Source organism: Pseudophryne corroboree, chromosome 7, assembly GCF_028390025.1.
Source record: "Pseudophryne corroboree isolate aPseCor3 chromosome 7, aPseCor3.hap2, whole genome shotgun sequence".
NCBI lineage: Eukaryota > Metazoa > Chordata > Amphibia > Anura > Myobatrachidae > Pseudophryne > Pseudophryne corroboree.
In genome coordinates, this window is record NC_086450.1 from 494714551 (window position 1) to 494786639 (window position 72089).

Here is a 72089-nt window from a genome sequence, read left to right on the forward strand (position 1 = left end):
AGTGCTCCAGCATATGGCTTGTCCATATCTCAAGCCACCTAACTTCTGCCCCCCTGCGCCCTCCACTGGCTCACCCAGGTCATTACCGGGAACACAATCAGACCAGCCCGTGACAGCTCATGAAACATGATATTCCTGTGTCACTACCTGCAGTTCATGCTGTCCTGCTCACATTCTGGTTTCTGGCTGCTGGTTCTGCTGCTGCTTAAGAGGTAAAGCTAGTCATGTCAGTGGGCCTGACAAAGGGGGGCCGGGGGTACAGTATGCCCTGCACACCCCCCCCCCCCTTCCCTAAATCTGGCTATGGCATCATCTGCCCCTGCCCAATTAACTGTGAAAGGAAATGTGATATGTTTGTTACAGTGACCAGCCTAGTTTAACCATACTGAGCCCCTTTAACCTTGTGTTTGTCATTGTATAAAATGAGGGCTTGAAGCTATGAGCTACTGAGCAATAACCAATTTCACTGCTAAGGTCCTGTGCTGTCCTGGGGATGAACATACTGTATTACAGCTAACCCATGTTGCCCTTGTCCTGCTCAGAGACTGGCGCGTTGTTCCAGATCCAACAGTGTCCTATAAACTCTCTCCTTTATCCACTAGGGGACACTGGAGCATAGACAATGGGGTATAGATGGGTGGATAATTGGAGCCTGGCACCTACATTTTTCTCTAACGTTCTTGGGGATACTGGGAATCAGTAGTACTATTGGGGTATAGATCAGGTCCATTGGAGCCATGGCACTCCAAAAATCTTCAGTGTGTGCTGGCTTCTCCCCTCTATGCCCCTCCTGCAGACTAGGTTTAGAAAAATGTGCCCAAAGAGCCGGGTGCATACCTCTGGAGCTCCAGAGAGTTTTCTTCAAAACTTTTATTTAGTTGATTATTTTTAGGCAGCACTGGTTGGCAACCAGTCTGCCTGCGTTGTGGGACTTAGCGGGGGGGGGGGAGGACACACAACCAACCTCCTATAGGGTTAATGGTACATATCCCCGCTGACAGGACATTAAGCTCCTGAGGTGATGTTTCACGTGCCCCCAGTGTGTGCGCACATGCCAGCAGCATGCCGCCACCTCTAACAGATGCTGAAAAAGAAGTGGTGTATTGGGTACTAACACCGGGGGTGCGGTTAGCGGGTCCCCGGTGAGAAGTGGCGTCATAAGGGCGCTGCGGACACCTGGCTGTGAGCTGCAGTGCCCTCTGTGGACAGCACACTGGCGCTAACTCTAAAATGGTTTTTTTTCCCTGTTTTAGCCATAAATGGTACAATGCCGGTATAAATATTCCCATAGGGACTGCACGCCATTATGGGGACGGGGCTTCCTGGAGAGCGGGACCAACGGCTCAGAGGCGCCATTTCCAGCGGCTCCTGACTACAGGCTGCACACAGCACACTGCTCCTCCACAAACCCTGTTACAATCACTATATATGATACGGGGATTATAGAAGGGGGGAAGCATATAAGTGTATAAGGCACTAGCTGCCTTATCGCAGGCTCTGGTTTATGCCACAGCAGAGCTCTGCCCTGACTGTGTGGTATTGTAATACTGGTATCATCCCTCTCTATTCCACTCCATTCAGCTGTCTGGGTTTCTGTGTTATTTCACTGCAATGTGTTATTTCACTTATATTGTGTGTGAGTTATTTCACTGAACTGTGTTATTTCCGAAGAGGAAGAGGCCTCAGCATTTCCTGCAAGAGATTCAGAAGGTCCGCATACCAAGCCCGCCTTGGCCAGTCTGGAGCAATGAGGATCGCTTGAACTCTTGTTCTTCTTACGAGTTTTAGAACTCTTGGAATGAGCGGGAGTGGTGAAAACACGTACACCGACTGGAACTCCCACTGAGACACCAGGGCGTCCACTGCCACTGCTTGTGGTCCCTCGACCTGGAACAATAACGTCGAAGCTTCTTGTTGAGACGAGAGGCCACCATGTCTATTTGGGGTAACCCCCAAAGGTCTGTTAATTCCATGAATAACACCGGATGGAGACCCCACTCCCCCGGACGGAGATCGTGCCTGCTGAGGAAGTCTGCTTCCCAGTTGTCTACTCCCGGAATGAAGATTGCAGAGAGCGCCAACGCATGTTGTTTTTTATTTTTTTATTTTTACTTTTTCCAGGAAAACTGAGTATGGTAGGAGGGGCATAGAGGGAGGAGCCAGCCCACACTCTCAAACTCTTAAAGTGTCACAGGCTCCTGGTGGACCCGTCTATACCCCATGGTACTAATGTGGACACCAGCATCCTCTATGGACTACGAGAAAAGGATTTACCAGTAGGTAACCAAAATCCTATTATTTTACTTATACTGTATGTGGGTTCTGCTGTAACAGAAAAACGGCTGTGTTCCTCATGCAACACAAAGTTTCCCCTTCACCGGGGGGATCATTACTGTGTATTCAGTGCTCCCTCCCCTCACAGGAAGTACTACTCAGGTGACACAATGGTGTGGATTTATAACCAGTATTAATTCACGCACGCACGCACACACTCTCTCTCTCTCTCTCTCTCTCTCTCTCTCTCTCTCTCTCATGCCAGAAATGGAAGAGGGTCAAGTGAAGGCAGACACTGCTGACCGTACTTGTCTCCTGGTGTAGAAGCCCTCATTCTACGTATATGGAGACTGAACCTGAGGAGTTGTTTTATTGTACAAACAAAATTTACGTCCACTTTCCCGTTTCCAAGGTCTTAAACACACTTTTAAGGAAGCGTGGGTTAATCCTAAAAAAAATAACAAAAATAAAGACATTTTCAAACCCCAATGTGGTTACTGAATTCCGTCCCATTTCCCCTGAAGATAGGAAGGTATGGGAAAACCCTCCGATTGTGGACACCTCAGTGTCCAGCTGTCACGTTGGATTGTATTACCTGTCCCTGGGGCTGTCTCCCTAATACCCCTTTCACACCAGAAATGCAGGGACAAAACCCGGGAATACTGCCACGGGCTCATGCAGGGACATTCCCGGGTTGGCACCTTTCACACCAGCATTTGGAGCCGAGACATCCCGGGTCTGTACCTTTCATACTGAACCCGGGATGGCCGTTAATTTTAGGAAGAATGCCATTAGAAATGCCCTTTTTAAGGGGCATAAAGATGAGTGGCAAACAGTGAAAACATTTGTACCCAGCATAAAGAAATGTTACAGGATTCCTAATATAAATAATTGTACATAAACAAAAGTTTAGCCAAGTTTTTGACTTTGTTTTAATGGTGCAAAAGTAACCTGTTAAATGCACATGCATATATAGGTTTCAACTTGGCATGAAATGCCAACATGTGCGGAGCACAATGCAAACTTAAAATAATAAAATGAACTTTCCAACACAGCCACCCCCCCCCCCCCTCCCCCACACACACACCCAAACATGAAAATTGTGGCCTATAACAGCACAAAAGTAAATACGAAAAAGACAAATATACATTCCAAAGACTGACTATGGCAGTTGCCTATAGATTTTGTATTCTGGAGATGAAATATTAGGGGTCGGGTTAGGGGTGGGGTTATGGTTAGGGGGGTCATAGTAGTGACCTCGAGAATATGATGGATAACTGTGCTCTGGGACAGGGGGGGGCCTGGTTGGGGTGGTTATGTGGGTACATATTGTGGCCCTGATTGTGTGGCAAGAAGCGTTCCATGAACTGAAACTGCCGCTCTTGATATTGGTTCAAGATGCGTTCTTGGTGTCCCATTATCTGTGTAATGAAGGATTGCTGCAGCTCTCTTTCTGCCTCTATAAAACGGAGTTGGTTGGCATCCTCCTGGTGCTGCATGTTGGTATCCATGTCGCGCAGTTCTGCAACCAGTACAGAGGTCATTGCCCGTGCAGCAAGCTCCACTTTGGTGGCTCTGCGTCTCCTCTTGGGAACTGTATATACTGCAAGGGGAATAAAAGGGCATATAAGAACAAGCAGTGTTGTTTTTTAACGCGTTTGGGGCCTCCTACCTCCTTCACTAGATACACTGTAAACTCTACAGAATAAACTTAATTGTTGGCAGTTACGGTGTCATAAGCAAGCACATATACTATTGGTGCGCATCACAGGGGGATTTGGCTGGAGTGTCGCATCCACATTTGTTTCCTGCCCAATCGCAGCTTCCGCACTGATGTCGGGTATATTGTCATCAGTCTGGTTGACAGATGAGTCCAGATCGGGGTGGCCAGGGTCATCTGGGAATAGTATGGGCGATGATGATGGTGGGCCACATTGGGTACTTTCCATTCTGGTCTCACTCTCATCATCCACCGCAAAGGGTGAGGGAGTAGCTGTGCTGGAGGATGACAGGCTGATGGGGTGAGTGAGAGACGTGCTGCCAAAAATAGATGCACATTGATCAAAAAACATCCAGTTGCGCCTTGCAACACCACTTTTGTTCCTGTTGTGGTCATGGATGCGATTAAACTGCTTTTTCAGCGATTTCAGTTTATTTACCACTTGTTGTTGGGTACGGATTATGCCCCTCGAGACCAGCATCTTCGCTATGTTGTGGTATATTTGGGCATCCTTTACAGTGCCTGTGACTTGGCGCCGGATCTCCTCCTCCCCTCTGATACTTAAAAGCTCCCTCACCTCCGCATTTGTCCAAGACATTGCAGGGCAGCAGTGGTATAAATGCGCTGCAGGGGTGTGATGTGCCACAGAGCTGACAGTACCTGCCTCCACGCTGCTGTGCATCCTCTGCGTGCCACAGAGAAAAAACACAACACCAGGAAGTGCCCTGAAGAGCCAATCAGCATCAGTATAGGCAACCCGGGAAGGTGGGACATGTCCCTGCACCATTCACACGGTCCAGGGATCATCCCGGGACCAACCCTGGTCGATTGCAGGGTTGAAATGCAGGGACAGAAATCCCGGGTTTTTGTCCCTGTACCCTTTCACACCGAGAAATTTCCCGGGTTGATGCGCGTTCATGTGTTTTAACCCGGGAAATTTATGGCTGTGTGAAAGGGGTACAAATGACTCGGATGACCATAAACTTAAGTCTACTCTCAAATCCATTTACACTGCGCTAAATGCCGCACAAAGGCCCACCATTGCTTGTGGTTGGATCACATGCATGGTCAAATGGTGTGAGTGAGGCAATAGGCCTCACTAATGCACGTTCCACGGCTATGGCGGTCTCGCCCCGCAGAGCTCTGTGACTGCAACAGTGGACAGCTGCTGCTGATTCTAAGAAAGATGTGGAAATTATCCCTTTTACAGGTGATGCCTTGTTTGGGGAAGGACTAAACAAGTTTATTTCCCAAGCAAAGGCAGGTAAGTCTACATATCTGCCAGCTGCTGCGCCTCCGGCTAGACGTCCCTACCCTGGTCCCTCTCTACAGTCCTTTCGTGTGGCACGGTTAGAGGCAGGGCCAGAGGTGCCTCTAATGCAGCTAGAGGCAATAGAGGTAAATCCAGTAAAACGGCGGCTACTGGATCAGACCTCCGGTTCTTCCTCCACTAAGCCCTCCGCGTGACTGTGGGCCCCAGCTGCAGGGGGACTTTCAGGTGGGTGCTCGACTACAAAATACGCCCATGTCGGCGAACTCTTGCCAGGACCCTTGGATGAGGGACCTCATATCCCAGGGTTACCAGTTAAAATTTAAAGCACTCCCTCCTCACAGATTCTTCAAACTTACCAGCTTCACCTGTTGTAATAGTTACATTGTGAGACGCCATTCAAACACTGCTACAAAACGCAGGGTTTTGTTCCATCCCTCCTCTGTTACTAAACGGGATTTTATTCAGGCCTATTCATGGTACCAAGACCGGACGGTTTGGTAGGGCCAATATTGAACCTCAAATCTCTGAACCTGTATCTCCGGGTGTTGAAGTTCAGGAGGTGCTCTATGGCCTGGAGGTAGGAGACTTCCTGGTATCCCTGGATATCAAGGATGCATATCTGCACATCCTGATGTGGTCCCCTCATCAGGCTTATCTCAGGTTCGCTATACAGGACCGCCACTTCCAGTTCCAGGCCCTGCCCTTCGGCCTCTCCACGGCTCCGAGGGTATTCACGAAAGTAATGGCGGAAATTATGCTGCAACTCTGCATGATGGGAGTGAACATGGTTCCTTACTTGGACTATCTCCTAAAGGCGGTGTCCAGGGAGAGTCTGTTACAAGCATCTACTTGACCACTCGTCTTCTTACAGACCATGGATGGATTCTGAATTTCCACAACTTCTCACCTGGAACCGTCACAAAGACTTCAGTTCCTGGGAATGATCCTGAACACGGTGTCTCAGAAAGTGTTTCTCACTATGGACAATGCCTTGACAATTCTGGCTATGGTTCGCTCTGTGCTCACACCCCGCAAGGTCTCAGTACACCTTGGCATACACTTACTAGGCAAGATGGTGGCCTCCTACGAGGCAATCCGGTACAGCAGGTTTCATGCCCGTCCGTTCTAGCTGGATCTACTGGACATGCGGTCATGGTCTCACCTACAGATGCACCAGAGGATATCCCTGTCACCTAGAGTAAGGATCTCCCTGTTGTGGTGGCTACAAGTCTTTCACCTTGTGGAAGGTCGGAGCTTCGGAACCCAGTCTGGGACTCTGTTGACCACGGGTGCCAGCCTCCGCTGTTGGGGAACTATAACCCAGGGTGTTCTGTTCCAAGGGAAGTGGTTGAGTCAGGAGTCTTCTCTTCCAATAAATTTTCTGGAACTCAGGGCAATTTGCAATGCTCTTCAACAGGCTTCCTATCTCCTCCAACATCAAACCATTCAGGTGCAATCCGACAACGCCACGTCAATGGCATATATAAACCAACAGGGAGGAACAATAAGCAAGGCCGCAATGAGAGAGGTGTCAAGGATACTGCTCTGGGCAGAAGCCACCGTAAGGGCCATATCGGCCATCTATGTTCCGGGAGTGGACAACTTGGGAAGCGGTCTTCCTCAGCAGTCACGACCTCCATCCGGGGGAATGGGGCCCTCACCCTCGGGAGTTTCAACAGCTGGTTCACCGGTAGGTAGGCCGCAGATGGACATGATGGCTTCTCATTTCAACAAGAAACTGCGTTGCTACTGTTCTAGGATGAGGGATCCGCAGGCTGCAGCGGTGGACACTCTGACGGCACCGTTGATTTACTAGTACATCTATCTGTTCCCTTCAATTCCTCTTATTGCCAGAGTTCTCAAAAGTCTCAAAAGAGCCAGCGTTCGGGCAATTCTAATTGCCCCGGATTGGCCTCGCCGGGCCTGGTATGCGGACCTCCTGGCCAAGTCCGCTTTTCAAGGATCTTCTTCAGCAAGGGCCGTTCGTCTATCCAGACCTACCACGGCTACGTTGATGGCTTGGAAGTTGGGAGGGAGATTCTAGCCAGAAAAGGGATTCCCTCTAGAGTTATTTCAACTATGGTCCAGACCTGCAAGGTGGTCACGTCTAAGCATTTCCACCATATCTAGAAGAAATATTTTTCTTGGTGTGAAGGTAGAAGTTATTCTACTGTGGAAATTCAAATTGGCCGTTTTCTGTTCTTCCTGCTAGCAGGTGTGGATATGGGCCTACGGTTAGGCTCCATCACAGTTCAGATATCGGCTCTCTTCGTCTTCTTCCAGTAACTGTTGGCTGAAATACCAGAAGTACAGACATTCTTAAAAGGTTGACTTGCGCATTTAACCGCCCTCTGTTCCACGGCTCCGTGGGATTTCAATGTGGTACCGACCTTTTCCCAATCAGACTGGTTAGAACCTCTCCACAGGGTGGACTTGAAATATCTTACTTGGAAGACTGTAATGCTGCTGGCATTAGCCTCTGTAAGGTGTGTGTCGGAATTAGGGGCCTTGTTCCATACGAGCCCTTATTTGATATTTCACGAGGATAGGGCGGAGCTCAGGACTTGCCCACAGTTTTTGCCAAAAGTGGTATCGCCTTTTCACATTAATCAACCAATAGTGGTTCCAGTGGATGTCTGACACATCAGTTGCACCAAAGTCCTTGGAAGTGGTTTGGGCTTTGAAGATTTACGTCAAATGGACAACTTGTCATAGGAAGTCTGACTCCCTATTTATCCTTAATGACGCTACCTGGATTGGATGTCCTGCTTCCAAGCAGTCCATTGCTCGTTGGCACAGGTTGACTATTCAACAGGCCTATTCTTCAGCAGTATTGCAGCTGTCGAGTTCTATTCAGGCCCACTCAACTAGGTCGGTGGGTTTCTCCTGAGCGGCTGCTCATAGCATCTCGGCCTTACGGTTGTGCTGAGCTGCTACTTGGCCTGGTTCAAACACAATAAGTTTTACAGGTTCGATACCTTGGCTACTGAGGACCTTCAGTTTGAACGCTCGATTTTGTAGGGGTCTCAGCACTTTCCCACCTGTTATGGGAGCTTTGGGACTTCCCCAATAGTGCTACTGATTCCCAGTATCCCCTAGGACGTTAGAGAAAATAGGAATTTAATACCTACTGGTAATTCCTTTTTTCGTAGTCCGTAGGGGATACTGGGCGCCTGCCTCAGTGCTTCATTATCCTGCTTACTGGTTGTACGTTTCTTGGTCTGCTGTTGCGGTTCCTGTTCTGGTTAGCGTTGCTATCCTGTATATTGTTGTGTGTTGACTCATTACCTTACCGCTGTTGTTGTATTTCTATTACGTCCTAGAGGATGCTGGGGACTCCGTAAGGACCATGGGGTTTACACGGGCTCCGCAGGAGACATAGGCAGTCTAAAGACTTTAGAATGGGTGTGCACTGGCTCCTCCCTCTATGCCCCTCCTCCAGACCTCAGTTAGATCCCGTGCCCAGAGGAGACTGGGTGCATTGCAGGGGAGCTCTCCTGAGTTTCTCTGAAAAAGACTTTTGTTAGGTTTTTTATTTTCAGGGAGCACTGCTGGCAACAGGGAGCCTGCATCGTGGGACTGAGGGGAGAGAAGCAGACCTACTTAAAATAAGATTTTACTCACCGGTAAATTTATTTCTCGTAGTCCGTAGTGGATGGACCATGGGGAATAGCGGGCTCCGAAGGAGGCTGGGCACTCTAGAAAGATTTATGACCACCTGGTGTGCACTGGCTCCTCCCACTATGACCCTCCTCCAAGCCTCAGTTAGGACACTGTGCCCGGACGAGCTGACATAATGAGGAAGGATTTTGAATCCCGGGTTAGACTCATACCAGCCACACCAATCACACCGTACAACTCGTGATACTATATCCAGTTTGACAGTTTGAAAACAACTGAGCCTCTCAACAGATGGCTCAACAATAACCCTTTAGTTAGCAATAACTATTTACAAGTATTGCAGACAATCCGCACTTGGGATGGGCGCCCAGCATCCACTACGGACTACGAGAAATAGATTTACCGGTGAGTAAAATCTTATTTTCTCTAACGTCCTAGTGGATGCTGGGAACTCCGGAAGGACCATGGGGATTATACCAAAGCTCCCAAACGGGCGGGAGAGTGCGGATGACTCTGCAGCACCGAATGAGAGAACTCAAGGTCCTCCTCAGCCAGGGTATCAAATTTGTAGAATTTTGCAAACGTGTTTGCCCCTGACCAAGTAACAGCTCGGCAAAGTTGTAAAGCCGAGACCTCTCGGGCAGCCGCCCAAGATGAGCCCACCTTCCCTGTGGAATGGGCTTTCACTGATTTAGGATGCGGCAGTCCAGCCGCAGAATGCGCCTGCTGAATCGTGTCACAGATCCAGCGAGCGATAGTCTGCTTAGAAGCAGGAGCACCCAGCCTGTTGGGTGCATACAGGATAAATAGCGAGTAAATTTTCTTGACTCTAGCCGTTCTGGAAACATAATTTTTCAAGGCCCTGACTACGTCCAGTAACTTGGAATCCCTAGTAGCCGCAGGCACCACAATAGGTTGGTTCAAGTGAAAAACTGATACCACCTTAGGGAGAAACTGGGGACGAGTCCTCAATTCTGCCCTCTCCATATGGAAAATCAGATAAGGACTTTTATATGACAAAGCCGCCAATTCTGATACACGCCTGGCCGAAGCCAAGGTCAATAACATGACCACTTTCCGCGTGAGATATTTTAGATCCACGGTTTTTAGTGGTTCAAACCAATGTGATTTTAAGAAACTCAACACCACGTTGAGATCCCAAGGTGCCACTGGAGGCACAACCGGGGGCTGAATATGCAGCACTCCTTTTACAATGTCTGAACTTCAGGTACTGAAGTTAATTCTTTCTGGAAGAAAATCGACAGAGCCGAGATCTGTATCTTAATGGAGCCTAATTTTAGGCCCATAGACACTCCTGCTTGTAGGAAATGCAGAAATCGACCTAGTTGAAATTCCTCTGTTGGGGCCTTTTGTGGCCTCACACCAAGCAACATATTTCCGCCATATGCGGTGATAATGTTTTGCAGTTACATCTTTCCTGGCTTGAATCAGCGTAGGAATGACTTCCTCCGGAATGCCCTTTTCCTTTAGGATCCGGCGTTCAACCGCCATGCCATCAAAACGTAGCCGCGGTAAGTCTTGGAACAGACAGGTCCCCTGCTGCAGCAGGTCCTGTCTGAGCGGCAGAGGCCATGGGTCCTCTGATATAATTTCTTGAAGTTCTGGGTACCAGGCTCTTCTTGGCCAATCCGGAACCACGAGTATCGTTCTTACTCCTCGCCTTCTTATTATTCTCAGTACCTTTTGTATGAGAGGCAGAGGGGGGAACACATAAACCGACTGGTACACCCACGGTGTTACCAGAGCGTCCACAGCTATCGCCTGAAGGTCCCTTGACCTGGCGCAATATCTTTTATAGCTTTTTGTTGAGGCGGGACGCCTTCATGTCCACCTGTGGCCTTTCCCAATGGTGTACAATCCTTTGGAAGACTTCTGGATGAAGTCCCCACTCTCTCGGGTGTCGTGTCTGCTGAGAAGATCTGCTTCCCAGTTGTCCACTCCGAGAATGAACACTGCTGACAGTGCTAACACATGATTTTCTGCCCATCGGAGAATACTAGTGGCTTCTGCCATCGCCATCCTGCTTCTTGTGCCGCCCTGTTGGTTTACATGGGCGACTGCCGTGATGTTGTCTGATTGGATCAGGACCGGCCTTTTGAAGCAGAGGCCTTGCCTGACTCAGGGCATTGTAAATGGCCCTCAGTTCCAGAATATTTATGTAGGGAAGTCACCTGACTTGACCAAAGTCCCTGGAAGCTTCTTCCCTGTGTGACTGCCCCCCAGCCTCAAAGGCTGGCATCCATGGTCACTAGGACCTAGTCCTGTATGTCGAACCTGCGGCCCTCTTGAAGATGGGCACTCTGCAGCCACTACAGTAGAGATACCCTGGTCCTTGGAGACAGGGTTATCAGCCGATGCATCTGAAGATGTGATCCGGACCACTTGTCTAACAGGTCCCCCTGAAAAGTTCTTGCATGGAACCTGCCGAATGGGATTGCTTCGTAGGAAGCTATCATTTTTCCCAGGACTCGCGTGCAATGATGCACCGATAACTGTTTTGGCTTCAGGAGGTCTCTGACTAGAGATGACAGCTCCATGGCTTTCTCCTCCGGGAGAAACACTTATTTCTGGTCTGTGTCCAGAACCATCCCCAGGAACAGTAGACGTGTCGTAGGAAACAGCTGTGTCTTTGGACTGTTTAGAATCCAACCGTGCTGTTGTAGCACTTTCCAAAATAGTGCTACCCCGACTAGCAACTGCTCCTTGGACCTCGCCCTTATAAGGAGATTGTCCAAGTACGGGATCATTAAAAACTCCCCTTTTTCGAAGGAGTATCATCATTCCGGCCATTACCTTGGTAACACCGTCGGTGCCATGTACAGTCCAAACGGCAGAGTCTGGACTTGGTAATGGTAATCCTGTACCACAAATCTGAGGTACTCCTGGCGAGGATAGTAAATGGGGACATGCAGGTAAGCATCCTTGATGTCCCGGGATACCATGTAATCCCCCTCGTCCAGGCTTGCAATAACCGCCCTGGGCGATTCCATCTTGAACTTGAATTTTTTTATGTATGTGTTCAAGGATTTTAAATATAAAAAAGGGTCACACCGAACCATGCGGTTTCGGTACCCCAAACCGTGTGGAATAGTAACCCCGTCCTTGTTGAAGTAGGGGCACCTTAAGTATTACCTGATGGGAATACAGCTTATTAATTGCCTCTAGCACAGCCTCCCTGCCTGAGGGAGTTGTCGGCAAGGCATATTTGAGGAAACGGCGGGGGGAAGACATCTCGAATTCCAGCTTGTACCCTTGAAATACTACTTGAATGAAACAGGGATCCACCTGTGAGCGAGCCCACTGATCGCTGAAATTTTTGAGACGGCCCCCCACCGTACCTGGCTACACCTGTGGAGCCCCCGCGTCATGCTGTGGACTCAGAGGAAGCGAGAGAAGAATTATGATTCTGGGAACAGGCTGACTGGTGCAGCTTTTTCCCTCTTCCCTTGTCTCTGTACAGAAAGGAAGCGCCTTTGACCCGCTTGCTTTTCTGAAGCCGAAAGGACTGTACCTGATAATACAGTGCTTTCTTAGTCTGTGAGGAAAACTGAGGTAAAAATATTTCTTCCCAGCTGTTGCTGCGGATACGAGGTCCCAGAGACCATCCCCAAATAATTCCTCACCCTTATAAGGCAGAATCTCTATGCGCCTTTTAAAGTCAGCATCACCTGTCCAGTGACAGGTCTCTAATACCCTCCTGACAGAATGGACATTACATTAATTTTGGATGCCAGCCGGCAAAATATCCCTCTGTGCATCCCTCATATATAAGACGACGTCTTTAATATGTTCTCATGTTAGCAAACTAGTATGTTTGACAGGGTCACCGACCACGCTGCAGCAGCACGCTCTGCAGGTTTCAGAGTGTGTAAAAACAGACTTCAGGATAGCCTCCTGCTTTTTATCAACAGGTACCTTCAAAGTGGCCGTTCCTAAAACGGCAGTGCCACCTATTTTGACAACCGTGTGAGCGCCTTATCCACCCTAGGGGATATCTCCCAGCGTAACTTATCCTCTGGCGGGAAAAGGTACGCCATCAGTAACTTTTTTGAAATTACCAGTTTCTTATCAGGGGGAACCCACGCTTCTCACACACTTCATTCATTCATCTGATGGGGGAACAAAACACTGCCTGCTTTTTCTCCCCAAACATAAAAACCCATTTTTAGAGGTTAATGTCAGAAATGTGTAACACATTTTTTATTGCCGGGATCAAGTCACGGATGTTCCTAGTGGATTGTGTATATGTCTCAACCTTGACGACACTGGAGTCAGACTCCGTGTCGACATCTGTGTCTGCCATCTGAATGAGCGGGCGTGTTTGAGCCCCTGATGGCCTTTGAGACGCCTGGGCAGGCGCGGGCTGAGAAGCCGGCTGTCCCACAGCTGTTACGTCATCCACCCTTTTATGTAAGGAGTTGACACTGTCGGTTAATACCTTTCACCTAACCATCCACTCTGGTGTCGGCCCCACAGGGGGCGACATCACATTTATCGGCATCTGCTCCGTCACTATATAAGCCTCCTCCTCAAACATGTCGACACAGCTGTACCGACACACCGCACACACACAGGGAATGCTCTGACTGAGGACAGGACCCCACAAAGCCCTTTGGGGAGACAGAGAGAGAGTATGCCAGCACACACCAGAGCGCTATATAATGTGGGGATTAACACTATAACTGAGTGAATTTTCCCCAATAGCTGCTTGTATATACAATATTGCGCCTAAATTTAGTGCCCCCCTCTCTTTTTAACCCTTTGAGCCTGAAAACTACAGGGGAGAGCCTGGGGAGCTTTCTTCCAGCTGCACTGTGAAGAGAAAATGGCGCCAGTGTGTCTGAGGGAGATAGCTCCGCCCCTTTTTTGCGGACTTTTCTCCCGCTTTTTTCTGGATTCTGGCAGGGGTATTTACCACATATATAGCCTCTGGGGCTATATATTGTGGTATTTTTGCCAGCCAAGGTGTTTTTATTGCTGCTCAGGGCGCCCCCCCCAAGCGCCCTGCACCCTCAGTGACCGGAGTGTGAAGTGTGCATGAGGAGCAATGGCGCACAGCTGCAGTGATGCAGACTGATGTCTTCTGCCGCCGATTTTCCGGACCTCTTCTTGCTTCTGGCTCTGTAGGGGGGACGGCGGCGCGGCTCCGGGACCGAACACCAAGGACTGGGCCTGCGGTCGATCCCTCTGGAGCTAATGGTGTCCAGTAGCCTAAGAAGCCCAATCCGGCTGCAAGCAGGCGAGTTCGCTTCTTCTCCCCTTAGTCCCTCGCTGCAGTGAGCCTGTTGCCAGCAGGTCTCACTGAAAATAAAAAACCTAATTCTATACTTTCTTTCTAGAGGCTCAGGAGAGCCCCTAGTGTGCATCCAACCTCGGCCGGGCACAAGATCTAACTGAGGCTTGGAGGAGGGTCATAGTGGGAGGAGCCAGTGCACACCAGGTGGTCATAAATCTTTCTAGAGTGCCCAGCCTCCTTCGGAGCCCGCTATTCCCCATGGTCCTTTCGGAGTTCCCAGCATCCACTAGGACGTTAGAGAAATGATAGGCTCTGCTTCTTAGGATACTGGACACCATTAGCTCCAGAGGGTCGGAACGCAGGTCTCACCCTCGCCGTTCGTCCCGGAGCCGCGCCGCCGTCCTCCCTACAGAGCCGGAAGATAGAAGCCGGGTGAGTATAAGAAGAAAGAAGACTTCAAAGGCGGCAGAAGACTTCAGATCTTCTCTGAGGTAACACTGCACGCCATTGCTCCCACACACAACACACACAGCGGGCACTGAAGGGTGCAGGGCGCAGGGGGGGCGCCCTGGGCAGCAATAATAGACCTCTAGGGACTGGCTAACATATGTATAGGCTGCGGAGGCAGTATATTAAATAATCCCCCGCCAGTATTGGAAATTTGAGCGGGGCCGAAGCCCGCCGCTGAGGGGGCGGAGCTTGATCCTCCAGCACTAACCAGCGCCATTTTTCCACAGCACACTGCTGAGAAGCTGGCTCCCCAGACTCTCCCCTGCTGAATACGGTGACAGAGGGCAAAAAAGAGGGGGGGGGGGGCACTTTTAATTGGCGCAGTGAGTGTATGTGTGTGTATATATATATATATATATATATATATATATTTATATGAAAGCGCTGTTTTATATGGGAATTTTGTTTCCAGTGTCAGTTGACGCTGGGTGTGTGCTGGCATACTCTCTCTCTGTCTCTCCAAAGGGCCTTATTGGGGGACTGTCTCCATATAGATATATCCCTGAGTGTGTGGGGGTGTCGGTACGTGTGTGTCGGCATGTCTGAAGCGGAAGGCTCATCTAAGGAGGAGGCGGAGCAGATGATTGTGGTGGTGTCTCCGTCGGCAACGCCGACACCTGATTGGTTGGATATGTGGAATGTTTTAAATGCAAATGTGGCTTTACTGCATAAGAGATTGGACAAAGCAGAGTCCAGGGAAAAAGCTGGGAGTCAATCCATGGCTTTGACTGTGTCGCAGGGCCCTTCAGGGTCTCAAAAACGTCCCCTGTCCCAAGTAGCAGACACTGATACCGACACGGATTCTGACTCCAGTGTCGACTACGATGATGCGAGGTTACACCCAAGGGTGGCCAAAAGTATTCATTATATGATTATTGCAATAGAAGATGTTATGCATATCACAGATGACCCCTCTGTCCCTGACACGAGGGTATGCATGTTTAAGGAAAAGAAACCTGAGGTAATCTTTCCCCCATCTCATGAGCTGAACGCGTTATTTGAGAAAGCTTGGGAAACTACAGACCAAAAACTGCAGATTCCCAAGAGGATTCTTATGGCGTATCCTTTCCCTGCACAGGACAGGGTATGGTGGGAATCCTCGCCCAGGGTGGACAAGGCTTTAACGCGCTTGTCCAAGAAGGTGGCGCTACCGTCTCCAGACACGGCAGCCCTCAAGGATCCTGCTGATCGCAGACAGGAAACTACCTTAAAATTGATTTATACACATACGGGTGCTTTGCTCAGAACGGCAATAGCATGGGCTTGGGTTTGTAGCGCAGTAGCAGCGTGGACAGATACCTTGTCAGCTGACATTGATACCCTAGATAGGGATACCATTTTATTGACCTTAGGTCACATTAAAGACGCAGTCTTATATATAAGAGACGCTCAGAGAGACGTTGGACTGCTAGGTTCGAGAGCCAACGCCATGGCGATTTCTGCTAGGCGAGCCCTGTGGACCCGCCAATGGACGGGTGATGCCGACTCAAAGAGGCATATGGAAGTTTTGCCTTACAAGAGAGAGGTTTTATTTGGGGAAGGTCTCGCGGACCTGGTTTCCACAGCTGCCGCGGGTAAATCTACTTTTTTACCTTATGTTCCCCCACAGCAAAAGAAAACACCACAATATCAGATGCAGTCCTTTCGGTCGCATAAGTCCAGAAGAGGTCGGGGCTCTTCTTTCCTCGCCAGAGGTAAAGGTAGAAGGAAAAGAATGCCTGCTACGGCTAGTTCCCAAGAGCAGAAGTCCTCCCCGGCTTCTACTAAATCCACCGCATGACGCTGGGGCTCCACTGAGGGAGTCCGCGCCGGTGGGGGCACATCTTCGACTCTTCAGCCACGTCTGGGTTCAGTCAAACGTGGATCCTTGGGCGATGGAAATTGTATCCCAAGGCTACAAGCTGGAATTCGAAGACGTGCCTCCTCGCCGATTTTTCAAATCGGCTTTACCAGCTTCTCCCCCAGAGAGGGAGATAGTTTTAGCTGCAATTCAAAAGCTGTGTCAACAGCAAGTGATTATCAAGGTTCCCCTAATGCAACAGGGGAAAGGGTACTATTCAACCCTATTTGTGGTCCCGAAACCGGATGGCTCGGTCAGACCCATTCTAAATTTAAAATCCCTAAACCTGTACTTGAAAAAGTTAAAGTTCAAGATGGAATCGCTCAGGGCAGTCATCTCCAGCCTGGAAGGGGGGATTTTATGGTGTCACTAGACATAAAGGATGCATACCTTCATGTCCCCATTTATCCACCTCATCAGGCGTACCTGAGATTCGCTGTACAGGACTGTCATTACCAGTTTCAGACGTTGCCGTTTGGGCTTTCCACGGCCCCGAGGGTTTTCACCAAGGTAATGGCGGAAACGATGGTGCTCCTGCGCAGGCAGGGAGTCACAATTATCCCATACTTGGACGATCTCATGCGAGGACATTTCAGTGGGACCTTCTGGGCAAGTGGTCCGGGTCCCATCTTCAAATTCATCAGAAAATAAGCCTGTCCCCCAGGGCCAGGGTGTCTCTCCTGTGGTGGCTGCAGAGTGCTCACCTTCTAGAGGGTCGCAGGTTCGGCATTCAGGACTGGGTTCTGGTGACTAATGACGCGAGCCTCCGAGGATGGGGAGCAGTCACACAAGGAAGAAATTTTCAGGGACTATGGCCAAGCCAGGAGGCTTGTCTACACATCAACATACTGGAATTAAGGGCCATATACAACGGCCTACGACAAGCGGAGACTCTTCTTCGCGACCTACCGGTTCTGATTCAATCAGACAACGTCACAGCAGTGGCTCATGTGAACCGCCAAGACGGTACAAGGAGCAGAGTGGCAATGGTGGAAGCCACCAGGATTCTTCAATGTGCAGAAAATCACGTAAGCGCTCTGTCAGCAGTCCTCATTCCGGGAGTGGACAACTGGGAAGCAGACTTCCTCAGCAGACACGATCTCCATCCAGGAGAGTGGGGACTTCATCAAGAAGTTTTTGCAGAGATAACAAGTCTTTGGGGACTTCCTCAAATAGACATGATGGCGTCACGCCTCAACAAGAAACTTCGGAGTATTGTGCCAGGTCAAGGGACCCTCAGGCAGTAGCGGTAGACGCCCTGGTGACACCATGGGTGTTTCAGTCGGTCTATGTGTTCCCTCCTCTTCCTGTCATCTAAAAATATTGAGAATCATAAGACGAAAAAGAGTGCAGACAATACTCATTGTTCCAGATTGGCCTCGAAGGGCCTGGTATTCAGATCTTCAGGAGATGCTCACAGAAGATCCATGGCCTCTTCCTCTCAGGGAGGACCTGTTGCAGCAGGGGCCCTGCATGTTCCAAGACTTACGGCGGTTACGTTTGACGGCATGGCGGTTGAACACCGAATCCTAGCTGGGAAAGGTATTCCGGAGGAAGTCATCCCTACTCTGATAAAGGCTAGGAAGGAGGTGACAGTGAAACATTATCACCGTATCTGGAGGAAGTATGTATCTTGGTGTGAAGCCAAGAATGCTCCTACGGAAGATTTCCACCTGGGCCGTTTTCTCCACTATCTACAGACAGGAGTGGATATGGGCCTGAAGTTAGGCTCCATTAAGGTACAGATTTCGGCCCTATCTATATTCTTTCAGAAGGAATTGGCTTCTCTCCCAGAAATCCAGACTTTTGTAAAGGGAGTGCTACACATCCAGCCTCCTTTTGTGCCCCCAGTGGCACCATGGGACCTTAACGTGGTGTTACAGTTCCTAAAATCTCACTGGTTTGAGCCTCTTCAAACAGTTGAATTAACATTTCTCACTTGGAAGGTGGTCATGTTGTTGGCCTTGGCATCTGTAAGGCGGGTGTCCGAATTGGCAGCTTTGTCTCACAAAAGCCCCTATCTGATTTTCCATGTGGATAGAGCAGAGTTGAGGACTCGTCCTCAATTTTTGCCTAAGGTGGTTTCATCGTTTCACATGAACCAACCTATTGTGGTGCCTGTGGCTACAGGAGACTTGGAGGATTCCAAGTCCCTTGCTGTAGTCAGGGCCTTAAAAATGTATGTAGCCAGAACGGCTCGTATTAGGAAAACAGAGGCACTGTTTGTCCTGTATGCGGCCAACAAGATTGGCGCGCCTGCTTCCAAGCAGACTATTGCACGCTGGATCTGTAACACGATTCAGCAGGCTCAGTCTACGTAGTGATGAGCGGGTTCGGTTTCTCGGAAACCGAACCCCCCCGAACTTCACGCTTTTTACACGGGTCCGAGGCAGACTCGGATCTTCCCGCCTTGCTCGGCTAACCCGAGCGCGCCCGAACGTCATCATCCCGCTGTCGGATTCTCGTGAGGCTCGTATTCTATCGCGAGACTCGGATTCTATATAAGTAGCCGCGCGTCGCCGCCATTTTCACACGTGCATTGAGATTGATAGGGAGAGGACGTGGCTGGCGTCCTCTCCGTTTAGATAGAGAGTGAGACACTTGATTTACTGGAGCATTAGGAGTACTCAGAGAGTGCAGAGTTTTGCTGATAGTTATACTAGTGACCACCAGTTTTATTTATTATTTAATATAATCCGTTCTCTGCCTGAAAAAAAAACGATACACAGTCACATACCATATCTGTGCTCAGCCTCAGTGTGCTGCATGATAATATCATCTATGTATATCTGACTGTGCTGAGTAGTGCTCACTGCTCACACAGCTTAATTGTGGGGGAGACTGGGGAGCAGTTATAGCAGGAGTACATATTTAACAGTGCACACTTTTGCTGCCAGAGTGCCAGTGTGACTGACCAGCAGTGACCACCAGTATATTGTCTGCCTGAAAAAGTTAAACACTCGTGTGGTGTTTTTTTTTTTAATTCTATAAACGCATTCTGCTGACAGTGTCCAGCAGGTCCGTCATTCATTATATTTCTATCTTCTTCATACTAGTAGTTTAGGAGTCTGCAGTGCTGACAGTGTCCAGCAGGTCCGTCATTATATAATATATACCTGTCCTGCAGTAGTGATATATATATATTTTTTATATCATTATCATCCAGTCTATACTAGCAGACGCAGTACGGTAGTCCACGGCTGTAGCTACCTCTGTGTCGGCAGTCGCTTGTCCATAATTGTATACTACCTGTGGTGTTTTTTTTTTTTTTCTATCTTCTTCATACTAGTAGTTTAGGAGTCTGCAGTGCTGACAGTGTCCAGCAGGTCCGTCATTATATAATATATACCTGTCCTGCAGTAGTGATATATATATATTTTTTATATCATTATCATCCAGTCTATACTAGCAGACGCAGTACGGTAGTCCACGGCTGTAGCTACCTCTGTGTCGGCAGTCGCTCGTCCATAATTGTATACCTACCTGTGGTGGTTTTTTTTTTTTCTATCTTCTTCATACTAGTAGTTTAGGAGTCTGCAGTGCTGACAGTGTCCAGCAGGTCCGTCATTATATAATATATACCTGTCCTGCAGTAGTGATATATATATATTTTTTATATCATTATCATCCAGTCTATACTAGCAGACGCAGTACGGTAGTCCACGGCTGTAGCTACCTCTGTGTCGGTACTGGCAGTTGCTCGTCCATAATTGTATACCTACCTGTGGTGGGTTTTTTTTTTTCTATCTTCTTCATACTAGTAGTTTAGGAGTCTGCAGTGCTGACAGTGTCCAGCAGGTCCGTCATTATACAATATATACCTGTCCTGCAGTAGTGATATATATATATATTTTTTATATCATTATCATCCAGTCTATACTAGCAGACGCAGTACGGTAGTCCACGTCTGTAGCTACCTCTGTGTCGGCAGTCGCTCGTCCATAATTGTATACCTACCTGTGGTGGGTTTTTTTTTTTCTATCTTCTTCATACTAGTAGTTTAGGAGTCTGCAGTGCTGACAGTGTCCAGCAGGTCCGTCATTATACAATATATACCTGTCCTGCAGTAGTGATATATATATATTTTTTATATCATTATCATCCAGTCTATACTAGCAGACGCAGTACGGTAGTCCACGGCTGTAGCTACCTCTGTGTCGGCACTGGCAGTCGCTCGTCCATAATTGTATACCTACCTGTGGTGGGTTTCTTTTTTTCTATCTTCTTCATACTAGTAGTTTAGGAGTCTGCAGTGCTGACAGTGTCCAGCAGGTCCGTCATTATACAATATATACCTGTCCTGCAGTAGTGATATATATATATTTTTTATATCATTATCATCCAGTCTATACTAGCAGACGCAGTACGGTAGTCCACGGCTGTAGCTACCTCTGTGTCGGCACTGGCAGTCGCTCGTCCATAATTGTATACCTACCTGTGGTGGGTTTTTTTTTTTCTATCTTTTTCATACTAGTAGTTTAGGAGTCTGCAGTGCTGACAGTGTCCACCAGGTCCGTCATTATATAATATATACCTGTCCTGCAGTAGTGATATATATATATTTTTTATATCATTATCATCCAGTCTATACTAGCAGACGCAGTACGGTAGTCCACGGCTGTAGCTACCTCTGTGTCGGCACTGGCAGTCGCTCGTCCATAATTGTATACCTACCTGTTGTGGGGTTTTTTTTTTCTATCTTCTTCATACTAGTAGTTTAGGAGTCTGCAGTGCTGACAGTGTCCAGCAGGTCCGTCATTATACAATATATACCTGTCCTGCAGTAGTGATATATATATATTTTTTATATCATTATCATCCAGTCTATACTAGCAGACGCAGTACGGTAGTCCACGGCTGTAGCTACCTCTGTGTCGGCAGTCGCTCGTCATCCATAAGTATACTAGTATCCATCCATCTCCATTGTTTACCTGAGGTGCCTTTTAGTTGTGCCTATTAAAATATGGAGAACAAAAATGTTGAGGTTCCAAAAATAGGGAAAGATCAAGATCCACTTCCACCTCGTGCTGAAGCTGCTGCCACTAGTCATGGCCGAGACGATGAAATGCCATCAACGTCGTCTGCCAAGGCCGATGCCCAATGTCATAGTACAGAGCATGTAAAATCCAAAACACCAAATATCAGTAAAAAAAGGACTCAAAAATCTAAAATAAAATCGTCGGAGGAGAAGCGTAAACTTGCCAATATGCCATTTACCACACGGAGTGGCAAGGAACGGCTGAGGCCCTGGCCTATGTTCATGGCTAGTGGTTCAGCTTCACATGAGGATGGAAGCACTCAGCCTCTCGCTAGAAAAATGAAAAGACTTAAGCTGGCAAAAGCACAGCAAAGAACTGTGCGTTCTTCGAAATCACAAATCCACAAGGAGAGTCCAATTGTGTCGGTTGCGATGCCTGACCTTCCCAACACTGGACGTGAAGAGCATGCGCCTTCCACCATTTGCACGCCCCCTGCAAGTGCTGGAAGGAGCACCCGCAGTCCAGTTCCTGATAGTCAGATTGAAGATGTCAGTGTTGAAGTACACCAGGATGAGGAGGATATGGGTGTTGCTGGCGCTGGGGAGGAAATTGACCAGGAGGATTCTGATGGTGAGGTGGTTTGTTTAAGTCAGGCACCCGGGGAGACACCTGTTGTCCGTGGGAGGAATATGGCCATTGACATGCCTGGTGAAAATACCAAAAAAATCAGCTCTTCAGTGTGGAAGTATTTCAACAGAAATGCGGACAACATTTGTCAAGCCGTGTGTTGCCTTTGTCAAGCTGTAATAAGTAGGGGTAAGGACGTTAACCACCTCGGAACATCCTCCCTTATACGTCACCTGCAGCGCATTCATCATAAGTCAGTGACAAGTTCAAAAACTTTGGGCGACAGCGGAAGCAGTCCACTGACCAGTAAATCCCTTCCTCTTGTAACCAAGCTCACGCAAACCACCCCACCAACTCCCTCAGTGTCAATTTCCTCCTTCCCCAGGAATGCCAATAGTCCTGCAGGCCATGTCACTGGCAATTCTGACGAGTCCTCTCCTGCCTGGGATTCCTCCGATGCATCCTTGCGTGTAATGCCTACTGCTGCTGGCGCTGCTGTTGTTGCTGCTGGGAGTCGATGGTCATCCCAGAGGGGAAGTCGTAAGACCACTTTTACTACTTCCACCAAGCAATTGACTGTCCAACAGTCCTTTGCGAGGAAGATGAAATATCACAGCAGTCATCCTGCTGCAAAGCGGATAACTGAGGCCTTGGCATCCTGGGCAGTGAGAAACGTGGTTCCGGTATCCATCATTACTGCAGAGCCAACTAGAGACTTGTTGGAGGTACTGTGTCCCCGGTACCAAATACCATCTAGGTTCCATTTCTCTAGGCAGGCGATACCGAAAATGTACACAGACCTCAGAAAAAGACTCACCAGTGTCCTAAAAAATGCAGTTGTACCCAATGTCCACTTAACCACGGACATGTGGACAAGTGGAGCAGGGCAGACTCAGGACTATATGACTGTGACAGCCCACTGGGTAGATGTATTGACTCCCGCCGCAAGAACAGCAGCGGCGGCACCAGTAGCAGCATCTCGCAAACGCCAACTCTTTCCTAGGCAGGCTACGCTTTGTATCACCGCTTTCCAGAATACGCACACAGCTGAAAACCTCTTACGGCAACTGAGGAAGATCATCGCAGAATGGCTTACCCCAATTGGACTCTCCTGTGGATTTGTGGCGTCGGACAACGCCAGCAATATTGTGTGTGCATTAAATCTGGGCAAATTCCAGCACGTCCCATGTTTTGCACATACCTTGAATTTGGTGGTGCAGAATTATTTAAAAAACGAGAGGGGCGTGCAAGAGATGCTGTCGGTGGCCAGAAGAATTGCGGCACACTTTCGGCGTACAGGCACCACGTACAGAAGACTGGAGCACCACCAAAAACGCCTGAACCTGCCCTGCCATCATCTGAAGCAAGAAGTGGTAACGAGGTGGAATTCAACCCTCTATATGCTTCAGAGGTTGGAGGAGCAGCAAAAGGCCATTCAAGCCTATACAACTGAGCACGATATAGGAGGTGGAATGCACCTGTCTCAAGCGCAGTGGAGAATGATTTCAACGTTGTGCAAGGTTCTGCAACCTTTTGAACTTGCCACACATGAAGTCAGTTCAGACACTGCCAGCCTGAGTCAGGTCATTCCCCTCATCAGGCTTTTGCAGAAGAAGCTGGAGACATTGAAGGAGGAGCTAACACAGAGCGATTCCGCTAGGCATGTGGGACTTGTGGATGGAGCCCTTAATTCGCTTAACAAGGATTCACGGGTGGTCAATCTGCTGAAATCAGAGCACTACATTTTGGCCACCGTGCTCGATCCTAGATTTAAAACCTACCTTGGATCTCTCTTTCCGGCAGACACAAGTCTGCAGGGGTTCAAAGAACTGCTGGTGAGAAAATTGTCAAGTCAAGCGGAACGCGACCTGTCAACATCTCCTCCTTCACATTCTCCCGCAACTGGGGGTGCGAGGAAAAGGCTCAGAATTCCGAGCCCACCCGCTGGCGGTGATGCAGGGCAGTCTGGAGCGACTGCTGATGCTGACATCTGGTCCGGACTGAAGGACCTGACAACGATTACGGACATGTCGTCTACTGTCACTGCATATGATTCTCTCCCCATTGAAAGAATGGTGGAGGATTATATGAGTGACCGCATCCAAGTAGGCACGTCAGACAGTCCGTACTTATACTGGCAGGAAAAAGAGGCAATTTGGAGGCCCTTGCACAAACTGGCTTTATTCTACCTAAGTTGCCCTCCCACAAGTGTGTACTCCGAAAGAGTGTTTAGTGCCGCCGCTCACCTTGTCAGCAATCGGCGTACGAGGTTACATCCAAAAAATGTGGAGAAGATGATGTTCATTAAAATGAATTCTAATCAATTCCTCCGTGGAGACATTCACCAGCAGCAATTGCCTCCATAAAGTACACAGGGAGCTGAGATGGTGGATTCCAGTGGGGACGAATTGATAATCTGTGAGGAGGGGGATGTACACGGTGATATATCGGAGGATGATGATGAGGTGGACATCTTGCCTCTGTAGAGCCAGTTTGTGCAAGGAGAGATTAATTGCTTCTTTTTTGGTGGGGGTCCAAACCAACCCGTCATTTCAGTCACAGTCGTGTGGCAGACCCTGTCACTGAAATGATGGGTTGGTTAAAGTGTGCATGTCCTGTTTATACAACATAAGGGTGGGTGGGAGGGCCCAAGGACAATTCCATCTTGCACCTCTTTTTTCTTTCATTTTTCTTTGCGTCATGTGCTGTTTGGGGAGTAGTTTTTGGAAGGGCCATCCTGCGTGACACTGCAGTGCCACTCCTAGATGGGCCAGGTGTTTGTGTCGGCCACTTGGGTCGCTTATCTTAGTCACACAGCTACCTCACTGCGCCTCTTTTTTTCTTTGCGTCATGTGCTGTTTGGGGGGTGTTTTTTGGAAGGGCCATCCTGCGTGACACTGCAGTGCCACTCCTAGATGGGCCAGGTGTTTGTGTCGGCCACTAGGGTCGCTTAGCTTACTCACACAGCTACCTTATTGCGCCTCTTTTTTTTCTTCTTTGCGTCATGTGCTGTTTGGGGGGTGTTTTTTGGAAGGGCCATCCTGCGTGACACTGCAGTGCCACTCCTAGATGGGCCAGGTGTTTGTGTCGGCCACTTGGGTCGCTGAGCTTAGTCATCCAGTGACCTCGGTGCAAATTTTAGGACTAAAAATAATATTGTGAGGTGTGAGGTGTTCAGAATAGACTGAAAATGAGTGGAAATTATGGTTATTGAGGTTAATAATACTTTGGGATCAAAATGACCCCCAAATTCTATGATTTAAGCTTTTTTTTAGGGTTTTTTGAAAAAAACACCCGAATCCAAAACACACCCGAATCCGACAAAAAAATTTCGGTGAGGTTTTGCCAAAACGCGTTCGAACCCAAAACACGGCCGCGGAACCGAACCCAAAACCAAAACACAAAACCCGAAAAATTTCCGGTGCTCATCACTAAGTCTACGGCTGGATTGCCGTTACCAAAACCGGTAAAGGCCTATTCCACTAGGAAGGTGGGTTCTTCTTGGGCGGCTGCCCGTGGTGTCTCGGCACTATAGATTTGCCAAGCGGCTACTTGGTCGGGTTCAAACACTTTTGCAAAATTCTACAAGTTTGATACCCTGGCTGATGAGGACCTCATATTTGCACAATCGGTGCTGCAGAGTCATCCGCACTCTCCCTCCCGGTTTGGAGCTTTGGTATAATCCCCATGGTCCTTACGGAGTCCCCAGCATCCTCTAGGACATAAGAGAAAATAAGATTTTAAACCTACCGGTAAATCTTTTTCTCCTAGTCCGTAGAGAATGCTGGGCGCCCGTCCCAGTGCGGACATATTTCTGCAAGACTTGTATATAGTTGTTACTTACATAAGGGTTATGTTACAGTTAAGATCAGTCTTTGGCTGATGCTGTTTTGTTCATACTGTTAACTGGTGGCGTATATTCCATGTTATACGGGGTGGATGGTGTGAATCTTGCCCTTAGATTAACAAAAATCCTTTCCTCGTACTGTCCGTCTCCTCTGGGCACAGTTCTCTAACTGAGGTCTGGAGGAGGGGCATAGAGGGAGGAGCCAGTGCACACTCATTCTAAAGTTCTTTATAGTGCCCATGTCTCCCGTGGAGCCCGTCTATACCCCATGGTCCTTACGGAGTCCCCAGCATCCTCTATGGACTAGGGGGGTAAATCCAAGTTGATCGCAGCAGGACATTTTTTAGCAGTTGGGCAAAACCATGGTGGTCATTCCGAGTTGTTCGCTCTGTAAATTTCTTCGCATCGCAGCGATTTTCCGCTTAGTGCGCATGCGCAATGTTCGCACTGCGACTGCGCCAAGTAAATTTGCTATGCAGTTAGGTATTTTACTCACAGCTTTTTCTTCGTTCAGGCGATCGTAATGTGATTGACAGGAAGTGGGTGTTTCTGGGCGGAAACAGGCCGTTTTATGGGCGTGTGGGAAAAAACGCTACCGTTTCTGGGAAAAACGCGGGAGTGGCTGATGAAACGGAGGAGTGTCTGGGCGAACGCTGGGTGTGTTTGTGACGTCAAACCAGGAACGACAAGCACTGAACTGATCGCAGATGCCGAGTAAGTCTGGAGCTACTCTGAAACTGCTAAGAGGTGTGTAATCGCAATTTTGAGAATCTTTCGTTCGCAATTTTAAGAAGCTAAGATTCACTCCCAGTAGGCGGTGGCTTAGCGTGTGCAATGCTGCTAAAAGCAGCTAGCGAGCGAACAACTCGGAATGACCACCCATGTGCACTTCAGGGAGGGCAGATATAACGTGCAGAGAGAATTAGATTTGGGTGTGGTGTGTTCAATCTGCAATCTAATTTGCAGTGTAAAAATAAATCAGCCAGTATTTACCCTGCACAGAAATAAAATAACCCACCCAAATCTAACTCTCTCTGCACATGTTATATCTGCCCCCCTGCAGTGCACATGGTTTTGCCCAATTGCTAACTTTCTTGCTGGTGCGATCAACTCAGAATTACCCCCCTAGGAGTAAAAGATTTACCGGTAGGTTTAAAATCTTATTATTTCCTTCTCCCAATGTATGTCCATCTCCTCGGGCACAGTTTTCCTAGACTGAGTCTGTGGGAGGGGCATAGAGGGGAGGATCCAGTACACACTGAAGATTATTGGAGTGCCATGACTCCAATGGACCCGATCTATACCCCAATAGTACTACTGATTCCCAGTACCCCCTACGGACTACGAGAAAAGGAATTACCGGTAGGTATTAAATTCCTATTTTTTCAGTAAGTGTAGCTGTCTCCTCTCCCTCTATATCCCTCCAAGCCCAGTTTAGATTAGTGCCTCAAGGAGCCAGGTGCTAGAAGGGTTGCCTCCGTCCCTTTTTACATTTTATTTTATTTATTTTGCTTGATCTTCACTGAAAAATGTAGTGAGATGACTCTTCTGGCTGTGAAGACTTTGCAGAGATTGTGAATAATTCTAATTTCTTTAATAAATAATTTACTGCCAGCTTGACCAGAGCCAGAAGACAATATATCCATTCTAGTGACACCAGGCACGAGTTTTCCATGAGAGTCAGACCAGATGATATCTTCAGGGACTAGAAAAGATGTAGGCCCTCATTCCGAGTTGATCGCTAGCTGCTTTCGGTCGCAGCGCAGCGATTAGGTGAAAAAAAATGACATTTTCTGCGCATGCGTACGGGCCGCTGTACGCACGCGCGAAGTACTTTCACACAAAACTATGCAGTTTTACACAAGGGCGAGCAACGCTTTTCAGTCGCTCTACTTATCGGTGAGTGATTGACAGGTAGTGGGAGTTTCTGGGTGGTAACTGCCCGTTTTCCGGGAGTGTGCTAAAAAACGCAGGCGTGTCAGGTCAAAACGAAGGCGTGCCTGGGGAAACGGGGGAGTGGCTGGCCGAACGCAGGGCGTGTTTGTGACGTCAAAGCAGGAACTAAACTGACTGAGGTGATTGCAAGGTAGGAGTAGGTCTGGAGCTGCTCAGAAACTGCATGAAAAGATTTTCGAGCAGTTCTGCTAACCTTTCGTTCGCACTTCTGCTAAGCTAAGATACACTCCCAGTAGGCGGCGGCCTAGCGTGTGCAATGCTGCTAAAAGCAGCTAGCGAGCGATCAACTCGGAATGAGGGCCGTAATCCATTACCTAAAACCAGCTGTGGCCACATACAGAGTGCTCTTCTCACAGTGTCTTGTGCTTTATGATGCACTGTATGCGCTAAAACCTGATTCATCTACTACTGACATTGCTTATGTCTTGGAGAACCTCACTGCCGGAAATTACAAGTAGAACTTCGGGTATGTCTCGTATTCATATTGCAGGACTCAAACTGGCTTGCCTTGTATTAAGAGTATTATTATTTTTTTTTAATCCTGTGCAAATAATCCACTAAAATGTGAGCGATATGTGCTTGGCCATAGATTTGGAAATACCAACATGTCGTGAGGTAAAATATGGTATATCCGGTATCAAACCAGAATCTTGTCACTGAGTTCTTCACCTTTGTCTCGCGCTTGACAAATGAGAACGTTCCATGGGCATGGATATAGAACAGTTTCCATGAAATATTAAAACACACCATTGTTTTGCCTGTAAATTTATTTCTGAAGCTCACGGTTGTCGTGGTTAGTCATAAGGCTGGAGATACAAGTGTTTTCTCTACCCTTTCCTCAGTTTGAAAGTAAGTGCTGAAGGAGAAGTCTGAGTGCTGAAGGTTAGCTGAGAAAGAATCTTATGGTAGAAGTGCACAACCCTCTCCTTACCTTGGCCCTCATTCCGAGTTGTTCGCTCGCAAGCTGCTTTTAGCAGCATTGCACACGCTAGGCCACCGCCCTCTGGGAGTGTATTTTAGCATAGCAAAATTTCGAACGAAATATTCTCAAAATTGCGAATAGAAATTTCTTTGCAGTTTCTGAGTAGCTCGAGACTTACTCTGCCACTTCGATCAGTTCAGTCAGTTTCGTTCCTGGTTTGACGTCACAAACACACCCAGCGTTCAGCCAGACACTCCTCCGTTTCTCCAGCCACTCCCGCGTTTTTCCCAGAAACGGCAGCGTTTTTTCCCACACACCCATAAAACGGCCTGTTTCCGCCCAGAAACACCCACTTCCTGTCAATCACATTACGATCACCAGAATGAAGAAAAAACCTTGTAATGCCGTGAGTAAAATACCTAACTGCATAGCAAATTTACTTGGCGCAGTCGCAGTGCGAACATTGCGCATGCGCAATTAGCGGAAATCGCTGCGATGCGAAGAAAAAATAAGAATTTACTTACCGATAATTCTATTTCTCATAGTCCGTAGTGGATGCTGGGGACTCCGTCAGGACCATGGGGATTAGCGGCTCCGCAGGAGACAGGGCACAAAAGCAAGCTTTTAGGATCACATGGTGTGTACTGGCTCCTCCCCCTTATGACCCTCCTCCAAGCCTCAGTTAGGTACTGTGCCCGGACGAGCATACACAATAAGGAAGGATCTTGAATCCCGGGTAAGACTCATACCAGCCACACCAATCACACCATACAACTTGTGATCTGAACCCAGTTAACAGTATGATAACACAGAAGTAGCCTCTAAAAAAAAAAGATGGCTCACAACAATAATAACCCGATTTTTGTAACAATAACTATGTACAAGTATTGCAGACAATCCGCACTTGGGATGGGCGCCCAGCATCCACTACGGACTATGAGAAATAGAATTATCGGTAAGTAAATTCTTATTTTCTCTAACGTCCTAGTGGATGCTGGGGACTCCGTCAGGACCATGGGGATTATACCAAAGCTCCCAAACGGGCGGGAGAGTGCGGATGACTCTGCAGCACCGAATGAGAGAACTCCAAGTCCTCTTTAGCCAGAGTATCAAATTTGTAAAATTTTACAAACGTGTTCTCCCCTGACCACGTAGCTGCTCGGCAAAGTTGTAAAGCCGAGACCCCTCGGGCAGCCGCCCAAGATGAGCCCACCTTCCTTGTGGAGTGGGCTTTAACAGTTTTAGGCTGTGGCAGGCCTGCCACAGAATGTGCAAGTTGGATTGTGCTACAGATCCAACGAGCAATCGTCTGCTTAGACGCAGGAGCACCCATCTTGTTGGGTGCATACAAGATAAACAACGAGTCAGATTTTCTGACTCCAGCTGTCCTTGAAATATATATTTTCAATGCTCTGACAACGTCCAGTAACTTGGAGTCCTCCAAGTCGCTAGTAGCCGCAGGCACCACAATAGGCTGGTTCAAGTGAAAAGCCGAAACCACCTTAGGGAGAAAATGAGGACGTGTCCGCAGTTCTGCCCTGTCCGAATGGAAAATCAGATATGGGCTTTTGTACGATAAAGCCGCCAACTCTGAAACTCTCCTGGCTGAAGCCAGGGCCAGTAGCATGGTTACTTTCCATGTAAGATACTTCAAATCTACCGATTTGAGAGGCTCAAACCAATGAGATTTGAGAAAATCCAAAACTACGTTTAGATCCCACGGTGCCACTGGAGGCACAATTGGGGGCTGTATATGTAGTACACCCTTGACAAAAGTTTGTACTTCAGGCACTGAAGCCAATTCTTTCTGGAAGAAAATTGATAAGGCCGAAATTTGAACTTTAATAGACCCCAATTTTAGGCCCATAGACAATCCTGCCTGCAGGAAATGTAGGAATCGACCCAATTGAAATTCTTCCGTTGGGGCCTTCTTGGCTTCACACCACGCAACATATTTTCTCCAAATGCGGTGATAATGTTGTGCGGTCACTTCCTTCCTAGCTTTAATCAAGGTAGGAATAACTTCCTCTGGAATGCCCTTTTCTTTTAGAATCCGGCGTTCAACCGCCATGCCGTCAAACGCAGTCGCGGTAAGTCTTGGAACATACAAGGTCCCTGCTGAAGCAGATCCCTTCTTAGAGGTAGAGGCCACGGATCTTCCGTGAGCATCTCTTGAAGTTCCGGGTACCAAGTTCTTCTTGGCCAATCCGGAGCCACTAGTATTGTTCTTACTCCCCTTTTCCGTATAATTCTCAGTACCTTTGGTATGAGAGGCAGAGGAGGGAACACATACACTGACTGGTACACCCACGGTGTTACCAGAGCGTCCACAGCTATTGCCTGAGGGTCTCTTGACCTGGCGCAATATCTGTCCAGTTTTTTGTTGAGGCGAGACGCCATCATGTCCACCTTTGGTTTTACCCAATGGATCACAATCATGTGGAAAACTTCCGGATGAAGTCCCCACTCTCCCGGGTGAAGGTCGTGTCTGCTGAGGAAGTCTGCTTCCCAGTTGTCCACTCCCGGGATGAACACTGCTGACAGTGCTATGACATGATTTTCCGCCCAGCGAAGAATCCTTGCAGCTTCTGTCATTGCTCTTCTGCTTCTCGTGCCGCCTTGTCTGTTTACGTGGGCGACTGCCGTGATGTTGTCCGACTGGATCAACACCGGCTGACCCTGAAGCAGCGGTTTCGCCAGGCTTAGAGCATTGTAGATCGCTCTTAGCTCCAGTATATTTATGTGAAGAGACTTCTCCAGGTTTGACCATACACCCTGGAAGTTTCTTCCCTGTGTGACTGCTCCCCAGCCTCGTAGGCTGGCATCCGTAGTCACCAGGACCCAGTCCTGTATGCCGAACCTGCGGCCCTCTAACAGATGGGCACTCTGCAACCACCACAGGAGAGACAACCTTGTTCTTGGTGACAGTGTTATCCGCTGATGCATGTGCAGATGCGATCCGGACCATTTGTCCAGCAGATCCCACTGAAATATTCGTGCGTGGAATCTGCCGAATGGAATTGCTTCGTAAGAAGCCACCATCTTTCCCAGGACTCTTGTGCATTGATGTACTGACACATTTCCTGGTTTTAGGAGGTTCCTGACAAGTTCGGATAACTCCCTCGCTTTCTCCTCCGGGAGAAACACCTTTTTCTGAACAGTGTCCAGAATCATTCCCAGGAACAGCAGACGTGTTGTCGGTGTCAATTGAGATTTTGGAAGATTCAGAATCCACCCGTGTTGTTGAAGCACTACTTGGGTTAGTGCTACCCCGACTTCCAGCTGTTCTCTGGACCTTGCCCTTATCAGGAGATCGTCCAAGTAAGGGATAATTAATACGCCTTTTCTTCGTAGAAGAACCATCATTTCGGTCATTACCTTGGTAAAGACCCGAGGTGCCGTGGACAAACCAAACGGCAGCGTTTGAAACTGATAATGACAGTCTTGTATCACGAACCTGAGATACCCTTGGTGTGAGGGGTAAATTGGGACATGCAGATAAGCATCTTTTATGTCCAGGGACACCATGAAGTCCCCTTCTTCCAGATTCGCTATCACTGCTCTTAGTGACTCCATCTTGAACTTGAATTTCTGTATGTACAGGTTCAAGGATTTCAGATTTAGAATAGGTCTTACCGAACCGTCCGGCTTCGGTACCACAAATAGTGTGGAATAATACCCCTTTCCCTGTTGTAGGAGGGGTACCTTGATTATCACCTGCTGAGAATACAGCTTGTGAATGGCTTCCAATACCGTCGCCCTTTCTAAGGGAGGCGTTGGTAAAGCAGACTTTAGGAACCGGCGAGGGGGAGACCTTTCGAATTCCAACATGTAACCCTGAGATACTATTTGCAGGATCCACGGGTCCACCTGTAAGCGAGCCCACTGATTGCTGAAAATCTTTAGTCGACCCCCCACCGCTCCTGAGTCCGCTAGTAAAGCCCCAGCGTCATGCTGATGGCTTTGTAGAACCCGGGGCGGGCTTCTGTTCCTGGGCAGGGGCTGCTTGCTGCCCTCTCTTACCCTTTCCTCTGCCTCGGGGCAGATAAGACTGTCCTTTTGCCCGCTTGTTTTTATAGGAGCGAAAGGACTGCGGCTGAAAAGACGGTGTCTTTTTCTGTTGGGAGGGAGTCTGAGGTAAAAAAGTGGATTTGCCGGCAGTTGCCGTGGCCACCAGATCCGATAGACCGACCCCAAATAATTCCTCTCCTTTATATGGCAATACTTCCATATGTCTTTTGGAATCCGCATCACCTGACCACTGTCGCGTCCATAAACTTCTTCTGGCAGATATGGACATCGCATTTACTCTCGATGCCAGAGTGCAAATATCCCTCTGAGCATCTCGCATATAAAGAAACGCATCCTTTAATTGCTCTAAAGTCAATAAAATACTGTCCCTATCCAGGGTATCAATATTTTCAGTCAGGGAATCCAACCACACTACCCCAGCACTGCACATCCAGGCTGAGGCTATTGCTGGTCGGAGTATAACACCAGTATGTGTGTATATACTCTTCAGTGTAGTTTCCAGCCTCCTATCTGCTGGATCCTTGAGGGCGGCCGTATCAGGAGACGGCAACGCCACTTGTTTTGATAAACGTGTGAGCGCTTTATCCACCCTAGGGGGTGTTTCCCAGCGCGCCCTAACCTCTGGTGGGAAAGGGTATAATGCCAATAACTTCTTTGAAATTAGCAGTTTTCTATCGGGGTTAACCCACGCTTCATCACACACGTCATTCAATTCCTCTGATTCTGGAAAAGCTACAGGTAGTTTTTTCACCCCCCCACATAATACCCCTTTTTGAGGTACCTGCAGTATCAGAGATCTGCAAAGCCTCCTTCATTGCCGTGATCATATAACGTGTGGCCCTATTGGAAAATACGTTTGTTTCTTCACCGTCGACACTAGATTCATCTGTGTCGGTACCTGTGTCGACTGACTGAGGTAAGGGACGTTTTACAGCCCCTGACGGTGTCTGAGACGCCTGAGCAGGTACCAACTGGTTTTCCGGCCGTCTCATTTCGTCAACTGATTTTTGTAATGTGCTGAGATTATCACGTAATTCCATAAACAAAGCCATCCATTCCGGTGTCGACTCCCTAGGGGGTGACATCACCATTACCGGCAATTGCTCCGCCTCCATACCAACATCGTCCTCATACATGTCGACACACACGTACCGACACACAGCAGACACACAGGGAATGCTCTTATCGAAGACAGGACCCCACTAGCCCTTTGGGGAGACAGAGGGAGAGTTTGCCAGCACACACCAAAAGCGCTATAAAATGTATATAAACAACCCTAAAAGGTGTTGTTTCTGTTATATGCGCTTTAAATATATAAATATCGCCAAAATATGCCCCCCTTCTCTTTGTTACCCTGTTTCTGTAGTGCAGTGCAGGGGAGAGTCCTGGGAGCCTTCCTCACAGCGGAGCTGAGCAGGAAAATGGCGCTGTGTGCTGAGGAGAATAAGCCCCGCCCCCTTTTCGGCGGGCTTTTCTCCCGGGTTTTGAGATATCTGGCCTGGGTTAAATACATACATATAGCCTCAATGGCTATATGTGATGTATTCTTTTGCCATAAGGTATTAAAATATTGCTGCCCAGGGCGCCCCGCACCCTCCGTGACCGCTTGGTGTGAAGTGTGTGACAACAATGGCGCACAGCTGCAGTGCTGTGCGCTACCTTCATGAAGGCTGAAGAGCCTTCTGCCGCCTGTTTCCGGACCCTCGATCTTCAGCATCTGTAAGGGGGATCGGCGGCGCGGCTCCGGGACGAACCCCAGGGTGACCTGTGTTCCGACTCCCTCTGAAGCTATGTCCAGTAGCCTAAGACTCCAATCCATCCTGCACGCAGGTGAGTTGAAAATCTCTCCCCTAAGTCCCTCGATGCAGTGAGCCTGTTGCCAGCAGGACTCACTGAGATTTAAAACCTAAAAAAACTTTTTCTAAGCAGCTCTTTAGGAGAGCCACCTAGATTGCACCCTGCTCGGACGGGCACAAAAACCTAACTGAGGCTTGGAGGAGGGTCATAGGGGGAGGAGCCAGTACACACCACCTAATCCTAAAGCTTTATTTTTGTGCCCTGTCTCCTGCGGAGCCGCTAATCCCCATGGTCCTGACGGAGTCCCCAGCATCCACTAGGACGTTAGAGAAATTACCGAGCGAACAACTCGGAATGACCACCCTTGTTGCATAGCTTCAGGAAAGAATATGGAGCTGTGCTGGGAAAGCCGAGGACGCCTTCTGTTCCGGAGCCAAGGGGGGGGGGGGGGGGAGGCGATGCAGGAGATGCTGCAGTCAGGCGCCTTTAAATGAGGGGGGCAAACAGAGTCAGCGTGGAAGGCAGGGGGAACCGCCATTCCCCAGGAAGAGGATGGGTGCAGGCACCTGGGAGGTAGAGACTTAAACACCGGCAGGTAAGCTGCACAGAGTGTGGTCATGAACCCGTAGAAAAATCCCGAAAGCATTGTAATTTAAGCCCCACCAGGGCCACACTCCAGCCAAGCACACAGCTGCTGGGCTGTGGAGAAGAGCTGCTGCTGCCAGTTAAGGGGGAGGAAGCCCAGGGCTACCGCCTGGCCCCTCACTCAGACCTTGGCCCGGGTAATCTGTACCCCCCCCCCCCTTCTCTCAGCACCACTGGATGCAGGTGGAGTTAAGGCCCGTACACACTGGTCGATATATCGGCCGTTCTCCTGAACGCCCGATATATCGCGGGACCGTCGGCCAGTGGGTACGGCCGATACGTCTGTGAACTCCGTCGTTCACAGACGTATCGCGTCGGCCGCGCAGCACAGCCGACGGCCAATATATCTACCGATATATTGGCGCGTCGCTGTGTGTGTACGGGGCGGTCGTACACATGCTGCGGCGGCCGGCGGTGATTGACAGCTGAACTGGGCGGGCGTGTGTACGCGCCCGCCCAGTTCATGACGTCAGTCCCCGACGGATCGAGCAGTGTGTATGCTGAACACACTGCTCGATCCGTCCATAGATATATCTGCAGATCAATTGATCTGCAGATATATCTGTTAGTGTGTACCCACCTTTAGGCTGGGGCCACATATATCGGCCAAGCTGGTCCCGTTCGCCCGGGAGGGGGTTTTGTGTGCACACGGATCCTGTTCTGCGGGATCCCGCCAGTGACACACAGGATTTACATTACACAAATATATGTGTTCTCATTGAAATCCCGCCGTCCTGTCATCCGGCCCATCCGCGGCACGCTGCAGTTGGATCCGCTGGCGGCGGGACTTCCGCACATGTGTGGGCGCCTACATAGGTGCCCATGTGCAGTCTCCTTGCGGCCAAGCGGGTCCCGCTGACCGGGACCCGCTTGGCTGCTATGTGTGGCCCCAGCCTTACAGAACAGGAAGCTGTATCCCAGAAGTGAGAGAGCTGGACCAGACCACACTCCTATACAGAGGAGCGGTGGCTGGGTCATAGGCAACAATCCCCTTTCTCACCCTAAACAGGGGGTTGACAATAGGGGCAGGTTTGCACAGTCCCTGACAACTGCCGTTGTTTTGTTATTGTGATAAACACAGGGATGCGGGATAAGTTCTTGGATCCCTGTCTTTTGGTGCAGAGAGTCGGAGAAAGATTTAACCGGTAAGTACCATACATCTTATCAATGTAGGGATACAGCAGAGTATAGTGTATATTCCCTCCAACAAATAATGTTGATACATTACTAGATATTAATCTGATAGTCCTATAGCATTGGTTCTCAAACTCTGTCCTCCGGACCCCAAACAGTTCACCCAGTAGGTGCACAGGTGTAGTCAGTGTTTTGGGGTCCTGAGGACTGAGTTTGACAACCTTTGTTATTAAGATACCCATAGTGTGATTCCTCACTATTTTTTCAGTATCTTTAACATTAATTTACATACTGGAAGAACATTAGGCTTCACAAGTTACAGGATTACGCTCTTAGTTTTTATGGTGTCTGATAAAATGGTGAAAAAGAATAGGATAAAAAAATCTAAAACAGAAGATGGAGCTGTGTTATACTGTTTAACTAGTATCCAGCTGAGAACATTCGATATCCGGACTCTGGGTCGACACACCTTATGTCGACACGGCCAATAGGCTGACATTAAATAGGTTGACATGAGTTTTTCAATTTTTTCTTTTATGTTTTTTACTTTTTCATACTTTAAGATCCGCGTGGACTACAATCGTGAATAGTAACCTGCGAGCCATGCGAAGGGACACGGTGCACTTGTTGGGGTTCCCGGTCACTTTACGAAGAAACCGACACCAAAAAACCCCCATAAAAACAGCATGTCGATCTTTTTCCTTGTCGACCTTGTTCATGTCAACCTATTGGCCATGTCAAACTATTTCTGGTGTCGACCTAGACACTGTTGACCCTGAGTCCCAGATGGGTGTAGTATGGTTTGCCGCGGTCGGGGTCCCGACAGCTGGGCGAGCGCAAATGAGCTCCTTGCAGGCTCGCTGCAGGTTCCATGCGCGTCACGCTATCTATTCTCCCTCCAGGGAAAGTCGTGGACCTCCAAGAGGGAGAAAAGATGTCGGTATGCCGGCATTCAGGATTCCGGCGCTGGTATGATGGTCACCGGGAGCCCGGCCGCCGGCAACCTGAAGACCACCCGTCCAATTCCGCCCTGTCCATATGGAAAACCAGATAGGGGCTTTTACATGACAAAGCCGCCAATTCTGACACACGCTTAGCCGAAGCTAAGGCCAACAGCATGACCACTTTCCACGTGAGATACTTTAGCTCCACGGTTTTATATGGCTCAAACCAGTGGGATTTCAGGAAACTCAACACCACGTTAAGATCCCAAGGTGCCACTGGTGGCACAAAAGGGGGCTGAATATGCAGCACTCCCTTAACAAACGTCTGAACCGCCGGCAGTGAAGCCAGTTCTTTTTGAAAGAAAATGGATAGGGCCGAAATCTGGACCTTTATGGACCCTAATTTTAGGCCCATAGTCACTCCTGACTGTAGGAAGTGCAGGAATCGACCCAGCTGGGATTCCTCTGTAGAGGCCTTCCTGGCCTCACACCAAGCAACATATTTTCGCCATATACGGTGATAATGCTTTGCTGTCACGTCCTTCCTCGCCTTTATCAGCGTAGGAATAACTTCATCCGGAATGCCTTTTTCCCCTAGGATCCGGCGTTTAACCGCCATGCCGTCAAACGCAGCCGCGGTAAGTCTTGGAACAGACAGGGCCCTTGTTGCAACAGGTCCTGTCTGAGAGGCAGAGGCCATGGGTCCTCTGTGAGCATTTCTTGCAGTTCCGGGTACCAAGTCCTTCTTGGCCAATCCGGAACAATGAGTATTGTTCTCACTCCTCTTTTTCTTAAGATTCTCAGCACCTTGGGTAAGAAAGGAAGAAGAGGAAACATATAAACCGACTGGAACATCCACGGTGTCACCAGTGCGTCTACAGCTATCGCCTGAGAGTCTCGAGTCTCTTGACCTGGCGCAATACCTCTGTAGCTTTTTGTTGAGGCGGGATGCCATCATGTCCACCTATGGCAGTTCCCATCGACCTACAATCTGCGCGAAGACTTCTTGATGAAGTCCCCACTCTCCCGGGTGGAGGTCGTGCCTGCTGAGGAAGTCTGCTTCCCAGTTGTCCACTCCCGGAATGAACACTGCTGACAGTGCGCTTACTGCGACCCTCGAGAAGGTGAGCACTCTGCAGCCACCACAGGAGAGACACCCTGGCCCTGGGGGATAGGGTGATTAACCGATGCATCTGAAGATGTGATCCGGACCACTTGTCCCGTAAGTCCCATTGGAAGGTCCTCGCATGGAACCTGCCGAAGGGAATGGCCTCGTACGATGCCACCATCCTTCCCAGGACTCGAGTGCAGTGATGCACTGACACCTGTTTTGGTTTCAATAGATTCCTGACCAGTGTCACGAGCTCCTGAGCTCTCTCTATCGGGAGATAAACTCCTTTTCTGGTCTGTGTCTAGGATCATGCCTAGAAGAGTCAGATGAGCTGTAGGAACCAACTGCGACACTGGAATACATAGAATCCAGCCGTGTTGCCGTTACACTTCCAGAGAAAGTGATACGCTGTTCCGCAACTGCTCTCTCAATCTCACTCTTATGAGGAGATCGACCAAGAATGTGATAATAGTGACACCTTGCTTCCGCAGGAGCACCATCATTTCCGCCATCACTTTGGTGAAAACTCTCAGGGCCGTGGAGAGACCAACCGGCCACGTCAGAAATTGGTAATGACAATTCCGTACCGCAATTCTGAGGTACGCCTGATTAGGTGGATAAATGGGGACACGAAGGTATGCATCCCTTTTGCCCCGAGACACCATAAAATCTCCCCCTTTTTAGGCTTGCAATGACCGCTCTTAGCGATTTCATCTTGCACTTGAACCTTTCCAGGTATATGTTCAGGGATTTAAAATTCACTATGGGTCTGAACGAACCTTCCGGTTTCGGGACTACAACCTGGTGGAATAATAACCCCCCTCCTTGTCGAAGGAAGGGAACCTTGACCACCACCTGTTGAAAATACAACTTGTGAATTGCAGTTAACCCTGTTACCCTCTCGCAGGGGGAAGCCGGCAGGGCCGTCAGTGAGGAGGCATCTTCTCCAAATCCAGCTTGTATCCCGGAGACACAACATCTATTGCCCAGGGATCTAATAGGGAGTGAACCCATTTGTGGCTGAACTTATGAAAGCGTGCCCCCACCGGGCCTAGCTCCGCCTGTGGAGCTCCAGCAACATGCGGTGGATTTTTTTAGAGGCCGGGGAGGACTTCTGTTCCTGGGAACTAGCTGTGTTGTGCAGCTTCTTTCCTCTGCCCCCGCCTCTGGCAAGAAAGAATGCACCTCGGACTTTCTTGTTTCTTTATTCGAAAGGCTGCATTTGATAATGCCATGCTTTCCTAGGCTGTGCAGGAATATAAGGCAAAATATCAGAATTACCAACTATAGCTGTGGAGACCAGGTCCGAGACCCCTTCACACAATCCTCAGCCTTCCACATGCCTCTTAAGTCTGCATCATCTGTCCATTGCCTATTCTACAGGACACGTCAAGCAGAAATCGACATAGCTTTGACTCTAGGACCCAGTATACACATGTCTCCTTGGGCATTTCTTATATATATACATATCTCTTAAGACAGCCTCTTTATCTATATATACCTATACATATCTATATGTATACTAGGGTCTCAATCTCTGCTGATAAGGTACCTGTCCACGCTGCCACAGCGCTATAAACCCATGCCGACACAATCGCCGGTCTGAGTAGTGTACCAGAATGTGCACGCTATCTGCAGGATCCCTGAGAATAGCTAGGGCTACCTTCTGGGCAAACGTGACACCCTAGGGGAAGATTCCCATCACATCCTGGCCCTAGTGGGGAAAGGATACTGCCTGAGAATACTTTGTGGGAAGCTGCAGTCTCTTGTCTGGAGATTCCCGCTCTTTTTCCTCATGAGAGGAGGGAAATTTACCTCAGCTTTCTTCCCCTTAACATGTGAACCCTTGTGTCAGGGACAGATGAGTCATCAGCGATATGCAAATCATCTTTTACTACAATAATCATATATTGAATACCTTTCTGCCATTCTGGCTGTAACTTTGCATTATCGTAGTCGACACTGGAGTCAAACTCCGTGTCGATATCAGTGTTTATTATTTTGGATAGTGAGCATTGTGAGACTCTGCAGGGCTCTGTGCCATAGGGACAGACATGGGTAGATTTCCTGTCTGTTCCCTAATCTTTTGTGCAATAAATTCACCTTAGCACTTACACATATCTAAACAGGTGTCGGCGTTGTCGACGGAGACACCCTCTCACACACATATTCGCTCTATCTCCTCCTTAGGGGAGCCTTTTACCTCAGACATGTCGACACACACATACCGACACACCACACACACAGGGGATGCTCTATTTGAAGACAGTTCCCCCACAAGGCCCTTTGGAGAGACAGAGAGAGAGTATGCCAGCACACACCCCAGCGCTATATAACCCAGGAATCACACAGTAACTTAGTGTTAACCCAGTAGCTGCTGTATATATTGTTTTTGCACCAAATTTATGTGCCCCCCCTCTCTTTTTACCCTCTTCTACCGTGCAGAGGAGAGCCTGGGGAGCTTCTCTCCGCGGATCTGTGGAGAGAAAATGGCGCTGGTGAGTGCTGAGGAAGAAGGCCCCGCCCCCTCAGCGGCGGGCTTCTGTCCCGTTTCTGTGTAAAAATAATGGCGGGGGCTCGTACATATATATCAGTGCCTGACTGTATATATGTATAATTTTGCCAAAAGGTATCTTAATTGCTGCCCAGGGTGCCCCCCCCCCCCCCCCTGTGCCCTGCACCCTACAGTGACCGGAGTATGCGGGTGTGCTGTGGGAGCAATGGCGCACAGCTGCAGTGCTGTGTGCTACCTTAAGTGAAGACAGGAGTCTTCTGCCGCCGATTTCGATGTCTTCATGCTTCTGCTACTTCTGTACTTCTGGCTCTGCGAGGGGGACGGCGGCGCGGCTCCAGGAACGGACGATCAAGGTTAGGTACCTGTGTTCGATCCCTCTGGAGCTAATGGTGTCTAGTAGCCTAAGAAGCGCAACCTAGCCGCAGTTAGTAGGTTTGCTTCTCTCCCCTCAGTCCCTCGTAGCAGAGAGTCTGTTGCCAGCAAAAGCTCTCTGAAAATGAAAAACCTAACTAAAATACTTTCTTTCTTAGTAAGCTCAGGAGAGCCCACTAAAGGCACCCAGCTCTGGCCGGGCACAGATTCTAACTGAGGTCTGGAGGAGGGGCATAGAGGGAGGAGCCAGTGCACACCAGATAGTACAAAATCTTTCTTTAGAGTGCCCAGTCTCCTGCGGAGCCCGTCTATTCCCCATGGTCCTTACGGAGTCCCCAGCATCCACTAGGACGTTAGAGAAAATAGGGATGGTCCAAAGCTGCCCCTAAGGTAGGTTACACAGTAAATTTGCTGAGCTACCCAAAACTGGTCTCTTTGGACACAAAATTTTAGAATGGTTGAAGGAGTCTTAGTGGTCGATCCAATTACCTTTGAAGGCTGCGAACTGCCGTTGCAACAGAGTTTAAACGCAGGCAACGGCACCCGATCTCGCACCCTTCGCGGCCACGAATCAGCCCTAATTCACACAAAACTGCTTGGACCTCTATGGGGTGGCAAGCAGTTTTGTGCGAATTCGGCCTGCGTAAAGTGCGGCCGCTGCCTCGCTGATTCGTAGCCTATTAGATTTACACCTTAATATTCTTAGGAACTGGTTTCCTGGATACCAATGTATAAGCCTGATGAATAACAAGTGTCATGCCACTTTTATCAGCGTCACATAGAACAAACTTCTTCAGGTCTTCATAATAGCTGAAGCTTACGTTACATCTTGTGAGGGACATCTCCTTAAAGAGGAATAACAATTTATTGATGGAGGAAGAATCTAATTAACTTATATGTCAGGAAACCAAAGATCTGAATAATGTACTTTTATCGCCCTGGTTCTGATCCTTCACTACCAATGGAAAGTGGTGCCTATAAGCCCAGGACTTTTTAAGTGCTACTAGTGCCCATGTTACTCAGTGGTTAAATGTGTTATATGTTTTTTATCATAAATGTGGCTATACATTGTGAATATATACAGTATGCCAAGGTTGTGATATTTTTCTAAAGTTATAATCCACATGTACTGTCTATGTAATTATGTGTGTACCAGAATATCTCAGATATGGCCTCCATAGGTGTAGCCTAGAACTCTGAGGAGATTAGGTGACATCTCCCAGAGTAAATTAACATGTTAAAAACAGTACCTCTGTGAGGTTGTTGATGGTTCAGTCCAGAATTATTTGTTTTAGGAAACAGGCCAGCAGACTGTGAATAGGCCACAGATATACATACTAGGTTGTTGGGAGCGGTCTCTGATTCTATTGTCTAGGACAAGGTCTAAATCAAATAACTCTGCTTGTCCCTGAGATATGTGAATATTATTTAACAATGCTGTGTTAATTGTCAACATGGTGGAGTTCATTGTTCTGGAGTGGATGTTACCAGGAATAGTGGCTACAAAGCCGCAGGGGTCATATGGGAAAATGCTTGCATGTAAAAGGACCAGCAAGTGTTCTGTAGCCTGGCCTTCATTGTGAAGCACCCACACCCAAGAGTGTCACCTCATGGTGGCAAAATACTAGAAGGAGGATATTAGGGGAGGGATGGGGATCCTATTTTAATTAGGTCATATGAGCAAGGAACCACCATTACTACCTTGCGTAAAGAGTTGGGCGCCCTCTGAGCTGAAATTATTATGGGGGTCATTCCAAGTTGATCGCTAGCTGCCGTTGTTTGCAATGCAGCGATCAGGCTAAAAAAATTGCATTTCTGTGCCTGCGTATGCCCCGCAATGCGCATGCGCGACGTACAGGTACAGAGCTCGTTGTGGTTGTGCTCAGGTTCTAGCAGAAGTTTTCAGTCGCACTGACGGGCGCAAGAAGATTGACAGGAAGGGGTAATTTCTGGGTGTCAAATGACCGTTTTCAGGGAGGGTTTGCAGAAACGCAGGCGTGGCTGGGTGTTCGCCAGGCGGGTGTATGACGTCAAATCCGGACACGAATAGGCTGAAGTGATCGCAAGCGCTGAGTAGGTTCAGAGCTACTCTGAAACTGCACAAACTGTTTTTGCAGAGCTCGGCTGCACATGCGTTCGGACTTCTGCTAAGCTAAAATACACTCCACAGTGGGCGGCGGCATAGCGTTTGCACGGCTGCTAAAACTAGCCAGCGAGCGATCAACTCGGAATGACCCCTTATACCACTCCCGTCAGCAGAAACAGAATGGGTGTGTAAGGGGGTGAAAAGAATTGAATACCGTCCACTGTTTTACAGAGTGGAAGTAGACAAGTCTAAGTAAACTCTTGCAAGGGCACATAATAAAGTTTTTAGTTTTTCATAGCAAATATAATTAAAAACATAGAATACAACATTAAAGACTACTATACTCTCTTGCCAAGCATAACATGGTAAAGTAAAGGTGCTATGTTTCTCGTGAGAGAACATAGGGGGGCAATGTCCGCGTCTATTAGCGCCCTCCCCCATCTGTAACTTTATGCAAAAACCAGTACAAAGCCCTCCCCTGGTATACATCCATGCGTCCGAATGTGCAAGCCCTGGGACGCCCACTGTCAGCATCCGTAGGCGCTGAAATATTTATGGGTAGATGCACCATCGAAACGTGTACCGGTCCTGCTTTACCGCCCGAGAATGACTTCCAATGTGAGCGTCTGCGTAGGCACGTTCACCGTAACACGGCCATAAGATGGACCATCTCCATGTGTGCGCTAGGCCACCTCCCTGACCGTTTGCCTCCATTGCAACTCCGACTGCGCTGGACAAAAAAAAAATAACCGAAGGGAAGAAAAATGAGAGAGTAGAAACAGGATTAAATAAACCGATCACTTTATGGACACAGTATATAGTAGATTTTGCGTACACTGGGGGTCAGTCAGGTGCAGACGTATAGTGGCGATTGTATGCATATCGTTTGATGTTTTCGCACTGCACATGCGTATGAGCCGCAGTGCGCACACACAGCGAGTGATTTGTGAGATTTTAGTCTTAAAGTAAGTGACAGAAAGTCATTTGGGGGTGGTAACGGGGAGTGGTCGGGCGAACGCAGGCGTGTCATGGCTGTTCAGACGGCGTTTTCTGGCAGTGCATATATTAGCAGCTGCGATCACACTAGCTACAGGAGAAGCCTGCGCGTCCCAGAAGTTCAGATCAGTCTGCGCGTCTACAGCGGTACTCAGGCTCTGCGTGGCGACCCAATGTGCGACGATGTAATCAATGTTTATGCAATAATGTGGCTCCGAACGCATATGATGCAATTGCAGTGGGCGTCCTTTTGCACGGGTTAGCTTCTGCCCATATTAGCATAAAATCGCAGTTGCATACGGCAAATCAGTGCACCAGGAGCAGGAAGAACAGCCGCACCTGAGTGACCCTGACTGAGCCTGATCCTTCAAGGAGTATTCCCCACTGAAATCATGTAGAATTGTAATTCCAAACGGGGCATTACATGCAGATACAGCGATACCATGCATTATGACCTTTCTGTATATGTAACACTTAAAATATATCGGGGGGGGGGGGGGGGGGGGTTCACACACTAAGAACTGTTTGAGGAAGGGGGGGCCCCAAATCGGTATCTTACTTAGGGCCCCATTAGGTCTAAATCCGCCTCTGCTACTCTGCAGTAACATTTGTGTTTAAGCACACTCTGGGACTTGTAGTTCCACTGTTGGATCTCACATATAAGTAGTGAAACACAGCTCTGCTGTAATATTTGAGTTTTAAGCACTCTGGGACTTGTTACACTGAGATCGTACCTTTGTTTTTAGAGCAATTCGCAGTTGCCTTGGGGGAGCAGCATAGACTATAGAAGGAGACCATCAGGTTAATCTTATTAGTATTTATATGTATATTTATGACTGGTAATTATTCTTGTGCCTGAATCTCTCCCTGAACATTTACAGAGGCATTATTCTGACGGCATTATTCTGACACATGCAGGGTGCTTAGGCCCAGATTTATCAAGCCTTGGAGAGAGATAAATTGCAGTGCTAAAGTACCAGCCAACCAGCTCCTGCCATGTTGCAGGCTGTTTGAGAAACAACAGTTAGGAGCTGATTGGCTGGCAACTTATCACTCTCCAATGCTTGATAAATCTGGGCCTAAATACCAGAGCAATGCCCATGTGATGCCCACGGGAACAACGGAGGCCCGGGCTAGCTCGTTGGCCCCAGACACAGCCGTAGAGGCCCCCGAGAGGCTGAGTGGGCGCAGCAACAGCGCAGTATCGCTACTAGCCGTCTCATCTGAGTGTCGCTACTAGCTGTCTCATCTGAGGCATAGGGGGAGGGGTGCAGGCACATAGCTGGTGACTATGGGGGATATGTAGTAAGGCCAGGAGAGAGATAAAGTAGCAGCCAATCAGCTCCTAGCTGCCATGTTACAGGTTGTTTGGAAATGACAGTTAGGAGCTGATTATCTGGTACTTTAGCTCTCTCCAGGGCTTAGCACATGTGCCTCTCTGTGTAGTACCAGCACCGGTTACAGCCTGCAGTCACACAGTGCGGCGAGACTCGTGGTCCCCCACTAAAATGGCCGATTCCCGCCACACAGCCATTTCCTAGTCACACAACAATGCGGGTGCCCGGCCCCGCCCCGTGGCTTTGTGCGCCGGGACTGGCGGCGCATGCGCGGTGGACGCCCGCAGGGGGAGGCGCATGCGCAGTGTGCAGGGGATGGTCATGGGCGCATGCGCGGTGTGCATCTGCGGGCGGGCGGCGCATGCGCAGTGCGCGCTCGGGAGGGGATATAGAGGGAGCGCGCGTGTCGCCTCATCCGCCATTTTGATTCGTCTCTCAGACGGACACGTACTCCGCTGCTCTCCCGGTCCCGGTGCAGTAATCCCCGCCACACACCCCAGACATGGCCGCCGTGGCTCAGCCCGCATCCACCGAGAAGAACGAGACCCCAGCCGGGGAGGAGGTCGATAACGCGGAGGATCAGATGGAGGAGGAAGAAGAGGATGAGAACGACGACGACGGAGGCGAGGACGATGGGGAGGATGTGACCGTGCAGATCGGGTCCACCTACTCGTGCCGGCGGGCGGACGGGTCCTTCCGTGAGTCTCACCCCTTCCCGATAGATAGATAAATATAGATACAATATACGGGAGATATTTATTTATTACCAGTTATTTATATAGCGCACACATATTCCGCAGCGCTTTACAGAGAATATTTGGCCATTCACATCGGATATAGATAGAGATTATATATATATATATATATATATATATATATATATATATATATAAAAAAAAAATCTGTGTGGCTCCTCCCATCCCCTATATATACTGCCACATGTTTTCTATAACCCTCATATACTATATACACCAATTGCCCTTATACTGTGTATAGAAGTATACTGTGAGGCTCTCCCATCCCCCTATATATATTATGTGATCTATTAACTGCATATACTGTATCTGTTTATACACCTAGAGCCCTTAAACTGCGTATATAAATATACTGTATCTACAGCTATAGCCCTGTCTCCCATCCCATTTATATGCGGCTATGTACTTGTTTATCCCCTTATACTGTATATAATCATATAGGGAATATACTGTGTATTTCATATCTATCTCTATCCCTTTATGCTGGGGAGTCCTGCAAGTATTTCCCCTGTATATACTGCTGTATGTTATATAGCCCTCGTATACTATATACACCCTCCTATAGCCTGTATATAAATGTCCCTGCTTGTGGATGGCTATCGGAGTCCCCCCCCCCCACTTCATATGCTATATATCAATCCCATACTCGTGTGCATGTCCCTATAGCTCTTGTATACTGTACATTCATATATCGCTATATATGTCCCCCCTCTATCCTATATTCTGTATATGTAGCAATTGCTTTATATATATATATATATATATATATATATATATATATATATATATATATATATATATATATATATATATATATATATATATATTCTCTCTCCTATACTGTATTATCGTGCTGGCAGTTCTCCCTTCAAAAATCAGTACAGCCCAGTCTTTGTCCATTGCTGCTGCAGTCTGTACTGTGGAAGTGATTGCTGGCTAACAATGCTCCAGTCACTGTTAGTGGCCTAGCTGCCATGTCTCATGATTATTGTTAAAATCCAGCATGTAACCGTCTTTTCTTTCTCCAGATGATGCGGAGATCGTGAAAACCAGGATGAATAAGCAGGCGGGGAGGGAGGAGTTCTACGTGCATTATGCCGGATGTAAGTAAAATTGTTTCTGGGTGCCTCGTGGGGATGAGGATTTCAGTTCACTGTGGTTATCTGTGTGCTGTTGCGGAACAGCGCTCCGTGTCAGTCCACAGTGCAAGTTTTTCCTTGTGCCCCCTAGAGGTGTACAGGGTAACTTGCAGTATCTGGCTGATACATGCACAGCAGAGCATTGTGACTGTTTGGCTGCATGTCGCCAGTAATGGAATTCTCCCACAGAATATCAATCTGAAGTTTTTTCATTCTCGGAACAAAGATTTCCTTGTGGAAATCTTACAATTGCTGTTTTTATCTTGAAATAAAAAGGGGACTATCCCTTGAACATAATCTGAAACTTTTTGCTTTCTTGTAACTTTGAATGTTGGTGTGAGGAGCAGGTTTTAAGCACTGTGTTCTATCAGAACTTAGCGTGATGTGTCTGCTCACATTGAGGGTAGTTACTGGATGGCAAAATCTTTTTTGATTGCACCTGTGTGGTACAATCAAGAACAAGCGAAGGGTATCCTGCCCACATAAGCCACTTCATTTTGGCACATGAGGTTATGATGGGACCTCACTGCTAGTCTCTACCTTTCAGTGTTTTGATGCTACTTCTAGAGCTTTTTATCTGTATTTCATGCAATTTCCCTGCATGAAAACTGGATCAAAAGCTAAACTGTGAGGCTTGTGTAACACATGATTCTCCGGCGTATGAGAGCACGGAGATGGAACTCGCAAGAGGCTTCCTGAAACTGGAGTGTGCCTGATCACCACTCCATACACTGTACACAAGTCTAGTGCTACATCAACTGTACTGCCGGGGTTATTTGGACAACCGTCTGACGGTTTACCAATCTCGAGAGGCCCGGTCAACCGTATGTTAGTTTCTAGGGCAGTGGTGGGCTGCTGTATGCACTTAATTGACGTTGTAAGAGGTATCTGGTTCTTTAAGGAAACTACAAATTGCGTTTATTGTGACAATTGGCTTAGTTTCCTTTCCAGCTACACTGATGTACATAGTGGTTGACCACCTGTACACTGAGTGTCTGGACTTAACCATTTCAACATCCAATTCTACATATGCCCACCTGCTTCTGTGACTGTACCATGCTAGCAGGTTGTCAGTCGTTAAGAGACGTTAAGGCTGATATGGGTAGAAGTCTCCCCTCCCCCGAGTCTCACGCTCTTACCCAGACCTCTTGTTGCCCACCACTGTTTTAGAGTAACATTTAAAATGAACACACTATATAAATCAGACACTTTTCCCTGTTGCTGGCACCAGTTCTGGCTGCAGTGTATATTCCTGGAAGACTGTACAGGACTTTCTGTACAATGTGTCCCAGAGCTGAGTAGAGAACACAGCTGGTTCTGTTCCATAATTACCGCAGGTAGTAATTACCTTGCAGACACATGCTGCATGTCAAGAGAATTGCCCATAAGGCTTGACTAGTCTGTGCTGTGTGCCAGTGTCCTGATTTTTTTTATTTCCAGTCATTGTGCAGCGAGCTCTATCTGGCCAGGTGCTCTGAAATGAATTTCAGTGTTTTTATTTTTTATTCCAAGCATTTTTCTTTTGTTGCTTTTTTTTTTTCTGTCTGCCCTTATTTGCGTTTAGCAACTAGTCTCCTTTGATTAACCATTAAAGTAACATAAAGTCATGGGTCATTCTGTAAGCCAGTCCAAGGAGTCTACAGTGGTAAGTGAGAGCTCGCATTTGAGCTGAGTGACTACTCTTCCCAGACTTGTTTTTACTATGAAACTATTTGCTGTAAGCTCGCTTGTTTCCACAGTGAATCGCCGCCAAAACGAGTGGGTTGACAAAACGCGTCTGGTGCTGCCCAAGCTGGAGAAGGAAGTTAACGGTACTGACCAGGAGATGACCGAAGATGGGAAAACATCTCAGAAACGGAAAAATGAGGAGGCCGACCCTGACCCGAAGGTAACACAGGGTTCAATCCTGTCGGTCTGCTCGGCCAGCTTTCGTCACGCCGCCTGTACGGGAGGGACTGTAGTAGTAGTAGTAGTATCGCCTTGCTGGCAGGTCTGCCTTGAGAACCCAGTAGGGTTCTGTTGGCTTTTGTGGTTTTTATATGGTGAACTTGGAGGCTTTCTGCTCTGCCAATGGTCTCCTCGGGTTTCCTTTTTATAAAATGTCTGCCGGATTTGTGTATAATGTTTCTGAGGTCGGGAAAACATTTAGTTAAGCTCGTCTTCTATGTAGTGAGTTATTTTCTGTACTTTTTTCCTCCGTCCTTGCAGCGTTGTAAAATGACATCATCTTGTTGGCGTCCTGTGGCTGCACCCATTAGCTGGCTTGAGCCTGGCATATCCTTTCTTCTTTGTGCTGGTTCTATTTGCCAAAAGGGATGTAGCCGCTGATTGAGTAGGGTTCTGGTAGCATTCACTTTGCACTAAAACCCTGCAAAACCTCAGGAAATGCCAGGGACCTAAACTTCTAAGACTGGGAGGTCTCTCTCGGAATTGAGTTGTCTGCACTGGTATCCTGAATCGTCGACAAGGGATTTTGTCTGGTACAGAAGATGCTTTGCCGTAATCATTAATGCTTTGCAGTTTCACAGATTCCCAAGTGGGCTAGATCATCCGAACCCTGCACTGAGCTCGCATGTATTATACAGTAGGTCCAGCCTTGCGCCATTCTGCTCCCACTTAAAATAGTTTTTAGCCATAGTTTCCTTTAATAATAAAGATGAATTGCTTGTGAATAAAGTGAGGTGTATATAAACGTAATTCTTGCAAGTCTTGCGCTACTTCATATCTCCACCATTAAGGGGACTTTACGTCGTGCTGACATTGCTTGTTTTGAGCATGTCTGCTGTGATTTTGCCTTTTTACCATATGACTAATGGATTTTTTTTTTTTATTGTTTTGGATCCAAATCACCAGTCTTAGGAGCTCTCTGGATGGAGAGGCCATTCTCTGTATTCAGTGGTTGGCTTTGACTCGTATTGCCACCAGACTTCAGCTTGTATGAAATGGAGAGGCAGGTCTGTAGGGAATTGATCTCTGCTGTACCACTTGTACTGCATTCAGTCTGATTTTCTCTTCCAGCGTAGTAGACATGTAAAGTCAGGCATCTCTTGTAGGTATAGTGCATGTTAATGCACTGAGCGATTTATAATGTGCATTAACGTAGAGCCCTGCATGTTCTCATCTGGGCTAGTCTGTATTACTTAGTCACTAGTTAACACCTTGTTCATGCTGGTACCAGTTGTGAAGTTTCTGCATCCAGGGCTTTGAAATCGTGGAACGGCATCTCGTGGGGTTTTAGCAGCTTGCCCACATGCACCAAAATGTTTCACCCGCTCTTGCAGCACTAACTAGAGCTACGTAGGTTGTGGTTTGCACGGAACACATCTTCAGCACTGCACAAATTGAATTTTAACCACTTCATTTCATTTAGTTTGTTAAAATATGCAAAACAGGGATCATTACCATCATGTCTGTCCATCCACTCTAAAGGCCAACATCAGTGTTTGGCCAAAGGATCTTAACTGCTTAATGTCGTTGGAACATAAAAGACCAGCAGGAATTCGTGTTATCTTTGCGATTCATATGTTTACTCTTTTGGACCCCAAGCTGCTTGTTTTGAGGACTTTTAACTGCTCCTGTTATGATCTTCCACCATTTTCATTGCCTTTAGTGCAATGCATAATGGGTGTCTAAAGATAGTTGACAATTTTTTTATTTTTTTGGAAAGGTTTTGTCTGGAAGCCGTCATATTACAATCTGTTATACTTATGACCTGGTAATGTTATATGAAGTAAATGTTCTTTAACAGTAACTTGGCACAGTAGAAGGTGTGATACAAAGTGCAGGCAGTAAGCACAAGTTATTGGTAATGTAGAAATTGGTACTCTGCTCCACTTTTTAACCTGTGCCCAGTTTGAAATGGGTTCACTACGATATGCCGGCAGTCGGGCTCCCGGCGACCAGCATGCCGGGAGCCCGACCGCCGGCTTACTGACAGTGTGGCGAGCGCAAACGAGCCCCTTGCTGCACTCGCCACGCTATGCGCGACGCACTATTTTATTCTCCCTCTAAGGGGGGTTGTGGACCCCCACGAGGGAGAATAAGTGTCGGGATCCCGGCGCCGGTATACTGTGCGCTGGGATCCCGTCAGTCGGCATACAGAAGACCACCCGTTTGAAATGAGAACAAATAGTTTACTTGTAATTTTGTAAGTTTTTTTTTTTTTTCTTATGGCCTCTGGCTTCATATCAAAACACTACATGAGAACACGCGTGTTGCATGCAAAGTGGATTATGTACAGGAACATGTGCTTTGCAATGTCCAGTGATGAAGCATCTACATGTAGCCAAAGGCTGCGTTATCTTCTGAACACCCTTAAGGTTTGAGGATGAATTTATGCAGTTTTCACACATTAGTTAACAATTTCAAACCCCATGTTAAATACATATGTTCTCAAACACAAGCTACAGGCCTCCTTTTTAGAAAATTCCCTAGATGTGGTCTTAAATAATTACATTTCTCATAACACCTACTCCCCCCTCATTCATCTGTCTCTTCCTCTAGAAAGCCAAGGTGGAAACAGAAAATGATCCAGCCAATAATTCGGTGATGGCCTCTGGTGATTTTGCGGAGGAACTGACCTGCCTCTTGTGCAGTGAGCTCTTCAAGGATCCAGTTATGGTTGACTGTGGCCACAACTTCTGCCGCAACTGCATCGACAAGGCCTGGGAAGGTCAGGATTCCTTTACTTGCCCTGACTGCAAGGATGTCATAACGGAGAAAAGACACACCACCAACCGAGCCCTAGCTAACCTAGTGAAGAAGACTGTTGGATCCTCTGCAGTCTCGACCCCATCAAGGCCTGAGAAGACCAAGCCTACGGAGAACTGCCCTGAGCATGATGAGAGGCTGAAGCTGTACTGTAAGGACGATGGGACTCTGAGCTGTGTCATCTGCCGGGACTCGCTAAAACACGCAAGTCACAATTTCCTGCCCATCATGGATGCAGTGGAGGTGTACAGGGTAAGTTGAGGTAACCAAAGAGTTTAAGACTGCTTCTCAACTATGATTTTTATTTACCTTGTTTAACATTGCCTCCCCTCCAGACGGAGCTGTCTGCCATAGTGGCTCCACTAGAAGAAGCCTTGAAGGTGACTGAACAGCTGACCAATCAGCAGAGTGAGAAGGTTGAGCAGCACAGAGTAAGTGATCTCATACAGAGAAGTGTGGGGGGGGGGGGGGTTTATAAGTTACTGCTTGTACCCATCAATATGTAGGTCTATGTGAAGCCAGTTGGGACGGCACTGAGGGATCTCCTGCAGAAACATCAGGTCTCTGGTCTGATTCTCTCCCCTCTCTGTGCCCTTAGACGAATGTATCTGACTACAAGCAGCACATTGTGTCGGAGTTTGAGAAGCTGCACTCTTTCCTGAAGCAACGCGAGGAGAAGCTTCTGGAACAGCTTAATGAGCAGGGGGACAGTCTGCTGAAAGAAATGGAGTCTAACATGGTCAAGATGCAGGAGAACAGGGACAACATTAAGCAGACCATATCAGTGGCTAACGAGAGGGTGAATGATAAGGACTCCATCTCTTTCCTCACAGTAAGTGGCCATACCTGCCAGGTTACACTGTCTGCTGTGACTGGCTATTGCTCTTTGTACGTTACCTCTAGTTTCCCACATTTGATGCCAAATAACCTTTCTGTTTTATTTCTGCAGGACATCAAAACATTCATTGAGAAGTAAGTTTCCCATACACTTCTATTGTCTAGTAGTTGGCATCTCGTGAGATTTATGTTGGTGTCTAGTACAGTTACTCAATCTACCTCTTTCCTTCCAGGTGCCAGGAGCAGCAGAAAGAGGCCATTTCCTCCGGTAACACCCTTCTGTCCAAGGATCTGTGCCAGGGAACGTTCAAGGGGCCCATCCAGTACACCGTGTGGAAGCAGATGAAGTCTTCTGTCTCTCCTTGTAAGTCCTACTCTGATCAATGTTCTTGACCAAACAGATGATTACAAATTGTGTAGTGGCAGTCTTCTTGTCATTACCTAGATTTAGTTTTGTAGCCTATTGCTTTCTGGAATTACAGCTGGAGTTCTGTTGTGGTATAATAGTTGCATGGTACGTTGTACTGATTGGCTGTAGAGATCATTATAGTGAGCGTTCACTACACTGCTATGATTACTGATAAAAGTTGCATCTTTTGCTAAAATTGCACCTGTGCACCTGCTACTGAAGTGTAGTCTCTCCTTATATCCTGCCCATTCTGGTTTTCCAGCCATGTAATTCCAGTTTAGATCATTGATGCTCTGCAAGGGGTGTCTTTGCTGCTGTGAAATAGCAGTTGTATGCTTTACTGATCCTTGTGGCTGCCACTGTATGGCCAAGTGACTCTTAAGTCATCTGCTGCATCAGACTTGCCCATACCACTTCCAAATGCATTTTCAGCTTTGTCTTCAGTTTGCTCCGTTAGCCTGTGAAACGACATATTTATGTTTGACCATTTCTCTTTATTCTATTCCTCAGATCTGTCTCCGATGTTGTTGGACCCTAGCACCGCACACCCCAACTTGATACTGTCTGATGGGCTTGCCAGTGTTAAATATGGGGATGCCAAACTCCCCCTCCCTGACAATCCCAAGCGTTTCAGCCAGTGCATCCTTGTGTTGGGATCTGAGGGTTTCAGTTCAGGCCGCCATTATTGGGAGGTAGATGTAGGAGATAAAACCGCTTGGGATGTTGGCATGGCCAGTGAGTCCAGCAACCGTAAGGGTAAGATCAAGCTGAACCCCAAGAATGGGTATTGGGCAATTTGGCTGAGGAATGGTAATGCGTACAAGGCCCTTGAGTCTCCTTCCAAGACCCTTGTCCTAAATTCCAAACCTAAGAAAATCGGAGTCTACGTAGATTACGAAGGTGGTCAGATATCGTTCTACAATGCAGATAACATGTCTGCCATCTACACATTCAATGCGACCTTCACTGAGAAGCTGTACCCCTACCTGTCCCCATTCTTGCACGATTCTGGCCGTAACGCAGAAGCCCTCCGTCTTGTACATAATTGAGCTCTTTAAATGGTTACAGAAGTTATTCACATTCCGTCAAGCTACTTAGTTATTTTTGTGGTATTTTTTAAGCATATGTTCATTGCCCAGCTGAAGCTATTCATTTCGTCACCCTTGTAGTGTGTTAATTACAGTTCCCCAAATTATGTGAATGATATGCTGCAGTTTTGACCTGTTATGTATTTAGTATTTTTAATTTCTGGAATAAAAAGTTACTGCCGTAAGTGTGTCCATAGACTTTGTTTGCATGGGGTACCCCCTGGTCAATTCATTAAGCATGCCTAATGTACAGTGCACTCATGGATTAATTCCCACCATGGCCCTAACTGGAGTTTCTCCATACTCGCATGGGTTTCCTCCCACAGTACTAAAATACACTGGTAGGTTAACTTGCTCCCTTCAAGATTCACCATAATGTGAATGAGCATGCATATGTGCTAGGGAATATAGATCATAAGTTCTATTATGCTATTCAAAGTTTTGCCCTTCAAATTTAAACACCAGCGAGCAACTGCTTTTATAAGCTGATGCTTAGTAAATAAACCCATCTGACACAAATGGTCAAACTGAGGAAGCCTAATGCTTTGGAGGTTGTTTTTGTGGGGGGAAGGAGGGCTGCATCTGTGGCTTGGGCCCTGAACTGAAAGGGCTATTGAAGTGTTCATACTGCAGCAAGATAATGTAGTCCTTCGGGCTACTGTTGGCTACCTTTTTCAGGAAAAGATGGCAGTCTTATAATCATGGAATGGCTGCAGTCTTCAGACAAACCTCATCAAGCTGGTTTAAGAGGAACCGGACAAGAAGGGTCAAAGCAATTTTAGCATATTTGCTGGAACTACTTGGAGAACAATTTGACTTCCATTGTAGAAAGAATGCCATACTGGTGGTGCTTATCACGGTTACACCTGCACAAGGTGGCAGCTTTGAGTTAAATATTTATGGGAGCAGTCCATACGCAAAAATAAGTTGGACATTAAAAAGGGGTGCTAGTTCAGGGGCCAATGTTTACATGCCACAGCCACTCACCCTGTAGGGCTAATTGGATTGGCCCTGTGTATTACATTTTTTTTTTTTTTAAATTTGTATATTCGGAGTACATTTGAGAAATTAAATTACAATAGAAACAGGAAAAATGGGGCTTCCCTAAGCATTTTGACCACTAGTGTATTTCTATTGGTGGTAAATTCCATGATTGGGAGAAAGGTGAAAAACGTCAGCCCTGATAACTCATTTATAGAATTATTTGTGAGTAGATAATGAAATGGAGTTTGTTCCAAAAGTAGATGCAGCAGACCCTGGCTAAGACTTCAACTTGATTATGTTTAAAGATGGTCTTCCTGTTGGATAACCACACGAATAAGACTGTGATTTCAAAGAAAATGCACAACTCTAGTATTCACAAGTAAGGAGCAGATGTTAGGACTAACATATAACCTCAGCAATGATGTCCCACTGCTAAGTGCTTGTTCAAGTGAAGTCTGCAACATAAAAAAAAATTAAGATGAATAAATCACCTGGTCCAGGTGGAATTCACCCAAGGGTTCTCATAGAACTACACTGAACTAGCAAATCTGCTATCTTCAGTGACTCTTGAATCAGGCATGGTTCACAAAGACGTGTATAGCATAAGTTGTGCCCATATTCAAAAAGGGAAGTGAATCTGAACTGTAATTGTAGACCAGTTAGTCTTACATCTGTAGTGGGGTAAGTATTTTAAGGGATAGTATACAGTAGTTCCTTGAAGCCAATAAGGTTATTAATAGGAACCAATATGGATCTGTGAAGGATAGATCATGTCAACCTTACTAGGCTTTTATGTGACAGTGCTAACCTAGATTTGGGTAAGGAGGTGGATGTAATCTTTATACTTTGCTAAAGCTTTTGATACAGTACTGTACATGAGACATATCTATAAATTACAAGAACTTGGGTTAGGGAACACAATATGCACTTGTGTCAGAAATTGGTTAGATAATAGGGAGCAGCGCGTTGTGGTAAATGGAACTTTTATGTCCTAGAAGATACTGAGGTCCACATTAGTACCATGGGGTATAGACGGGTCCACTAGGAGCCTTGGGCACTTTAAGAAATGAACAGTGTGCACTGGCTCCTCCCTCTATGCTCCTCCTACCAGACTTTGTTTAGAATGTGTCTGAGGAGCCAGTCATGCTTAGGGAAGCTCCTGAAGAGTTTTCTGCATTTATTTTCTGTTTGTTTTCTGGCAGGTCTAGTTGGCACCGGCCTGCCTGCTTCATGAGACTTGTGGGGGGGGGGGGGGGGGAGATGTCCAACCTCCTTTAGGGTTAATGGTTCTGTTCCCCACTGCCTGGACATAGCTCCTGAGGGACCTATTCGCAAGCCCCACCACAGTGACTGTACATTCCCGCAGCACACCGCCACCCCTAACAGAGCCAGAAGTAAGAGTGGTGAGTAGATGGCAGGCGTCCCGGTTAGCAGGTTGCTGCCGGTAATGGTGGCATGAGGGTAGGAGCGCAGCACTGACAGGCTGCGCCTTCAGAGACGCAACATGTTCCGCCTAAGCCACAACTATACCCACACTGGTACTTCGTTTACAGGGGTTCTAACGCACTGGAAACCACATTTCTCTGACGTCCTAGTGGATGCTGGGAGCTCCGTAAGGACCATGGGGAATAACGGCTCCGCAGGAGACTGGGCACAAAAGTAAAGCTTTAGGACTACCTGGTGTGCACTGGCTCCTCCCCCTATGACCCTCCTCCAAGCCTCAGTTAGATTTTTGTGCCCCAACGAGAAGGGTGCACACTAGGGGCTCTCCTGAGCTGCTTAGTGAAAAGTTTAGTTTTAGGTTTTTTATTTTCAGTGAGACCTGCTGGCAACAGGCTCACTGCATCGAGGGACTAAGGGGAGAAGAAGCGAACTCACCTGCGTGCAGAGTGGATTGGGCTTCTTAGGCTACTGGACACCATTAGCTCCAGAGGGATCGAACACAGGCCCAGCCATGGAGTCCGGTCCCAGAGCCGCGCCGCCGGCCCCCTTACAGAGCCAGAAGCAAGAAGAGGTCCGGAAAATCGGCGGCAGAAGACATCCTGTCTTCACCAAGGTAGCGCACAGCACTGCAGCTGTGTGCCATTGCTCCTCGGCACACTTTGGTCACTGAGGGTGCAGGGCGCTAGGGGGGGGCGCCCTGAGCAGCAATAAAAACACCTTGGCTGGCGAAAATACATCACATATAGCCCCCAGGGCTATATGGATGAATTTTAACCCCTGCCAGATTACACTGAAAAACGGGAGAAAAGGCCGCCGAGAAGGGGGCAGAGCCTATCTCCTCAGCACACTGGTGCCATTTTCCCTCACAGCTCCGTTGGAGGGAAGCTCCCTGACTCTCCCCTGCAGTCACTACACTACAGAAAGGGTTAAAAAAAAGAGAGGGGGGCACTAATTAGGCGCAGTATAAACAATACAGCAGCTATAAGGGGAAAAACACTTATATAAGGTTATCCCTGTGTGTGTATATATATATATATATATATATATATATATATATATATATATATATAGCTATAGCGCTCTGGTGTGTGCTGGCAAACTCTCCCTCTGTCTCCCCAAAGGGCTAGTGGGGTCCTGTCCTCTATCAGAGCATTCCCTGTGTGTCGGTACGTTTGTGTCGACATGTATGAGGAGGAAAATGATGTGGAGGCGGAGCAAATTGCCTGTAATAGGGATGTCACCCCCTAGGGCAGTGATTTTCAACCTTTTTTTACTCTCAGCACACCAAACAATATTTAAAAATTGCCAAGGCACACCATCAGTTCCCCACAGAAAAAAAAAAAAAAAACACTGTGGCCCTCATAGTAAAAAAAATCCCACACATACATTGGCCTACACAGAAAAAACAATCACACTGCTCCCCACATAAATACTATTGCTCCCCACATGAATTATTCACATTGTTCCCCCCCCTAAATCCTTATTCTCCCCACATAAATTCTATTGAAATCATATTGATCCCCACAGGAGTTCCCTCTGAAGGTGCATGAAGCTGCTCTAGCTCCGCGGCACACCTTGCAACTGGTCGCGGCACACTAGTGTGCCGCGGCACACTGGTTGAAAAAGCCTGCCCTAGGGGGTCGACACCTGAGTGGATGAACTGCTGGAAGGAATTACATGACAGTGTCAGCTCTTTACAAAAGACAGTGATTGACATGAGACAGCCGGCTACTCAGCTTGTGCCTGTCCAGACGTCTCATAGGTCGTCAGGGGCTCTAAAGCGCCCGTTACCTCAGATGGCAAATACAGACGCCGACACGGATACTGACTCCAGTGTCGACGGTGAAGAGACAAATATGACTTCCAGTAGGGCCACACGTTACATGATTGAGGCAATGAAAAATGTTTTACACATTTCTGACAATACGAGTACCACCAATAGGGGTATTATGTTCGGTGAGGAAAAACTACCTGTAGTTTTCCTGAATCTGAGAAATTAAATGAGGTGTGTGATGAAGCGTGGGTTTCCCCCGATAAAAAAAACTGATAATTTCTAAACAGTTATTGGCATTATATCCTTTCCCGCCAGAGGTTAGGGTGCGTTGGGAAACACCCCCTAGGGTGGATAAAGCGCTCACACGCTTGTCAAAACAGGGGCTCTACCCTCTCCTGAGATGGCCGCCCTTAAGGATCCTGTTGATAGAAAGCAGGAGGGTATCCTAAAATGTATTTACACAACATACTGGTGTTATACTGCGACCAGCAATCGCCTCAGCCTGGATGTGCAGTGCTGGGTTGGCGTGGTCGGATTCCCTGACTGAAAATATTGATACCCTAGATAGGGACAGTATATTATTGCCTATAGAGCATTTAAAAGATGCATTTCTATATATGTGTGATGCACAGCGGGATATTTGCCGACTGGCATCAAGAGTAAGTGCGCTGTCCATTTCTGCCAGAAGAGGGTTATGGACACGACAGTGGTCAGGTGATGCGGATTCCAAATGGCATATGGAAGTATTGCCTTATAAAGGGGAGGAGTTATTTGGGGTCGGTCTTTCAGACCTGGTGGCCACGGCAACAGCTGGGAAATCCACGTTTTTACCCCAGGTCGCCTCTCAACATAAGAAGACGGCGTATTATCAGGCGCCGTCCTTTCGTTCCCATAAGGGCAAGTGGGCAAAAGGTTCCTCATTTCTGCCCCGTGACAGAGGGAGAGGAAAAAGGCTGCAGAAATCAGCCAGTTCCCAGGAACAGAAGCCCTCTCCCGCCTCTGCCAAGCCCTCAGCATGACGCTGGGGCTTTACAAGCAGACAGGGAGGCAGTTTTGGAAGCCATTCACAAGCTGTATTCCCAGCAGGTGATAATCAAGGTACCCCTCCTGCAACAGGGAAAGGGGTATTATTCCACATTGTTGTGGTACCGAAGCCGGACGGCTCGGTGAGACCGATTTTAAATCTAAAATCTTTGAACACTTACATACAGAGGTTCAAATTCAAGAGAAGGGGACTACATGGTGTCTCTGGACATCAAGGATGCTTACCTTCATGTCCCAATTTACCCTTCTCACCAAGGGTACCTCAGGTTTGTGGTACAGAACTGTCACTATCAGTTTCAGACGCTGCCGTTGGATGGTCCACGGCACCCCGGGTCTTTACCAAGGTAATGGCCGAAATGATGATACTCCTTCGAAGGAAGGGAGTTTTAGTTATCCCTTACTTGGACGATCTCCTGATAAGGGTAAGATCCAGGGAACAGTTGGAGGTCGGTGTAGCACTATCTCAGGTAGTGTTGCGACAGCACGGTTGGATTCTCAATATTCCAAAATCGCAGCTGGTTCCGACGACTCGTCTTCTGTTCCTAGGGATGATTCTGGACACAGTCCAGAAGAAGGTGTTTCTCCCGGAGGAGAAAGCCAGGGAGTTATCCGAGCTAGTCAGGAACCTCCTAAAACCGAGCCAAGTCTCAGTGCATCAATGCACAAGGGTTCTGGGAAAAATGGTGGCTTCCTACGAAGCAAGCCCATTCGGCAGATTCCACGCAAGAACTTTCCAGTGGGACCTGCTGGACAAATGGTCGGGGTTGCATCTTCAGATGCATCAGCGGATAACCCGGTCACCAAGGACAAGGGTGTCCCTCCTGTGGTGGTTGCAGAGTGCTCATCTTCTAGAGGGCAGCAGATTCGGCATTCAGGACTGGGTCCTGGTGACCACGGATGCCAGCCTGCGAGGCTGGGGAGCAGTCGCACAGGGAAGAAATTTCCAGGGCTTATGGTCAAGCCTGGAGACATCACTTCACATAAATATCCTGGTGCTAAGAGCCATTTACAATGCTCTAAGCTTAGCAAGACCTCTGCTTCAAGGTCAGCCGGGTTGATCCAGTCGGACAACATCACGGCAGTCACCCACGTAAACAGACAGGGTGGCACAAGAAGCAGTCAATGGCAGAAGCTGCAAGGATTCTTCGCTGGGCGGAAAATCATGTGATAGCACTGTCAGCAGTATTCATTCCGGGAGTGGACAACTGGGAAGCAGACTTCCTCAGCAGACACGACCTCCACCCGGGAGAATGGGGACTTCACCCAGAAGTCTTCCACATGATTATAAACCGTTGGGAAAAACCAAAGGTGGACATGATGGCGTCCCGCCATCAACAAAAAACTCGACAGGTATTGCGCCAGGTCAAGGGACCCTCAGGCAATAGCTGTAGACGCTCTGGTAACACCGTGGGTGTACCAGTCAGTGTATGTGTTCCCTCCTCTGCCTCTCATACCCAAGGTACTGAGAATTATAAGATGGAGAGGAGTAAGCACTATATTCGTGGCTCCGGATTGGCCAAGAAGGACTTGGTACCCGGAACTTCAAGAGAGGCTCACGGAGGATCCGTGGCCTCTACCTCTAAGAAGGGACCTGCTCCAGCAAGGACCCTGTCTGTTCTAAGACTTACCGCGGCTGCGTTTGACGACATGGCGGTTGAACGCCGGATCCTGAAGGAAAAAGGCATTCCGGATGAAATCATCCCTATCCTGATCAAAGCCAGGAAGGATGTAACCGCAAAACATTATCACCGCATTTGGCGAAAATATGTTGCGTGGTGCGAGGCCAGTAAGGCCTGACGGAGGAATTTCAACTGGGTCGATTCCTACATTTCCTGCAAACAGGAGTGTCTATGGGCCTGAAATTGGGGTCCATTAAGGTTAAAATTTCGGCCCTGTCAATTTTCTTCCAGAAAGAACTAGCTTCAGTCCCTGAAGTGCAGATTTTTGTAAAAGGAGTACTGCATATACAGCCTCCTTTTGTGCCTCCAGTGGCACCTTGGGATCTCAATGTAGTTTTTGGGTTCCAAAAGTCACATTGGTTTGAACCACTTTAAGATGTTGGCACTGGCCTGGGCCAGGCGCGTGTCAGAATTGGCGGCTTTATTCTGTAAAAGCCCTTATCTGATTTTCCATACGGACAGGGCGGAATTGAGGACTCGTCCTCGGTTTCTCCCTAAGGTGGTTTCAGCGTTTCACCTGAACCAACCTATTGTGGTGCCTGCGGCTACTAGGGACTTGGAGGACTCCAAGTTGCTAGACGTTGTCAGGGCCCTGAAAATATATGTTTCCAGGACGGCTGGAGTCAGAAAATCTGACTCGCTGTTTATCCTGTATGCACCCAACAAGCTGGGTGCTCCTGCTTCTAAGCAGACTATTGCTCGTTGGATTTGTAGTACAATTCAGCTTGCACATTTTGTGGCAGGCCTGCCACAGCCAAAATCTGTAAAAGCCCATTCCACACGGAAAGTGGGCTCATCTTGGGCGGCTGCCCGAGGGGTCTCGGCTTTACAACTTTGCCGAGCAGCTACTTGGTCAGGGGCAAACACGTTTGCTAAATTCTACAAATTTGATACCCTGGCTGAGGAGGACCTGGAGTTCTCTCATTCGGTGCTGCAGAGTCATCCGCACTCTCCCGCCCGTTTGGGAGCTTTGGTATAATCCCCATGGTCCTTACGGAGTCCCCAGCATCCACTAGGACGTCAGAGAAAATAAGAATTTACTCACCGGTAATTCTATTTCTCGTAGTCCGTAGTGGATGCTGGGCGCCCATCCCAAGTGCTGATTGTCTGTAATACTTGTATATAGTTATTGCCTAACTAAAGGGTTATTGTTGAGCCATCTGTTGAGAGGCTCAGTTATATTTCATACTGTTAACTGGGTATAATATCACGAGTTATACGGTGTGATTGGTGTGGCTGGTATGAGTCTTACCCGGGATTCAAAATCCTTCCTTATTGTGTCAGCTCTTCCGGGCACAGTATCCTAACTGAGGTCTGGAGGAGGGGCATAGAGGGAGGAGCCAGTGCACACCAGATAGTACCAAATCTTTCTTATAGAGTGCCCAGTCTCCTGCGGAGCCCGTCTATCCCCCATGGTCCTTACGGAGTCCCCAGCATCCACTACGGACTACGAGAAATAGAATTACCGGTGAGTAAATTCTTATTTTTTTTTATTTTCAGCGAGATCTGCTGGCAACAGACTCTGCAGCATGGGACTGAGGGGAGAGAAGCAGCCCTACTCACTGAAGATAGGTCCTGCTTCTTAGGCTACTGGACACCATTAGCTCCAGAGGGATCGTACACAGGATCTCACCCTTGGTCGTCCGATCCCGGAGCCGCGCCGCCGTCCCCCTCGCAGAGCCGGAATACAGAAGCCGGGTAAAAGAAGAGACTTCAAAATCGGCGGCAGAAGACTCCAGTCTTCAAACTGAGGTAGCGCACAGCACTGCAGTTGTGCGCCATTGCTCCCACACTAAACCCACATACTCCGGTCACTGTAGGGTGCAGGGAGGAGGGGGGGGGGGGCCTGGGCAGCAATTAGGACCTCTTGGCAAAAGTTGGGCATATATACAGTTGGGCACTGTATATATGCATGAGCCCCCGCCATAATTTTACACAGAAACGCGGGACAGAAGCCCGCCGCTGAGGGGGCGGGGCTTCCTCAGCACTCACCAGCGCCATTTTCTCTCCACAGCTCCGCTGAGAGGAAGCTCCCCAGGCTCTCCCCTGCAGATTCACGGTAGAAGTGGGTAAAAAGAGAGGGGGGGGCACATAAATTATGCGCAAAAACATACAGCAGCTACTGGGTTAACACTAAGTTACTGTGTGATTCCTGGGACATATAGCGCTGGGGTGTGTGCTGGCATACTCTATCTCTCCAAAAGGCCTTGTGGGTGAACTGTCTTCAAAAAGAGCATCCCCTGTGTGTGTGTGGTGTGTCGGTACGCTTGTGTCGACATGTTTGACGAGGAAGGCTATGTGGAAGCAGAGCGGGAGCAAATGAATGTGGGGTCGCCGCCGACGGCGCTGACACCTGATTGGATGGATATGTGGAAGGTTTTAAATGATAATGTTAATTCCTTGCATAAAAGGTTGGATAAAGCTGAAACCTTAGGACAGTCGGGGGTCTCAGCCCATGCCTGATCCTATGTCGCAGAGGCTGTCAGGGTCTCAGAAGCGCCCACTATCCCAAATTGTTGACACAGATATCGACACGGATTCTGACTCCAGTGTCGATTGCGATGATGCAAAGTTACAGCCTAAATTGGCTAAAGCATCCGTTATATGATTATAGCAATAAAGGATGTGTTGCACATCACAGAGGAAACCCCAGTCCCTGACAAGAGGGTTCATATGTATGGGGAAAAAAGGCAGGTGGTGACCTTTCCCCCTTCACATGAGCTAAATGAGTTATGTGAAAAGGCTTGGGAATCTCCAGATAAAAAAACTGCAGATTTCCAAACTGATGCTTGTGGCGTATCCCTTCCCGCCAACGGACAGGTTACGCTGGGAATCCTCCCCTAGGGTGGACAAAGCTCTAACACGCTTACCCAAGAGGGTAGCCCTGCCGTCACACGATACGGCCACCCTAAAAAATGCTGCCGATAGAAAGCAAGAGGGTACCCTGAAGTCCATTTATACACATTCAGGTAACTTACTAAGGCCGGCAATTGCGTCGGCCTGGGTGTGTAGTGCTGTAGCAGCATGGACGGATACCTTATCTGAGGAACTTGTTACCTTGGACAAGGATACGATATTAATGACCCTGGGGCATATAAAAGACGCTGTCCTATATATGAGAGATGCTCAAAGAGACATTAGCCTTCTGGGCTCTAGAATAAATGCAATGTCGATTTCTGCCAGAAGGGTCCTGTGGACTCGGCAATGGACAGGCGATGCCGACTCAAAAAGGCACATGGAGGTTTTACCTTACAATGGTGAGGAGTTGTTTGGGGAGGGTCTCTCGGACCTGGTCTCCACAGCTACTGCTGGAAAGTCAAATTTTTTGCCATATGTTCCCTCACAACCTAAGAAAGCACCGTATTACCAAATGCAGTCCTTTCGATCACAAAAAGGCAAGAAAGTCCGAGGTGCGTCCTTTCTTGCCAGAGGCAGGGGCAGAGGAAAGAAGCTGCACAACACAGCTAGTTCCCAGGAACAGAAGTCCTCCCCGGCTTCCACTAAATCCACCGCATGACGCTGGGGCTCCACAGGCGGAGCTAGGCCCGGTGGGGGCGCGTCTCCGAAATTTCAGCCACAAGTGGGTTCACTCCCAGGTGGATCCCTGGGCAATAGAGATTGTGTCTCAGGGATACAAGCTGGAATTCGAAGAGATGCCCCCTCACCGATACCTCAAATCGGCCCTGCCAGCTTCCCCCTTAGAGAGGGAATTAGTGTTAGCTGCAATTCACAAATTGTATCTTCAGCAGGTGGTGGTCAAGGTTCCCCTCCTTCAACAAGGAAAGGGTTATTATTCGACCATGTTTGTGGTACCGAAACCGGATGGTTCGGTCAGACCCATATTAAATTTAAAATCCCTGAACATATACCTGAAAAGGTTCAAGTTCAAGATGGAATCGCTCAGAGCGGTCATCGCAAGCCTGGAAGGGGGGGGGATTTTATGGTGTCTCTGGACATAAAGGATGCATACCTTCATGTCCCCATTTATCCACCTCATCAGGCGTACCTCAGATTTGTGGTACAGGATTGTCATTACCAATTCCAGACGTTGCTGTTTGGTCTCTCCACGGCACCGAGAATATTTACCAAGGTAATGGCGGAAATGATGGTGCTCCTGCGAAAGCAAGGGGTCACAATTATCCCATACTTGGACGATCTCCTCATAAACGCGAGGTCCAGAGAGCAGTTGCAGATCAGCGTAGCACGCTATCGGGAAGTGTTACAACAGCACGGCTGGATTCTAAATATTCCAAAGTCGCAGTTGATTCCTACGACTTGTCTGCCCTTCCTGGGCATGATTCTGGACACAGACCAGAAGAGGGGTTATCTCCCGATGGAGAAGGCTCAGGAGCTCATGACACTGGTCAGAGACCTATTAAAACCAAAACAGGTGTCGGTGCATCACTGCACGGGAGTCCTGGGAAAGATGGTGGCATCATACGAGGCCATTCCCTTCGGCAGGTTCCATGCGAGGACCTTTCAATGGGATCTGTTGGACAAGTGGTCCGGATCACATCTACAGATGCATCGGCTGATCACCCTATCCCCCAGGGCCAGGGTGTCTCTCCTGTAGTGGCTGCAGAGTGCTCACCTTCTCGAGGGCCGCAGATTCGGCATTCAGGACTGGGTCCTGGTGACCACGGATGCAAGCCTCCGAGGGTGGGGGGCAGTCACACAGGGAAGAAATTTCCAAGGTCTGTGGTCAAGTCAGGAGACTTGCCTTCACATCAATATCCTGGAACTAAGGGCCATATACAACGCCCTAAGTCAAGCGGAGACCCTGCTTCGCGACCAATCGGTGATGATTCAGTCAGACAACATCACCGCAGTGGCTCATGTAAACCGCCAAGGCGGCACAAGGAGCAGGGTGGCGATGGCGGAAGCCACCAGAATTCTTCGCTGGGCGGAGAATCACGTAAGAGCACTGTCAGCAGTGTTCATTCCGGGAGTGGACAACTGGGAAGCAGACTTCCTCAGCAGGCACGACCTCCACACGGGAGAGTGGGGACTTCATCAAGAAGTTTTCACGCAGATTGCAAGTCGGTGGGAACTGCCACAGGTGGACATGATGGCATCCCGCCTCAACAAAAAGCTACAGAGGTATTGCGCCAGGTCAAGAGACCCTCAGGCGATAGCTGTAGACTCACTAGTGACACCGTGGGTGTTCCAGTCGGTTTATGTATTTCCTCCTCTTCCTCTCATACCCAAGGTGCTGAGAATCATAAGAAGAAGAGGAGTGAGAACAATACTCATTGTTCCGGATTGGCCAAGAAGGACTTGGTATCCAGATCTGCAAGAAATGCTCACAGAGGACCCATGGCCTCTGCCTCTAAGAGAGGACTTGTTGCAACAGGGGCCCTGTCTGTTCCAAGACTTACCGCGGCTGCGTTTGACGGCATGGCGGTTGAACGCCGGATCCTAGCAGAAAAAGGCATTCCGGATGAGGTTATTCCTACGCTGATAAAGGCTAGGAAGGATGTGACGGCTAAACATTATCACCATATATGGCGAAAATATGTTGCTTGGTGTGAGGCCAGGAATGCCCCTACGTAGGAATTCCAGCTGGGCCGTTTCCTTCACTTCCTACAGTCGGGAGTGACTTTGGGCCTAAAATTGGGTTCCATTAAGGTCCAGATTTCTTTTTCATCCACTAGGGGTCACTGGAGTACTCTAGGGATATGGACGGTTCCACAGGAACTAGGCACTGAATAGTTAAACTTTGACTATACCTCCCCTCCATATCCCAGAGTACCTCAGTGTTTTTTCGGTGCTCACTGAGACTAGGCTTGTGGAAGTTGATCCACAATTACTGAATTTTTTGATTGTTTTTTTTGGAATCCCTTTCCCCCTTCCAAGAAGGCGATGGTCTGGGATAGGAAAGCTGCTGAAGCAGCTGTGGGTGTCGGACCTCTCTAGAAGAGCTCCCTCACTACCACGTGCAGGTCACCTGCAGTAAAAGGCTGACAGTGCTTACAGAGAAGCCCCGTCATTGCCCTCACCACAGGATCCAGGTATGTTGAACGGGGCGGTCAGCTCACGCTGCCGCCCTGCTGTGTGGGATACTGTGTGCGTGTGTGGCCGCCGGCCGCTGCCTTCAGCCGCCCGCCGCCGCTTCCAGCGCCGCTGGTTATGCTGAGTCCCCCGCCGCTCTGAGCCGCGCCGGCCACGTTGATTTATGCATAGGCCGCTCCCCGGCCCTCGATGCCGCTTCCGGCTCCCTCTCCACCATTGCCCGGCTCCGTGTATAGAGAACGATACACGGAGCACGGGGGGGGCACACAAATGTGAGTAACTTTGATGCCACAGTGATGTTCCCTGCACACAGAAATGTCAGGGTCACTGGATAAAATCTCATGATTCAACTCTTGTTGATAAAAGAAGTATGTTTACTAGAATACAGCAGCGCTGCATATGTATTACAATAGGCTGTTAAGTCTTTGTTAAACAGGATACATGTTGCTCATATATGTGCAGGTTTGAATGCAACATAGTATGTTTATTAAATCTGCTTACATAATTATAAGTCTGCATATTTAACCATTTTTCCTGTTGTTTTTCCAGAATTTCCTGTATTACATCTCTCCTCCATTCAAGGCGCAGGGGTGTTAAGGGGAATTTGGAACCAGGCATATTGCTGACTTGTTCTGCACTTGGCCAGATATATATTTGTAAAGACACCTTAGTGCTATTTACTGAGTCGCGCAAGTTGTATTTTGTATTGTCTGTCGGTATAATGAGTAAGACACCAGCAAAGACTATTATTCTTATCATAACTTTATAATGATATTATCCCAAAGACTGCAAATCTGAATCATGGCTGTGGTCAGCCAAATACTGGCTTTGTTCACTGTTGTAAAGTAAGATGTGTTATACAATTGGTCAGCACATGGTGATTATAAAACAGTATCTGTGGAGCACTGCAAGCATTGTGAGTTCAGGCTCACCTGCAGCAGCTTTGCTGCTTCACTTAGCCACACCACAATTGGATACGCCCGATCTCATCTGATCTTGGAAGCTGAGCAGTGTTGGGCCTGGTTAGCCACCTGGGAATACAAGGTGCTGTAGGTATTTTTAAATCTACAGCCACACCACACTGGATTCGGGACCTATTAACTAAGCTGCGGTTAAGCAGCAGACTTCTCAGGTTTTTAAGCCTGTGAGTGGTCACACATTTAGTTTCAGACTTCTAAGAATTATTATACTTCTGAATCAGGATATATCTGGATATATGTATATGGGTATATAATATATATATGCGTATGTGTGTATGTATGCATATCTCCTATATATTTGCCTTAATCTGTGACTCTGTGCCCGTAACGCTGGGCGGAGTCACAGAGCTGGGCGGAGTCAACTGCATCTGCTGCAGGGGGCTACCCCATACCCAGCGCCAGCAGCAGTCAGATGCAAGACCCTACCTTACAGTATAGGAGGTGAGGATGGGCACTAGCTGCCGGCTGCTGTGCCTGTCCCCCCCAATCACCTGTGACAGCGGGCTGTGTGCTGTGCAGTGCGGATCCCGAAAAGGGGGCGGAGCTACGGCGTCACGAGGGGGCGGAGCTACACGGGACCAGACAGCTGAACAGTGGTGGAATCAGCACTGCAGTGACGGCCAGCCAGACTTGGTAAGTGGAGGGTGAGAGAGAAATGTGTGTGCGTGTGTGTATATAGTGTGTGTGTGTGTGTGTGTGTGTGTGTGTGTGTGTATATATATATATCATACTTGCCTACCTGACCCTCTCCATGAGGGAGAAAATGCTCTGTTCCTGGACTTTCCTGGTAATGTATGATTGCCATCACCTGTGGTGAGCTAGGTAATTGATAAGAAAGGTGTTTCACCACAGGTGATGGCAATCATACATTACCAGGAAAGTCCAGGAACAGAGCATTTTCTCCCTCATGGAGAGGGTCAGGTAGGCAAGTATGGTGTGTATATATATATATATATAATATATATATATATATATATATATATATATGGTGGGGTGTGTGTGTGTTTGTATATATGTGTGAATTGTGTGTGTGTGTGAGGTATGTCTGTGTGTGCGCACTTTATGGACGCCACTGCTGGGGGGGCCATTACATGCAAGGACGCTACTAATATAGGGGGGGCATTACGTATAAGGACGCTACTACTATAGGGGGGCATTACGTATAAGGACGCTACTACTATAGGGGGGCATTACGTATAAGGACGCTACTACTATAGGGGGGGCATTACGTATACGGACGCTACTACTATAGGGGGGTCATTACGTATAAGGCGCTATTACTATAGGGGGACATTACGTATAAGGAGGCTACTAATACTGGGGGGCATTACATATAAGGACGCTACTACTGGGGGGGGCATTATGTATAAGGACTCTATTACTTCTGGGGGGCATTATGTATAAGGACGCTACTACTACTGGGGGGGCATTACATGTAAGGATGCTACTACTACTGGGGGGGCATTATGTATAAGGACGGTACTACTACTGGGGGCACATTATGTATAAGAATGCTACTACTACAGGGGTGGCATTACGTATAAGGACGCTACTATTACTGTTGGGGGGCATTACATATAACTGCTACTACTACTGGGGGGCATTACGTATAAGGACGCTACTACTACTGTTGGGGGGCATTACATATAACTGCTACTACTACTGGGGGGGCATTATGTATAAGGACACTACTACTACTGGGGGGGCATTATGTATTAGGACGCTACTACTACTGGGGGGCATTATGTATAAGGATGCTACTACTACTGGGGGGGCATTATGTATAAGGATGCTACTACTACTGGGGGGGCATTATGTATAAGGACGCTACTATTACTGTTGGGGAGCATTACATATAACTGCTGCTACTACTACTGGGGGGGCATTATGTATAAGGACACTACTACTACGGGTGGGGCATTACGTATATGGACGCTACTACTACGGGTGGGGCATTACGTATATGGACGCTACTACTACGGGTGGGGCATTACGTATAAGATGAATAAGATTGTGCTACATTGTGGCGTAATTTTAAATGGGGGTACTATTGTGTGGCCATGCCCCTTAGTTGTGAGACCACACCACTTTTCCCGATGCACAACAAAGGAATATGGGAGGGCGCAAAATTCATAGTTTGCAGGGGGGCGCCGAACACCCTAGCACCGGCCCTGGCCACCAGTAGCAAAAGTACACCACGGCCACTGACACTATCTGCAGGGAGGGGAACAGCGCTGATATGGAGGGTACTTGCAGGCAGCGAGTCGCCGCCCGCAGCTCCTCTCCCACCTACACACCATACCTGCCGCCTGACACCCACACCCCAGGGAGAGTATGCTAGCTCAGGCACCGCTAGATCAGCATCTGCAGTATACAGACAAGGGCTGCCATGCTCAGCGGCAAGCGGTGCGGAGCATGTGCAGCGGGACAGCGCCAGGACGGGACAAGCACTAATCAACATTGCTGCTGGGCCGGAGCTCCCTCAGTCTGCAGCCTAAGGACGCGCGCCGCACCTCTCCAGGGAAACACCATGCCTGCCCGCCCACAGGGCTCCGGACGCTTACCTATGCTCCGCGATCACAGCAGCTGACGCTGCCATGCAGGATGGAGGAATGACGCCCGTCAGACGGGGCGGACAGTGTGCGGCGGAACGGGGCCAGGAAGGAATGCTGACCACGACCCATTGCTGCTGGGTCTGAGCTCCCTCCCTCTGCAGTCACCATCTCACAGCAGCAGCCTGGAGGTTAGTGGCCACCACGACCCGCACATCCTTACCTCACACATACCGCACACATACCGCACATATACCTCACATACCTCACACATACCTCACACATACCTCACATATACCTCACATATACCTCACACATGAGAGCAAAGGTACACACACTGTGACATCACACCTGTAGCCCACCTCTATATCTGCTAAGTACTCCCCGTCACTATGCCCTGTCACCCTCATCCTGCTCTCTAACTGCCTGTCTGTGTACTGGCCTTCACCCCTCTCACACCATCACCAACCCTCACTAACTACCACAGAGACTATGTGCACTGATATCTGCCCCTCCACCACCTGCAGCGCCCCTGGACCCCTCCCCATCCCCCGCAAACCCCTGCACCTGCCCCTCCACCACCCGTGGCACCCCCACCCACTGCACCTTCGGACCCCCTACCCCACCCGCAGTGTCTTCCAAACCCCTCCCCCATCTGCAGCAGCCCCTCCCCCATCCGCCACACCCCGCATCTGGCTCTCCCCCGCCCGCTGCACCTTTGGATCCCCTACCCTACCCACGCAGCAGGCCCTTCCCAATCCGCATCGCCTACACCATTCGCAACAGCACCGCACCCGCCACTCCCCCACCCATTTTACCCCCGCATCCACCCCTCCCCCACCCACCGCGCCCCCTGGACACCTCCCCCATCCACTGCACACCCGCACC

At 48.3% G+C, this 72089-nt stretch overlaps 1 protein-coding gene across 1 annotated transcript; it reads left to right on the forward strand.

Annotated features, from left to right (window-relative positions):
• Positions 1-46194: 46194 nt before the first annotated feature.
• Positions 46195-54918, forward strand: LOC134945736 (nuclear factor 7, ovary-like). Its single transcript, XM_063935194.1, has 9 exons — positions 46195-46493; positions 47579-47653; positions 49429-49577; positions 52193-52651; positions 52735-52830; positions 52998-53231; positions 53349-53371; positions 53470-53600; positions 54156-54918. Exons 1-9 carry the CDS (start codon positions 46298-46300, stop codon positions 54692-54694), a joined length of 1902 nt encoding a protein of 633 aa, XP_063791264.1. The 5' UTR covers positions 46195-46297; the 3' UTR covers positions 54695-54918.
• The last annotated feature ends 17171 nt before the right edge of the window (positions 54919-72089 follow it).

Excerpts from the sequence above, each read along its gene's own strand:
- LOC134945736 (XM_063935194.1), top strand. The coding sequence starts at position 46,298 with ATGGCCGCCGTGGCTCAGCCCGCATCCACCGAGAAGAACGAGACCCCA. Across the intron at positions 46,494-47,578 it reads GCGGGCGGACGGGTCCTTCC|ATGATGCGGAGATCGTGAAA; the intron begins GTGAGTCTCACC and ends TTCTTTCTCCAG. Across the intron at positions 53,372-53,469 it reads ATCAAAACATTCATTGAGAA|GTGCCAGGAGCAGCAGAAAG; the intron begins GTAAGTTTCCCA and ends CTTTCCTTCCAG.